Source organism: Adiantum capillus-veneris, chromosome 29 (assembly GCF_014529385.1).
Source record: "Adiantum capillus-veneris isolate H3 chromosome 29, ASM1452938v2, whole genome shotgun sequence".
Classification (NCBI taxonomy): domain Eukaryota; kingdom Viridiplantae; phylum Streptophyta; class Polypodiopsida; order Polypodiales; family Pteridaceae; genus Adiantum; species Adiantum capillus-veneris.
This window is the reverse complement of record NC_140959.1, coordinates 101,827,013-101,899,101: the sequence shown is the minus strand read 5'-3', so window position 1 is coordinate 101,899,101 and position 72,089 is coordinate 101,827,013. Positions and strand designations below refer to the sequence as shown.

At 43.3% G+C, this 72,089-nt stretch overlaps 1 protein-coding gene across 1 annotated transcript; it reads right to left on the bottom strand.

Annotated features, from left to right (window-relative positions):
• Positions 1-31,828: 31,828 nt before the first annotated feature.
• LOC147419672 (uncharacterized) lies at positions 31,829-66,887 on the bottom strand. Its single transcript, XM_086505511.1, has 5 exons — positions 66,578-66,887; positions 66,421-66,503; positions 66,272-66,327; positions 34,631-34,693; positions 31,829-32,105 (listed from the first exon to the last, which is right to left on the bottom strand). The coding sequence occupies exons 1-5, from the start codon at positions 66,747-66,749 to the stop codon at positions 31,844-31,846; spliced, it is 636 nt and encodes a 211-aa protein (XP_086361637.1). The 5' UTR covers positions 66,750-66,887; the 3' UTR covers positions 31,829-31,843.
• Between the last annotated feature and the right edge of the window lie 5,202 nt (positions 66,888-72,089).

Genomic DNA, 72,089 nt, shown 5'->3' with positions numbered 1-72,089 from the left:
AATACGGTCGTAATGAAAAACAAAGAATACGGGGATAATCAATGACTATAGGACAACCTATGGTACAATGGGGGTGCAATTATGTGAATGTAGTGGGAGGCGTGTTTTTGCCATATTTTGATTGAAACGTAAAATTTCTCGGAAACTAGGTAAACGGAGTCCAAATCAAGAACTTTTCGAGCCTAAACCGCATCTCGCAAGAAGTTAGGAGCACATGTCAAATTTCATAGAAGGTGGTCCGGGGACCCACATTATAAGATTTTTTCACTTCACTTAGAGCTCATTTCTACTATTTCCTTCTTGAGAGAGAGCTCTAGCCACCTAGAATGAACCGGACTTCCAGCTGTTTCTACGACGCACACGACCACCCGACAGGCTCTAGATATGAGAGGTAGGATCAACACCTTGAGCTTTTCACGTATGTTTGATGTTTTATCGCGAAAACTAGTGTAGGGTTCACACGGGGAACGGGCAGTAGAGACCTAAAGGTAGAGGTAGCCACCTAACGGCTAACCCAATAGCAATAAGGCTTCATAGGGGGTTTATCCTAGCATAGGATACCACTCTTGAATGCACAAAGGTGGCAAAAAACCAACGAAAAAACCCTAACTTCCAGAGCCCTGCAAGAGGCCACCAAGTGGTAAATCGGTAGAAAGTTGCCCAAATGCTACCAAAACTCATGGGTAGGAGCATCTCGACATGCTCTACAAGGCTATATAGCCCACATGGCCATAAGGCGACCCGAAGCGGGACTAAGCTTCAGAAACGGCATCGGACACACAAAGCGTCAACTGGCTCTCACGGCCAAACCTGATGTCCGTTTGCCACCAAACTTCACGAGCGGCTTGCCTAGACCATCAACAACCAAGTCTTATGGTGGTAGACCACCACAAGTCATCGACGGCATGCAAACGCAACCACGGGCGCTTCCAAAGCGACAAATCGCTAAACGAAGCTCCGACGAAGCCAAAGCCAACAAAAACCATATGGCATGGTTCCCCAAGGAACCATGAGGCTATGGAGACTAACATCAAGAAATTTCATCGCCGAAAAGCACTCTAAGAGTCAGAAAACGACTCAGAGGCTCTGAAAGCCAAATAGGGAGTTTTTATCTATATTTTTGACTTTTTTATTGAAATAAGGCTTAAAGGGGACTCAGGGGGGCTAAGGGCATATACTAGTAACACTTCTTCCAAAAGAATTCCTCAGGAGACATCCTACACCTAGGATGTCTCAAGGCCATGTTTGGGCACCCAACTCAATATCTCACTTCATACACAACTTCTATATAGCTTATACATGCTAGCCATCAAGTTTCATCACATTTGGACAAGAGTTGACCTCATATGCATAAAAAAAACGTAAAGTCAGAGCATAGAGGCAATAAAGGGTCATAGACTTACCAAAACTAGTCCAAATCACATGAAACTTGCACAATATACTCATTATCACATTGCCAAGCTAACTGTGGAGTCATATATGAAAAATAGTGAAATAGACATCCTACACGTAGGATGTCTAAATGCCCTATTTGACCTCTAGCTGGTGTTTTTGAGTTCCACATATCTTTATAACATCTTCACAAGCTCATATATCAAATTTCAAGCCAGACCCGTCACATTTGGCCCCCAAAACCTCAAAGATGCACTTTTCTGAGCCTAAAAACACTAAACATGCTCCTAACAACACCAATACTTATCCAAATCAAAATCTAAGAATAGGGCCATGTTCTACATGCTACGGGCTACCCACAGAACCAAAATCAAGTCATTCTGAGATAAGAGACATCCTACGCGTAGGATGTCTCCAAGGTCATATTGACCTTCTGTGCAGGAATTGACATCATGGGAGTTTTTTACATGGTATAAGAAGCCTATATATCAAATTTCAATCCAATTGGATATCATTTGCCCATCCATATAGGACATCCTACCCATTTTGTGAGCCAAAGCCTAAATCTGTTCAAAATTGCACTTTTTTGATGTCCAAACCAAATTCCAAGTACATAGCCATGTTGCATAGGTCAAGGGCCACAAGCATGTCAAGTTTCATCAAAATCAGAGGAAGAAGACATACTAAACGTAGGATGTTTACATGCTTATTTTTCAGCCAAAAACCTACTGTGGGCACATGCATGGCTTCCCTAGTCCCTTTTGAGTTCTTATTTCAATTTTCAAGTCATTTAGGTAGTCAAAACTCAGTTTACCAGCAAATCTGTGAAAAAACGCTAACTTTGGACTACTGAGTGCAACAGGATCCATGGCAGCCACAAATTCGCCTGCAAAGAAGAAGAGGATGGCTATCAAGGACTACTTAGAAGAAGTGGAGCCTTTTGTTATCCCAGAGGGAACCCTGAAGCCCACAAGCACTTGGATTCAAGATGACCTACTAGAAGCCAATGATCTGAGAATCTACCAAGGAGTGTTTAAAGATCCGGAGGGAAATGCAGTGGAGCTACCCATGATCCCTCAAGAGCTCAATGAATTTTTTAGGAGCAAGATGGGGGACTACTTGGAGAAACTGGATCTACACAATTACTTTGAAGCCTTGCCGGCAGGGATTGATGTTAAAAGAGTGTGGGAATTTGTCACCACAATCAAAGAGGATGGCATAGCCAGAGTTATAGATCTGCAAGGCAAGCCTAATAAGATGATTGTCATCACAGAGAAGGTGGTGGCAACAGTACTTGACCTCTCTAACAAAGGAGACAGTGTGACTAAGAGGCGGGATGACATTAAGGTCTACTCAGAGAAGAAAAATAACTATACATTTGAAGATATTGCAAACCCAAAGGTGGCCATCATGATCCAATTATACAATCAGTACTTCCACATGTGTACCAAGCGGCCACAGAAATACAGGATGCCACCTGGAGCTATTGGCACCACTTTCACTTGGGCGATGCGGAAGAGCCGCCCGAGGGCGATAAACTATGCCGCTTACATTCACTACAACCTTGTGAGAATAGGAACCAAAAATCCCACTTATATTGTGCCTGGTGAGTTGATAACCAAAGTCATCTATAAAGCATTGGATGCCAAGGGAAATTGGCCTCTACCTCCCTCCCAAAATGATTGGCTCAAGCTGAAGGAAGACAAAGAAGAAGAGCCTCCTAAGGCTCCAAGGGTAGCCACAAGGTTGAAGCGCCGTTTAGAGACAGTGCTAGAAGAGCCGCCACAACTCAAGAAGGGGAAGACACAACTCTACAGGTGCCAGTAAAGGAAACAAAGTCACGGAAAGCAGCAAGGCTGGAAAGACTAATGGAGAGTTTCAGAGAGGATGCTAAAAGGGGATCTGAGCAAATTATGGAAGCCCTCACTTGAGGCTATGTCTGGATCTTCTCGAAGGACTAAAAGGGATCGCTTTGAAGATTATATAAAGAATTTCGAGATCTTAGATGCTACAGTTGAGAATATCCCAAACATACCTTTTACTGAAGAAGAAGTTGATGATGTGAGGCAGCAGCTGCTAGAAGAGCAAGAAGGGGAAGAAAGAGAGAGGAAAACAAAAGCTGACCGATATTTCAAAAAGAAACCATCAACCCCGCCATCAAGCCGAGAGTCAAGTCCTCCACCATCACCACCTCCTACTAGTCCTCCTCAACCCCAACAAACGGAGGAGTTCAACAAATCTGATGGGCAACAAGACTCCAAGGAAGAGGAGAACAAAGAAAAAGAGCAGAAGGCATAAATTGGACCAAAAGAGGAGAAGCCAGATCCAGAAACAAAAAACTATAGAATATTCCTTGATCTACTAGCTGCTGGATACTCTCGAGAAGAGGCAGCTCATGCAGCTTTTCAGTTGTCTAACACTAGGCCCAAAGAATATATGCTGAGCCCTCGATTGGTGCAGTTGAAGGAAATGGCCACAGATACAATGGATTTAAAGGCACAAGCCAATGATTGGGATGAGGTGATGCAAAGACTCACTGGGCTCAGAGCAAGGTCTATGGCCACTGAGATTGAGTGTGACGATCTCAAAGCAAATGAAGTTCAAATCAAAGCCGAGGTGGACTCGCTGCAAAAGCAGGACCAAGAGAACACATAGAAGCAAGCCAAGCTGCAAGCTGATTTGGACGCGACACTAAAAAGATGCCAAGAGCTAGAAAGTCAGAGTCAGGTAGCAGACCAAAAGCTTCAAAGAGCAGATGAGGAGTATAAGAAAATCAGCAAATCACTGACGAATGTGGAGAAAGAAAGGGACAACTTGACACTCCAGCTTGCTGATGAGTCCAAAGAAGTGGAGACTTTGAGGAATGCTAAGGAAAAAGCTGAGCTAGAACATGAGGATAGCTAGGACGAAGTTATAGAGCTGAAAGATCAAATAAAAGTGAAAGATTAGACAATCCAGAGGCTAAGGGCATCTCCGGGTAGAGTTAGATCCGCGGCCTCAACTAGCACTGCTTCAGATAAGGATATGTATGAAGAACAGATGAAGGAACTCCAAAAGGAGTTGACACTAGAGAAGAGACAAAGATTGATGCTGGCCGAGGGCTCCCTAGTGATGCAAAGTCATTTGGAGGATGAGAACAAGGCCATGAAAGATGAACTAGCAGCCTTGAAAAAGAAGATGGGAACGAGGATCTCAAGAAGATGCAAACTGAAAATGAAGACACCAAGAAGAAGCTAGAAGAGGTTGAGAAAGCCAATGCTGAATTGAACGACCTTTTAGGGACCATGGGGGATCAAGCTGAACAGGAACAGAAAGCATATCAAAAGCAGATTGATGAGCTAAAAGGCCAACAGCAGACTAAAGAGCCACACTTGAGCACAGGGCCAGCAGCTATGGAAGGAATTGATATAGACAATGTGTCAAATCCAATGGACACAACAATGCAAGAGGACATCCTTGTGGGACCATCCCAAGAGCCCCGAGATCTGACACAAGAAGAAGAAGACAAATCTACAAAAGGCAATAGAAGCGGCCATAAAAGACACCGCCAAAGAAGCAATGCAGTGGGAGCAGAGGATATTGAAGTCTATGACCATTCAAAAATTAGATGCAAATGTCGTTCGACATGAATGGATACAACCCTTGTTGGAATTAGGGTTGCAAAGAAACACACACAGCTTGGAGAAGACTAAGGAAGCTCAAGGCACACAATAGAGAGTGTGTTACTTAGTGTGCAATGGAAAGATAGATAGCCCTAGGTCCAGTGATCAGCAAATCATCAACATAAAGAACCACAATGAGAAGTACATCACCCTCACGCTTTACATACAATGTGCTTTCTGTTGCACTGTTACGAAAGCCTTGTTTGACCAAATGAGTGTCAGATTTCTCATACCAAGCACGAGGAGATTGCTTCAACCCATACAAAGCCTTGTTACATTTGCACACTTTGTCCTCTTGTCCTTTTATGACAAAACCGCGAGGCTGTGTTACATAAACTTCCTCAAATATGACACCATTCAAGAAAGTAGTAACAATGTATGATTTATGTACATCCCAACCAAAATGACCTGCCAATGCACATAGAAAATGCACAGTAGTCATACGACAAGTGGGAGCAAAAGTCTCTTCATAATCTATGCCTTTTTGCTCTGCATAACCCTTTGCAACAAGTCAATCCTTATGGCGATCAATCTCACCATCCAGCTTGCGTTTCAACTTGTAAACCCACTTCGTACCAATGGCCTTTTTGCCAGGAGGCAAATCACATAAAGTCCATGTGTCATTCTCTATAAGTGCATCATATTCTGATTGCATGGCAGCCATCCAATTTTTGAATTCTATGCTTCATCAAAAGTCAGAGGCTCTTCAACATCATGTAAACTAGACACAGCCAAAGCATAACAATCTGATGCATAAGATGCATGGCGAGAGCCTGATCGAGTACGACTAGACAAAGGTGCATCCAATTTACTGTCATGCAAAGTGTGCACCAGCCATTTTGGCATACTTCTAGCCTACTCATTTTCAGCCCTTTCCTCATCAAGTACATCATGTACATCTGCATCAGTAATAGGCTAATCTAAAACATTTTCAAAAACCCCCATAGGCTGTACATTTTCCTCATTGGAACTTACATTCGCATTTCCACCACTGAAAAGAGGCAACAAAGTGTCATAAATGTCCTGTGAGCTTACATTACTGTCTCTAGTACATGACAGCAAGGGCTGAACAGAATCTTCCACAAACACTACATCCCGAGAAACCAGAATATGTTTTGTTTGCGGATGATACAACCTGTAACCTTTGCTTTCAGCACTATAACCAACAAAAATACATTTGACAGCCTTATCATCCAATTTTCTGCGTTGCACTTGTGGCACCAAAGAATATGCCAAACAACCAAAAACACGCATGTGCTCAATAGAAGGCTTTCTATCATGCCATGCTTCATATGGAGTAATAGACTGCAAAGCTTTCGTAGGACACCTGTTAAGTACATAAGTGGCACACATGATGGCCTCAAGCCAAATAGAATGCGGTAAAGCTTGACTTTTGACCATACATCGTGCCATTTTCGTCAGTGACCTGTTTTTCCTCTCAGCAACACCATTTTGCTGAGGTGTATAAGGCACTGTACATTGGTGTTTTATCCCACGACTAGCCAGAAATGCATTAAATTCATGAGACATATACTCCCCCCCTCGATCGGAACGGAGGGTGCCCATAGTACATTTCGAGACATTTTCAGCCATAGCCAGAAATTGTTTGAAGCACATAAAAACTTCGGACTTCGCTTTAAGCGGAAATACCCATGCATGCCTGGAGTAATCATCAATGAAAGTCACGAAGTACAGGTAATTGCCCAAGGACGGAGTTTGCATGGGCCCACAAACATCACTATGCACAAGCTGCAACTTGCATGTGGCCCGAACTGAACCATCCTTTGGAAACTTAGAACGCTGCATCTTACCCAAAATACAGCCTTCACAAACATGTTTGACAGGTGCTTCAAGAGGTGGCAAAGAAGCAACCATGTCAATTTTTTGCAAACGCAGCAAACTGGCAAAACTCAGATGACCAAAACGTACATGCCAAAGTTTTGCATCTGAAATAGCCCTTGAATCTGCAACAGCATTTGCAAAATTTTGTCCACACTTGTCATACAAAGTGAGCTTATACAGCCCACGACACAAAAGGCCAGATGCAACAATTTCATCGCCAAAACTAAGATCATGAACTGTACATCTGTCATCCACAAATTTGACTACAAATCCAAGTCTAGCAAGTGCGGATACAGACAAGAGATTTTTCTTGATCCCAGGTACATAAAGTGCATCAACAAGTGTGAAGGAACTGCCATTAGCAGCAGTGAGCACAATCTTTCCAACTCCCTGAACTAGATAAGAGGCGTTGTTGGCACAAGTGACTAAATTCCCATGAGGGACTGACTCGAGAGAGGTAAACAATTCACGATGTGAGGTAATGTGCTTTGTAGCACCACTGTCGAAATACCACACATGTGAATCTGCAGCAACTGACAAGCATGCATCATGGACAGGAGGATTGTAAGTGCACTCTGCGCTAAAAGCCCATTCTGCATCAACATCAGCAACACAATCTCCTTTCACAGAAGACTCAACAATGGCTGCATTTGTAGTGGAACCAGCATTTGCAGTGGAACCACCCTCTTTCTTCTTAGCCTCTTTGGCCTTCAACTTAGGACACGACTTGATCAAGTGATCATTGGCTTTACAATAGTGGCAACGCATCTTCTTTTTTCCCTTATCACCAGATTTCCAGACGAAGTGCTGCCAGCAGAAGCATTAGGAACATAAGTTTTGCCACTCGCAGCAGAACCATAAGAAGTGGCTGCATTGCTGTTACCATCCTTTCTTTGAGAAGCAATAAAAGCCTGTTCAACTGCACGCTATCTAGTCCTGTTTTTTCTGGAAAGTGACTCTTGCAACAGCAATGTGCATAATGCATCAAACTTGACAACTTCAGGATTTCCTTGGGTCATCAGTCTCCAAGTACTAGCAAAAGTCTGGTAGGAATCTGGTAAGGCATCAAGAACAGTCTGCACAAGGGAATTGTCTGAAATGACTTCACCTGCAGAAATAAGCTGCTCATTGATATCCTTGACACTAGCAAGGAAAGTGTCCATATTATCTTCCTCATGCATAATCTTTGACTCCATCTCTTTACGCAGCAAAGCAATTTTAGCCTCATTGCGGCTTGCATAAAGACCTGCTAAAATATCCCAAGCATGTTTTGCAGATTTTTCTAAACAGATGTGAGGAACAATGGTGTGCTTCACCAATCAATGCATGAGCCTACGCATCCTTAACATCCCAATGAGCTTGTTCTACCGTAGGCAACTCTAACAGCTGCAATCCTTGCAGCAAGACCTGCAACATCCTCAACTTCGCCTACATCCTCAGAACCAAGACGTACATCAATGCCCTGCACAATGTTCCAAACACCCTTTGACACAAGAATATGTTGCATCATATAAGCCCACATAGGGTAGTTGTCCCCATCCAACCTGTCCTCAGCAGCAAACATCCTGAACACATCTGTGTTGTTGTTGTCAGCCATGGTAAATGTTGCACCTGATGTGAAAACTGCCCAAAAATAGGAGAAATGGAGCGGGAACAACCTGTGCTATATAGCACAAACCGTAGAAGACTATAAGGCACTTGTTATGCAGAAAACGGAACTGACAGAAATTTTGCACAAAATGACGAAATAGCTTGTGCAGTATGCCTGTAGTGGAAACGGAGGCCGAAATGAGCCCAAATCAAAATTCTGAGTAGATCGAGCTCTTCGAGCATCGCCCAAAATATTTGTCGACCTGCGAACGCTTGCCAAAGCTCACTGAAATCGGAGAAAGTGAGCAGGCGTGTGCTGGAGCAGCTGGTGACTAAGCCCGGGAGGACATGACCTGCTCTGATACCAATTGTTGGTATTAGGGTTGCAGAGAAACACACACAGCTTAGAGAAGACGAAGGAAGCTCAAGGCACACAATAGAGAGTGTGTTACTTAGTGTGCAATGGAAAGATAGATAGCCCTAGAGTGATGGGCGTATATACAATGCACGGGGGAAAAAACCTCCTAAAGAGGGAAAAAATGCCCCGACGGTCCTAATGTGTTCACACACATCACTACCACATGTATATGGTAACAACCCTCACTCCCATATCCTCTTCTCAAGTATAAAGCTGCTAAACTAAACAAGAGGATTAAAGAGGAGCCGATAGTGCCACTATACGAAGAAGATATCAGGAAACCAGAAGGTGTTAAGCTTATTGTGGACTCTCAGCCAAAATGGAGGAAGGCATGGATAACTAAATACCCACAATATTTAGTACATCTGGTAGAGGCGCCTAAAATAATCAGAGACAACCTTAGCTTTTGCCCTCTACCAAGGATGCGGACTTGGAAAGAACAAGAATTGCTAAAGAAAAGCCACCCCACGTGGCTCAACTACCCAAAGCTGCCTCGCTTGAAGGCAGGTGAGAGAATGAGTGAGCAATACATGGTGAAAACCCTAACGGGCGCCATTAAATTGTTCACTGTCTCGCCTGACCTCTCTTGCATTATGCTCAAGAAGATATGTAAAACCCTTCTAGCAGTTTTTGAGATCTTTAAACCTGGACAAGCAACAGACAACATATTCTTCTTCCAAGATACATATAGATGTGCCTATGAACTGTTTGCTCAACCTTCCCATGAGGTGATACATGCCCTCTACCAGCGAATAATGTTTTTGCCCTCGTACCATCTCCAGCCTTTGAAGAAGCCTTCTACACCGGTTTCTTCACCATCGATACAGATATATTCGGCCCTACATTACTGGCCCAGCATGCACGGTATGAGTCTGTTCTGAAGATGCGCGAAAGCCTCCACTGAAGAAGCAGTTCTACTCTGATGTTGGGGACGACATGATCTAGGACGGGGGGAGTGTTAGCGGCTGGACACACTCAACGGAGGATGATTGCCCGGCGGAATACTATTTTCCTTTGTAATCATTCCTTAATTGAGAAGAAACCGTCATTTCATCTTTGTAAATAGTGAGGCTTGCAGAATCTTCCCACTAGATATTCATGAAGGCCAAATGTTATACGAAACGCGGTCTTTAGAATATCTTCATTCACTATCCTTATTTGATGGTAGCCACTTTTAAGGTCAATCCTATTGAAGTAGGTAGAGCCTTGTAGCTTATCAAACATATCTTCTACCCAATGTACGGAAAATCTGTTTTTGATAGTGATATGGTTTAGTGCGCGGCGATAGTCCACACACATGCGGTATGTACCATCTTTCTTTTGCACTAAAAGGATTGGAGAGCAAAAGGGAGAGGAGCTAAGCCTCACCATTCCTTTGTCTACCAATTCTTGTACTTGCCTCATGATCTCCTCTTGTTAAGCTTGTGAAACTCGATAGGGAGGTTTGTTAGGCTGTGAGCTTCCTGATAGGAGCTCAATTCGATGGTCATCATCCCCTCGTTTTGGAGGTAAGTCCATAGGGATATCATCGATGAACACATCTTGAAATCCTTTTAGAAAGTTAGACAAGTCTAACTCTTCTTGATTCCTACCATTCACCTTTGATGAAACATTAGGACCTTTTAGGGATTCTTTTTTGACAAAAATCATGTACACAGTGTTAGGACTGGACACACTCAACGGAGGATGATTTCCCGGTGGGATATTAATTTCCTTTGTAATCATTCCTTAATTGAGAAGAAACCGTCATTTCACCTTTGTAAATAGTGGGGCTTGCAGAAGCTTGCAAATTGTATCCCATTTTTGACATTTAGACTTAGTAAATGGTTAAATTGGAACATTAGGGTTTGAGATTGTAAAGTATTTATACCACTTTTGAACTTAATGCAAAAAGCCTTTTGTCATTTTTTATAAGTTTGTCTGTGTGAGTTGAGCGTACTCTATGTACGAGAGAGAGTGAGAGTTTATCTTGACGCGACGTGCACGCTGGTGATCGGAATCATGTGCGGAGAAGTGCAGCGTGTTGCCCCCGGAGAGAGCTACGTGCCAACACCTACACTGCGCGTGTACTGTCCGGCCTCGTGAGATTGACCCGCAAACTATTTATGGTGATTCGGTGAGCATATGATGTCTGTTTTCGCATTTCAGCATATCCACACGTTCGCAATCAGTAGAGTTACGCATTAGGCATGTTAGTTTCAGAAAACATCGACTTGTAAATTTCAACAAGACATCCTATGCGATTCTGCACCGGGTGTTTAGGGTTGGGGTTTTGGGTCACGGACCTTAGGGAGAGCGACCTATTGGTGTTAATAGTATTTCCCTCAAGTTCCGTAGCGTTTCGAGAACGTTTGATGGGTAGTTGGCTCTTGAAAGCGTTGTAGAAAATCTCCTCGTGTGTACTCTTGAAGGCTGTAACTTAGACATTGGGTAGAGACCTCTGTAGGAAGTAGTCAATAGTCGGTCGAGTGTAGGTTGACACCCTATGCTTGCTTCCACGCTCCTACGGGTCGAGCTTCGTCCTTAGCTGACAAATCTTATTAGGTGAGTTCTCGCTGTGCTGACGTCCGTCGCGGCGTATTCGCCAACACACAGAAACTGAGCTTTTTATTGATTTATCAAGGGCAAGAGGCTTTACAAGTGGTATAGTACAACCAGACTCATTAGCATCTATATACATATTCTTTCCCCTGTAGGTGAAGTAGATTCTCCTTTTAGGGAACTTCATGGTGGGAGCCATGCGGTTGAACCATGGTACCCCTAGAATAGCATCCTCATGTTGGAGAGGAGAGATAAAGAAGTCTTCTTTGTTGACATAGCTTTGGACATGAAGCCTCAACTTCCCAATCAAGGGAGTAATGGAGGCATACTGTCCCTTGCAAGAGGCATTGACAGTTACAGCATCTCCCATCTCAAAAGCTTGAATGCCCAACTTGGTGGCCAACTCCATTGATATGAAGTTGAGAGTAGAACCAGGGTCAAACAAGATGAAGGCATCGTGCTCCCTTACCTTTCCCCAAGCATAGGAGAGAGGTGATCCTTTGCAATGAGTATCCTCTTTTGGAGCTTCAAAAGTGGAATCTCTAGGAGTCTCATTGTGAGCATTTGTTTTGGGGCAAGAATGATAACCATGTCCTTGCTCCCCACACTTAAAACATTTGTGATCCTTGCACAAAGTTTCAAGCTCTTCAGGAGAGAGTTTATTTTTACCTTTGTAAACTCCTTTCTCCTTGGACCGATTGTTGTTGTTGTTGTTGGAATGGCCGTGGGAAAAATTTTGGGCATTAATTTTGCCCTTTGCATCACTTTTGTCTTTATTTTCCATGGGTTTGACATTTTGTCTAACCCCTTGTTGGAAATTGATGCGTGAAGCAACCATGGTATGGTGGATTAATTCACTGATACAGTCAGGTCATTGAGAGTTGACATACTCGACCATCTCTTCAGGTAATCCCACAGAAAACTGTTGTTTTTGCTCAACAAAGTCTATCTTTTGAAAGACTGTAGCCTTGATATGTAAATCCCAAAACTTGTCCACATATTTGTGGATAGACTCATGAGAGAGAAGCCTTAAACTCCACCATTCGCGAGCACTTTGTCCTTTGCATCGCTTGCAAGGAATTGCTTCATGATGGAAACTCGTAGAGTTTTCCATGTCTTTGGGGCTTCACCATTGCCATGAAGACTAGCCCACCATTGACGAGCCGATTTTTGGAAGTGCATAGCTACATGGCGTAGCTTGGAGGACTCCGTGAAGCCCTAGTCTCCATAGTCCGCATCAAATTGTTGGATGAAGGCCAATACTTTGTCGGTAGCACCAAAGGTACCATCATAGGTGAGAGATACTCTTTCCTCCCTCTTTAAACTTCTTGAGCTTTAGTGACCTTCGCCATGCAGGGTAAGATTTGCGATGTCCTCCCCTCTTATATTCTCTAGGAGAATAGCTATAGCTTTCATCGGTAGAGGAGGAAGGTGAAGAAGAAAGAGAAGAGGGTGACCTATTTCTTGCTTTTTTCTTCCTTGGTTTCCTCTCTTCCCACTTGGAGTGATGAGGAGAAGGACTATGGGTTAACCATTTCCTCTTGGGAGGAGTTGGAAATCTTTTAGTCCACCTTCTTCGTGGAGCCACATCTTTAGAGGAATTTAGGAATTCATTGATTTCTTGATCTTTGGATTCCTCCTCTCGTATATGGGAGAGAGTCTTCTCTTCGGGGTCTCTTCAAGAGGCCTCGTAAGCTCTCTCTCCTCTTGGAGAGGAAAGGAAATCCCATAAGCACAAAGTTGTTGAGTAACTTTGGCTTGCAAAGTGGGGTTGCCCATAGCTTGTTGCAACCTAGTGACAAGATAATTAACAAACATGGAGGCATCATCATTGGCACCTTCATGTGCAAAATCAAAGTTATCAATGTTCATTCTACTCTCTTGGTTATTGTCAGCCATGTTAATTAAACTTATCTGTTTACTTAGTGTATGCTTTGGCAATTCAAAACCTTAGTTGCTACTCCTCTTAGCCTTTGAAAATAGGTACTTAAGTATCTACACCCACGGCTCGAATTGGTTAATTATAGAGAGTAGTGGAGTGAGTCTAACATAGCGAAGTTGCCGAGGGATAGCTCCTTTCGGACTTCTTATGGCTCAATAATGGTAAAGCCGTAGGCAAGTTTAAATAGACTCCATTATTAAGACCAAAGCTTCTGAGGTGTGCACCATATCCCACATAGTGGACTCAACAAAACCGATAATAGATCCCAAACCCACTTACCCTTAATATAATTAACAAAAAAAACCATTACTAGGCTACTACTTAAGGACCTCCCTTCTTAAGCAAGAAAAGAGAAACCAAATGCTCTGATACCAATGTAATGGAAATGGCCTATAAACTTTGAGAGTAGTGGAATTAGGAAATTAGGTGAAGCACTTTTCAGAGATTACTTTGTGAGCATAGCGGGTGAACTTAATTGATAGTAGCAACATAAACATGGTACTTAGTTAACTTAGCATGAACAATACTTTTGCAAGAGAGAGAGTTTAGAGAACATGACGATAGTTGAGGACCTAATTCATATGGAGCCGGTCCCCCCTCCAATAGGCATTTGTATTATAGTTTCTCCCATCAAGAGAGACTTGGTACAATACAATCTTTGTGTTCCTTGTGACCTATGTGATGCAATGAAGATGGAAATCTTCATGCATCACAAGCATAAAATAAACTTGTAGAAAGCATTAACTATCCCAAGCCTCAGTCCCAAGGCCCCAAACACCTTCAAAGGTGGAGAGAGCTAGCGGGGAATGAGGGTAGGGAAGAGGAAGAAGAAACATTTCATAGGAGAAAGAAATAGTTCCTCACTTATCATTACTCTTCTTGCTAGCATACATAATAGCATAGTAATGGAGATGGAGAAGATGACAAGCTTAAGCATTGAAGCATGGCTCTTGGTTGGATTTGCATTCCATAGCCAAGAGTGTTGATGTAGGCTCTCACTTCTCACTAGCTTGGAGAAGGAGGTGGTGTTCCTCAACTTTCACCAAGTGAGAATACCCTTGCAAATGAGTGTGTGTGTGTGTGGAGTATATCCCCCTAGAAGCCCCCCTCCTTGCTTTGGGCGAGTGGTGACTTTTCTACCTGTTGCAAGCTCATTGGACCCCTCTCCCCCTAGTCAATCACATGTAGCATGCAGTCAAGTACATGGGTAGTCTTTTGACAAGTGTCCTCCTTACCCCTTAGAGGAGAGAGAGAGCTTGAAAATATCTAGATATTTGTTGGATGGAAGTAGAAGCTCATTGGACCCCTCTTTAGTCCAACCAATAGCATTCAAGCACACCATGTGGTTAAGCTTAGTGAGAATTTGACATGTGTCCCATGTGCCCTTTTAGAAAAGGGTGCCCCTTTGGTGAGTGGAAGGTTAGGTCAAAGATTCCCCTAACTTTGGGACTTTTATGCATAGGATGCTTCTCAAGCAACTTCCTCATTAAGTGTGTAGGGTCTCTTTTTGACTCATGCATCTTACCCCCCATGCATAAGAAGCTTCTCAAGAAACTTCATCATTAAGTGTGTAGGGTCTCTTTTTGACTCAAGCATCTTACCCCCCATGCATAGGAAGCTTCTCAAGCAACTTCCTCATTAAGTATGACAAGTAACTCAAGTACCTTAGTCATCAAGCATGACAAGCACCTTAGGTGGAGTTCCCACCTCAAGCTCAACCCTAGCTTGCCCAAGGTCAAGTTTAGGTCGGGTTCCCACCTCGAGCACAGCCCTAGCTTGCTTAAGGTCAAAGACAAGTTTAGGTCGGGTTCACACCTAAGCTCAGCCCTAGCTTTCTTAAGGTCAAAGGACTTTTAAAACTAACCATTGGAGGTCTTTAATGAAGCTAACCCTAAGGTCTTTTAAGCTCCATTAGTTAACCTTGCTCTTTGACAGACCATCTCCATTTGGGCCCCTTTACCATTGGCCCCGTGTTGAGATAGATCCGTAAGAAAATGTCTATATTCTAACCCTTGTTCCCGTTTATTATGCCATATTAAATGATCAGTTGAATATGAGAAAATAATTTGGGTTGGTTAGATATTAGATATTTAATGACAACCTATTACAATTTTTCTAATCGAAGTAATTTAATAAACCCAACTCTGACTCTTTCACAAGGAATATGATGCCAACATCCAATAGCTTATTGATCTCTTGCCAAAGGGCCTCCTTTTGGGTTTCCCCTAATCTTCTCAGCTTCTGTGCTTTAGGCTTATGCCCCTCCTTGAGAACAATCTTGTGTTCTACCCCTTTTGCACCTCGTAAATGCTTGTACTCCATCGCAAATAGATTTGGATAGGACTCACACAGTTGAACATAACCCTCCTTTTCACCTTTGGTTAAATCTTCACTTATGATGCATGAAGCCTTCTCTATGCTTAAACCATGAGCTTGAGGTTGCATACCTTCTTCTTTAGGTGGGCAGTCGTCTATGGTGACCCCGAATATCTACATCTATCTTCAGCATGTCATCCTCGCTCTCCTCTTCCTCTGTGCTAGTATAGCCTTCATCATAGCCTGTCTCTATCTCGTACTCGTAGCTCATCGTGTCGCCCTCATCTTTAACTGCCATAGGACGAGAACTGCTCTCCTTGGTCTTCAAATCAAGCACAATTTTTCTTCCTCTCTCTTTATCAGGAAAGGTAAACACTTTGCTCTCCCAATCTTGCTTTGCTCCTATCGCTAAAAGCCATGGCCTACCCAAAATGATTGGGTAAGCATTATTCCCTGCTTTCATCATGAAAATGTCTATCAGGCACTCTATGCCCATCACCTTGACCTTTACATCCTGCGCCACACCCAGACATCTGGCCTTAGTATGGTTAGCCATCCTCATGCGCACATTCGACTTGACTACTGCCTTGACTCCCATCTCTTTCATGGCTGCCTCCGTCATGACACAAACTTGTGCTCCACCGTCTATGTAGGCTTGTACCTACATCCTCTTCTCTATAATCTCATCCACAAGCGGAAGAACATCGGTGGGGCTACCTACCCTCAAAGCCATGTTTTTCACCGCTTGCACATTCCCCTTAGCTCTCGACAGCCTGGTGCTAACACTTGTGGACCACTGCCTTCTTAATTTTGGATTTAAGGCTAACAGCTGACTGAAAGTAATGTTTGCTTTCTGATTTTGAACGTCACTCACCAGATTGTACTGAAGTTCCATCCAACAGTCTCGGTCTTCAACCTTAATCTCCCCTCATGCCCGTCGAACTTCGACTATCCCGGGTCCGCGATCCAAGGCGACCAAAAATTTGAAAAATCATATGCAAAACACTTTATCTTCAACAGCCCTAGGTTTCCCCAGGCCGTAACTCGGTGCTTGAGGCTCGGAATCACGTGCCGTGACTTCTCATTGACTCCGCTCGACATGATCTACCTGCTTGAACCTCGTCAAGGCCTAAAAAAATGCTAGATGGCTCATCCTCCAATGCGGTCAAATGGGCTCAGACCCGGCCCCCGAGAAAATTTCAATCGACCATAACTTGCTAACCAGAGCTCTGATTCGCAATCCGAGATGACAAGCATGCTCCGCAAGTCGAGCTCTACACATGTATCCATTGACACATGCCTGGGCCACCTATCCCCAGCTGCCCTACCTGTCAGGGATCTGCTACACACTCTGCCTTTAAACTTCAATATCTTGCGCATCGGGGCTCTGTTTGACGAGCTGTATGGACCGGCTTCTAGAGCACACTAAACACTACATTTTAGGGCACTAATAGAGCACTTCACACACCTTCATCTGCCATCTTATCTGGATCATTTCGTAGCACTTTTGGCCTAAAAAGCCGCCTTAGACATACTTTTCCGCTACCCTTTGGCCTTGGCACTTGCCCTAGCCTTCTGCACTGCACTTGCCTGCTGCCTCTACATGGCATAGACCATTTCCTAGCTTAGACCAACTTTGGCTGCACCAACGTGAGTTAACTAGAGAGGAGTATTAAAAATTTACAATGTATGTATTTATGTATACATTACAGGGGGGTGGGATATTTTAAACAAGCCCACATCGTAGATTTAACATGTATATTGGGGTATTATTAATCACTTGAGTGCATGTGACATAAAGGGGTTTTGATGATTGACTTGGGGGGGCATTTTTGTGCAAACATAGGTCTTTAATAGCCCCAAAATGTAAGGGCATGACAAACATTGAAAAGTTGGATTCTTAGTAAATCCATGGTCACTCTCTTGCCACCTCAAACACAATCTATGCACAAAGAGGAGTGGTTTACCTATGTGTGGGACACTAGCACATGCACGAGAGAGAGAGAGAGAGAGAGAGAGAGAGAGAGAGAGAGAGCACGAGAGAGAGAGAGAGAGAGAGAGAGAGAGAGAGAGAGAGAGAGAGAGAGAGAGAGAGAGAAAGAGAGATTTCGTGGTAACTTGGTAGCCATGCCAAAGCAACCACATACCATTTTAGCAAAAAAGGGAGTTCGGAATTCTACAATGAGAAACCTAACATTCACTACTTTGGCCTTCAATACTGCATAAGACAAAAGAGTGCCGGTGTTTGACTTTGTAGACATGCAAACCTTGCGAGGGAAAGCTTATGGAAATCCAAAGATGAGATAACCTATTATACATTGATAGAGTCTTAATTACCTAAAAAGCCGCTTTAGACATACTTTTCCACTACCCTTGGCACTTGCCTTGGCCTTTTGCACTGCACTTGCATAGGCCTTTTTCCTGCCTCTGTCTGGCATAGACCATTTCCTAGTGATGCATGGTTTTTAGGACCCCTTCTGAAGATGCAATAAAGGCACAGTCAGTTGTTGGGGAGATGAGGATACTCTAGTCCAAGGGATCTCGAAAGAGAAGGAAAATCTACTTCACAAGCACCAAAGAGTAAAAAGTTCCATGGACAGAAGATACGTGGGAACGAGCTCTTATGCATGCCTACAACCTATATCTTACAGAATAGCCCATTCTAGGTGTGAATTTCTAGTGAAATTTACACGAGGATGTTCGTGTGGACTCACAGCACAGCATACTTTGTTTTCACTTTTTTACCGACAGTAAATATTTTTTACCTACAGTAAATATTTTTCACCTACATGGTAAATACAAATCACTTTTTACCTACAGTAACTTTTTTTACCCATGGTAAATATTTTTTACTGCACCATAAGTATTTGGTAGGTAACAATTCAATGTTACTAGAAGCAGTGATTGGGCATCAACAATGCAGTTACAGGAGGAGAAAAGGGGAAAATCTTATGGTAAAGGTGAGTCAACAGGGATAAAGACTTTTGAGTTGAAAAGAGACATGCTGATTTTTCAAAGAACACATGTCAAAAGAAGCCATGGTTGAGGATTTTTTGAGAATTTGATATTCAGGAGGACCCAGCTGCCACCTCCCCCCCGCAGGTCCCCCCCTGACATGTGTAGAACCTCCAGTTTCAACAGCCACCTTACCTGCTCTTAAATGCTGGTCAAGGCCTTATCCCCATGTGTCACAATCAGAAAAATCAGCATTTACCCTCCCCTCTCACATCACTCTAGAGAATATCTTGATGGTGACATATCAGGTGACCTCAATCTGTTGACCACCCTAAGCAAAAAGTAACCCCAATCAGCGGATTTAAGCATGTTTATCCCTAATCCTAAACCCTCTTAGAAACCTATATAAGGAGGCCTTCTCTCACTCAAAACCAACACTTCACCCACTTCACCAAGCAATGAAGCTATGACGACATTGCTCACAACGAGGAGCTATGGATGGAGCTCTACTCTCTCTCCCCCTCTCTCTCTCCCTCTAGTATGCTACATTACTAGCCCTAAAACCTAAATAAAGAGTCTTCTCTCATGCTCCATGGCCACCATCCTCGCCATCATTCTCTAAGGTATTGATGTGTTGCTAGTAGGATCATACCTACTTGCTGGGTTGATTGTTTTTGACAAGGGATTATGCCATCCTTGGCTTGCGTCTCTATATCCTTGTTATGTATGATCAGATGCCGTTGTATTGTTTAGCTGATGTCTTGTGTATATATATGCTACATAAGGTCCCTAAGCTTCGTTTCTATGTGTTTTGCCATATGTTTTGATGCCATCATAATGCCAGAAGTCTCACTTGCCTATGTGCACTATGTGTGAGGCCCCTAAACCTCTTAATTTAGGGTGGTGCCCCCTTTGTTTTGTTCTTTGCTTGTTTGCATGAGGCGTGGTTTGTGGAGTGTGCACGAGTACAGAGGCCACCCGATTGCACTGCTCTTTTTTCCGCTATCACCTAGCTTAGACCAACTTTGGCTGCACCAACGTGAGTTAACTAGAGAGGAGTATTAAAAATTTACAATGTATGCATTTATGTATACATTAGAGGGGGGTGGGGATATTTTAAACAAGCCCACATCGTAGATTTAACATGTATATTGGGGTATTATTAATCTCTTGAGTGCATGTGACATAAAGGGGTTTTGATGATTGGGGGACATTTTTGTGCAAACATAGATCTTTAATAGCCCCAAAATGTAAGGGCATGACAAACATTGAAAAGTTGGATTCTTAGTAAATCCATGGTCACTCTCTTGCCACCTCAAACACAATCTATGCCAAAGAGGAGTGGTTTACCTATGTGTGCGACACTAGCACATGCACACGAGAGAGAGAGAGAGAGAGAGAGAGAGAGAGAGAGAGAGAGAGAGAGAGAGAGAGAGAGAGAGAGAGAGAGAGAGATTCCGTGGTAACTTGGTAGCCATGCCAAAGCAACTACATACCATTTTACCAGAAAAGGGAGTTCAGAATTCTGTAATGAGAAACCTAACATTCACTACTTTGGCCTTCAATACTGCATAAGACAAAAGAGTTCCGGTGTTTGACTTTGTAGACATGCAAACATTGCGAGGGAAAGCTTATGGAAATCCAAAGATGAGATAACCTATCATAGATTGATAGAGTCTTAATTAGAGCTTCAATAACCTTAGATTGTGAAGAGCAAAAGGGGTAAAATTGTTGTGGTAGATTGATATGGTTACACTATTGGCTATTATGGTCATATTTTTGAGGCTTGAAACAAAGAAAACGGTGTCAGTTAAGGGAAATAAGAATTGTTGGACTCATGAGCGTAGGTGTTATTACCACCAGAACTTGGATCCCCAAATCATGCTTTTAAGAAAAAAGTTGTAGTCTTTGGGCCTACAACTTTCTTTGGGCAGAGGCTCTTGCATTTGTCCTATAGAACCAAAATTTGATTCATCAAATATTTATTTTTATCATAGAACTCTTGGAGATTTCTTGAACAAAGAGGCATCATTGACCTTGATGCCTTTATGTAATTGAGAATATCTTTACTGAAAAAGAAATCTTATCATTGCTGAACAAGGATCAATTGTCACAATTGTGACTACATGTGGATTTCTGTGGAGAAGATTGTATGACATGCTTCCAATTACAATTTCATAAGCTTTTGTGTGTGTGTGTGTGTGTGTGTGTGTGTGTGTGTGTGTGTGTGTGTGTGTGTGTGTGTGTGTGTGTGTGTGTGTGTGTGTGTGAGAGAGAGAGAGAGAGAGAGCTAATTGACGAGTCTTCAAATCAAGACTTGAGAGGGGGGAAAGAGAGATAGTCACAAGACAAAGGAATAAGAGAATTTTTAGATCATTGGAGGCAATCCAAAGCAACATCAAAGATCTACGAGACTTCATGAGAGAGAGAGAGAGAGAGAGTACGTGCGATAAATTTTAACGTCATAGAAACGTGTGTGTGTGTGTGTGTGTGTGTGTGTGTGTGTGTGTGTGTGTGTGTGTGTGTGAGAGAGAGAGAGAGAGAGAGAGAAGTTTTAGTGTCACAGAAACGATTTCAAGCAACGTCTTGAACTCAAGTCTTGTTTTTCACGAGGGAGTTGTGATAGCTATTACGAGTGCCTACTACCACAAGCTCTTGGCTATGGATGCAAATCCACACAAGAGAATGCTTATGCTTGCTTATCAATCTCTCTAATCTCCATCATCACTATGCTAAGCTATGCTACAAGAGCTATGAGTGAATATGTGCAAGGGGTTATTGCTTTCTCATAGAGCTACTTCTACTTCTCTCTTCTTCCTCACTCCCTGCCATGTCTCCTCACCTTTCATGGTGTTTGAGGTCTTGGGATTGAGGTTGGGCATTTTCCAAGTTCATGCTAATCATATTTATTGTTGTTATGCTAATTCTTGGTGAGTGAATCTTGCCATCTTCACCTCATCAAGAAGGTCTCAAGGAACACAATCAGTTGTATCCGTGGGGACACCAAAAGAATGTGAGCGGGATGAAAACACACACAATGCCTCTATAATGACCCGACACACAGTCTTGGAATAATACACACACACACACACACACACTATGGGGCACTACTCGGCCCATACAACCCACCTGGCCGAGACAAGAAACACACCGATGGAGTGAGAGGAGAGAGACTACCCTTTTACCCGCTCCACACAGAGAGACACACACCCAAAAAACTCAGCTCAAAAGAGGAGAAATTCTGATGTTTAGATACAAATCAGCTTAGGCCAACACCAATGGGGCAAATAGCTCACACAATATGGGTAAAATATGCCAGATACAATCACAAACTGGACTTATGTTTAATCAATCAACTCTTAGTCAGTCGGATCTTAGTAAGTCGGAGTCTTGATAAGTTGGATTTTGGTCAATCGGATGTAACTGTTATAACTGCCAGAAGTTCCTATTTAAAGGTCATGCTGGTTCACGCGAGTATGTAATTTTGGTCGAAGTGGAAGTTATCTTTGGACCAAGATCAATCAAACTGTGTAGTCTCTTGCTCTATGATTCATATTTGTTCTTCAGTCTGCTGTGTCGGAATTTGGTGAATTGTGAAATGCTGATGAGTTGAATATGTTTGGCTTTGTCTAACTCTGTCTTTAGTGTGTGTGACATGTTGTCAACACCTAAGTTCTGTGTGTGTTGAAGAACCCCAATAGCGAGCCACAAATGGCTCCAAGCACACAACAAGCCTAAACTAGTAAGCTCAAAGATGGTGTTGGTGTGTCACTCACCGCTCTACGCTTCTTGTCATGGAGGATTCCTCGCCGCAAAGAAGAGGCAGACGCCGCTACGCCGCGCTCAACCGCCTCGCCGCCGTCGTGCCACCGCAATGCTCTCTCTCTCTCTCTCTCTCTCTCTCTCTCTCTCTCTCACACACACACACACACACACACACACACACACACACACACACACACATACAAACAGACACAAGGAGATGAAGAAGAAGAAGATGGAGATGGAGCAAGAGCACTCTTCAATTGCACAAATGAGAGAATGAGTGAATTTTAGGTTTAGTTGACTTTTATATGAGCTCACCCCATTCACACTTGGGCGCCCATGCTTAGCCAACTAATCCCTTGGATGTTCCAGTTAGAGTGCGCCTCTCATCGGGCGATCACTCTTACCCTTTTTCTATTGGACCGACAAGCCCGGTACCTGACTCTACCAAGTAAATAATACAACGTCCGTCATAGGTGATATGAATGTGCGTGAGGATTAACACACACACACACACACACACACACACACACACACACACACACACACACACAGATCATTTATGGATAGAACAACACAAGACCTACAAAGAAGACACAATGCTTTTGAAGGAATTGATTGCAGATTCCATCCTTGATCCTTAGACCAGCACAAGAACTACAGGAAAACATAGTGCTATTGCTCTTCTTTCCAAGTGATAGCAAGCAACTATTACAGATATCTCTAATAATGGATTTAGAGGTCTAAATGGCACAAGAATCATTAACATATTCTACATACAAGGATAAAGCTAAAATGGACCCTCCACCGACTATCATAGAAGTTATTGGAGCATATTATGTCTCTACATCAAAGAAACTTGATAGCTCTATTTCCTCTCTAGCTTTCAAAGGTCTCATTCATTCGCTGACTCAAACAGACCACTCAATAGAGAAAGCCAAAATAGCAAAGGTATATCATTCCAAGTACTCATTATATCAAGAAAAGGTTAAGAAAGTGTTTGTCCAAGTAGTTTTGTACAAATTAGTGATCTTGTATGGATTGAAGACGAGACATAGAAATAAAATTACATAGGATGGATAGCTTCACAATACAATCTAAAAGAACAGGAGTACTACAAGGGTAATTGACAAGTATGGCTATCAAAACCAAAGATCATAGCATATGAAGTGCATTCAAAACCCTCCCAAGGAGGAAGACCAAACAAGTATCAGCCTCAAAGGGATTCTAGGATACCCACAAAGATGAAATACAAAGGAACAACACCAAATGATGCTAAAGCCTACCACTATCATCAAGAAAGTATAAAACAAATGTGGATTCCAAAGAGTCTTCTTCTTGCACAAGGATTCTATAGAGGATATAAAACAATAATTCTTGTTGTCAACCAAAGGCTAACAACACTTACAAACAAGCCGCATAAAGATCTCTAGAGCTCAACAAGGCCTTGCTCTAGACAAAGTCACCAAAGAAGCTACAAAGGTAAAAGGAATATTTGGATTCGTAAGTCTTCCAATACCCAGGTCAACAAAGTCCTACAACAACATGATAGGTTTTTTTCAATAGGCCTACTTGGAGAATCAAACGATTAATGGATTTTTGCATAGTGCACACTAAGATGAGAGCACATATGCTCAATAATGAATACCCTTCTTAAAGGGGTGCAAGCTTATAAAATCATGTCAAATTATTTTATAGCTACACCTTCTTTTTTAGACAACCCTCAAAAATCTTTCTTACACAACTGGTGGTTTAGATATTATATAGCTACACCTTCTTTTTTAGACAACCCTCAAAAATCTTTCTTACACAACTGGTGGTTTAGATATTATACCATAATTTAGATCCTCACTTCTCTAATTCCCTTGTGCATAGTCTTAAAATGAATAATGAGAAAACCTCACCATTATTCTGATACAACGGACAATGCAACACCATCAACTCACATCGAAGATATCCACATGTTTGGGAATTCAAGATGCTACAACATAATGGACCTCACCAATAGATTTATCGGCCAATGAAGAAAACACATCCCATTAAAAACCAATCAACAACCTTCCAAACTCCATGGACACTTCTCAATAGTTCCCAAGGACGGGCACTAAAATCCAAAGGGGGAATGCTAATTGAGTTGACATCAATTAACAAGATATGCCAAAGGCCCAATCATAGCAATTACACATTAAGGGTGAAAACAAAGAAGGGATCACAATTGGAGTTACATATTTTCCCAATATGTTCATGCAATTTAATTTCATGTATTATTTCAAACGCTTATAATATTTATGGCTAGTTATGGGCTCAATGAGATTTCCAAGATATAAATAACATGTCACTTAGTTTGTCTAGGTAGAAAACACAGTAAGTGTGGATCCCTAAAGTCCTTTGGTACGTGGAGATTTCACATTTTAACCCTCAGTATATAAGCAAGTGTGTAAACGGAATTAGGGTTCTCAATCTCATTCGTTGGAGAGCACCTCTATGAAATCTCATGTGGTGTGTGGATATGGAGTCCTTGAGCTTCTTCATGCTCATGTGACTTGATCAATACTAATCAACACTCTTAATTCTCATTCACTATACTTCTTTCACTCTCTATTGACTATCTTTGATCCTTTGATCAACCTTAGCTACTTAGTCATTAATTCCTTTCTAACCTTGTGTGATTGTCCTCTATTCTTTGTGTGTGCGTGTAGATTTGATTGGAGCATGGATGCTTGATAGATCTATGTGTGTGCGCTTGTGATTAGTGTGTAGCACGATGGAATTAGTGATGTTTTGTGTCATTGGAATTGTTAGTGAGTGTGATTGAGTTTATTTAGGTAAGGAGGTGGAATTCAAGATTGTCAATATTGTGGCTTAGCTCCTCCATAGGTCAAGCTCACCTCATATAGTAAACCTTTTGCATTGTCTTCATTAGCTCACTAATCTTGTGTGAGTGTTTCCCCAATAATATCCATAGGGATACCATACTTGGTGTGACTAAAAAGCTTTATAATCGTCCTTTGCCCGCATCCAATCCGTAATCCACATGGTACGATGGGATCCAGCAACAAGCATTTCTCTTGCACCCACACGAACATCATATCAATCATGCAATCCTCACTTTCAAAACCAAGGCAGACCGAATCAAACTCCTTGAGCAATTGAGACTTCTCAAGGATACTAAAATATGGTTTGCAAAAGATCTCACACCCACTCAACTCAAGCAGAAGAAGGTAGAACTCCAAAAGATGCGAGAAGCATGTGCGGCAGGAAAATGGGAAGTCGATCACGGAGGTAAAGCCATTATTCAAGAGTTCCAAACTCCCAAACCGTTGTTCTCCTCACCCCCATCTCCATAGGTTTTGTTCATCCTATCTTACCCCCCCCCCCCCCCCCCCCTTCTTTCCTTTTTGGACCCTTAGTCCTTAAGTGAGATGTATCCCACAGACCCCCTCATTTTGCAGAACCCATTGTAATGTTTTAATGTTTTCGGTCCCATAGGTCATATATGACCTCCGTAGACGATAATTCAAATCATCTCTCTCTCTCTCTCTCTCTCTCTCTCTCTCTCTCTCTCTCTCTCTCTCTCTCTCATTGGGCTTGCCATAGAGGTGCCGCTTTCGTGCTTGCTTGCATGCAGGTGTTGGTCCATGCAGGAGTGAAGTAATTAGGGTATTTTTCCAGGGTTTTATACTATTTTTTTCTATTTTGGACCGGATTTCTCCTTTGCCCCTTGCCCTCGACCATCAGTTTTGAAATTGGAAACAACACAAAATTGAAGACAACACACTATTAAGCCGAGACACATTTTCCCCGAACACAGTTCAGAATCAGACGTGTCTCTGTCTCTCTCCATTTTTGGGTGGCGACTCGGGAGATATTTCTCTCTCTCTCTCTCTCTCTCTCTCTCTCTCTCTCTCTCTCTCGCAACCGAGGTGTCTCTGTCTTCCTTCTCAGCTGCAATCGTCAGTTAGCCTTTGGCATTGCACAAGGGTTCTGGGTGGGCAAGGTCATCCAGGACGGACAAGATGGCATGTTGTGCATTGTGAGGCCTCAATTGTGTCCACGCTATAGGAGAGAGATGACGTGCGTCAAGAGCAGCAGGAGAGTAAATGCATTATAGAGGGACTCTCTCTCTCTCTCTCTCTCTCTCTCTCTCTCCACCCATGTTGTAGGCCTAGAGACGCTAATGCGGATCGTCCCTCTGTCTCATACAGTTGTGGTTGATGACGTGGTGAATGCATGATTAATGGCGTATCCAGTGAATAAGCTGCACGAGCAACATGCGGGAGGGCCCTGGGTGGGGGGTGGGGGGTCGGGGACTATCGATTGTCTATTGGCAAGAGACGGGCAATGGAAGGCGAGACAACGACAACAGGGGAACGGGGAACGCATGGAGCTTTGGGAAATGAGGGGACAAGCAAGAATCAGTGTAAATTCCATCTGATAAAAAGTCTTGGACCGAATACGTATATTTGTTTAATTTTACATACCTAGGTCTCTTTAAGGTCTGTTTAATTTTACATATCTATGTTAATTTTACATACCTATGTACGTCTCTGTGAATATGTTTGTCTAATTTTACATACCTAGGTCTATCTAATTTTACATACCTCCGTAGGTCTTCCTAATTTTACATACCTAGATCTCTCTAAGGTCTGTTTAATTTTACATATCTATGTAGGTCTGTCTAATTTTACATACCTATGTATGTCTCTCTAAATAGGTCTATCTAACTTTACATACCTAGGTCTCTCAAATTTTACATGCCTAGGTCTGTCTTATTTTACATACCTAGGTCTCTCTAATAGGTATGTCTAATTTTACAACATACCTAGGTCTCTCTAATAAGTTTGTTTATTGTAGGTCTATCTAAATTTACATACCTAGGCTCAAAGCCAACAGCAGACCACCAGGTACAATGCCAAACAGGCTTTCAAGATCAAGCCTAATACCTTCAAATAGGACGTAGTGATGCCACCAAGACAGAGAGGCCCGCCACACCCCACATCTTGCCATCGAGCCATCTCCAGCACCAATTGCATGCGAAGTCCCAAGTACCAACAACAATTGTCCCATCCCAGATAGCCAAGAAGAACCAGCTTGTGTTGAACAGAGCACTGAGAGGCACTTCTACAAAATAAGACACGCCCTACACGGCACGATCCCCTGAAGCAAACGCAAAGAGGGCTTGGCCCGAAGCACGGTAGCCCCCAAAATCGGTGGAAGATGCCCGCTCCCCATGTCGAACCACGCACCCTCAAACCGGCCTCCATCGAAGCCAAACGACGCCCCACTTCCAGCAAAGCGGAAAAGTTCCCCCCAGAACTGCAAGAGGCCCCCATGGAGCCCGTTATCCAAAAAGAAAGGGTTGTCGCACCCCTGCTAGAGGAGCAAGGGCTTGCCGGCCAAGGCTCCCTCCCCCAACAGCACCCTACATTCAAGACCTATCCCCGTCTCACCCCCATTCTCAAAGCAAGATATGTGCGAACTCTTGCTTAAACCTACCCTCTATTAGAATAAATAGGTTTAAGTTTTAAATAAATAGGCCCATTACTTCAAAGATTCTAGATTTTGAAGTGCTTGATTTTTGGGAGCTTCTAATTCAGCTTTTTAAAAAAGATTTAGGTCTTTTCAAGTTGTGGGTAGGATTTGGAAAAATAGTATAGTTGTATAATTTTTTTTTACTTTCCAATTTCATGAGACTTTTCATTTCCTATATTATTAACCTTCAGTTTCCTAATCCATGTTCAACCTTGCAATTTCCATAGCCTTCTACTTTCCACCAATATCCCGTTGCACCTCTCAACATTTTCTGCTAAAGTAATGATTTTTTTTTCTTTTCCAATTTGTAGTGATTTTGATGAGCTCTAAAAAGAACAATATACTCCCCATATTCCATATAATAGGTTTTCAAGCAAGAAATGGAGATCAAGCATGTTAAGGTGGCAAACAAGGGATGAAAAGTGTTCAAAGATATGCACAAAATTCTATTGAGGAGATAGGTATGAAAGAAGATTGGCATTCCAATTTCAAGATTTACCACCTAAAATCACTATGGGATGCATTTGAACATGATTCTTTCTCCACTTTGAAAGTCACAGGGGATGAGAAAAGCCCTCATCTAGCTAGTTGAAGGCAAATGGATTCCTCTCTTGGAGGGGCCCTTAGAGTTGATTGCAAATTACTTATTGTGGTACATCTTTAAGGTATACTCAATGACAATGAATATTTAGATTCTTCCTTTCTCAAAGTGAAAAGGAACAATTTTTAAAAAAATTATAAATGCTACTAACCCATTAAAGCTCACTTGAGGTAGGTTAGCTTCATATACTTCCTAGCACTTTTTTGACATTTCTTATTTATTGGTGTGTTCAGATACTGTTAGATGGCTAGAAGGGACAAAGTACCCCACCATACAAAGTATAAAATATATATGAGAATTTATTAGATAGGACAATACATAAAGAAGATACAAAGTCAAAGCCTAAGATTCTTGAACTAAAGTCCTAAGTCCATGTCTGACATGTAAACATCTCTTTTCACATGTGTGAAATGATGGTAGTCATAGCTTATTTATCTTGTCATTCGAGTTCTATTCCACTATGTATGTATTCAATGTTTTATTTTTAAGTTTTCTAGAACTGCATCAAGTGATCAAAGCCATTAGTAGCTAGAGTGGCATGCAAAGTAATTCTCATTGCGGCTATCGACAACTACTTTTTTTTAAGCCATACTAACAATTGTAAATGGAGATGTTATATTAACTCAACAAATAATCAGCAACGAGCCTTAAGTACTACATATGTTTTCAGAGAACAACACTTCTAAAAAGGTGGTGTACAATTTATAAGCAAAAGACCATGTTTATCCTTATGTAGGAGCTTTAGCCAAAGGCATCAGCCTGTTTTTTCCCTAGAGGGCACCACCCAAGCAGTTGATGTAGTGCATGTTTCCATTATTTAACTTGCACAATTGTCGTAACTCTTGACCTATTAAATATATAAGCTCAGTGCTTCAAGCATGATATCATTGAACTAAGCTACCACAAAGATTTTCACAAAGACACAAAGGTTCGAATAGCAGTTTCTAGCTATTTGTGTGCACACAAGCACTGCTTGGTGTTGAAATCTTCTTGCTCTTAAAACAAAGCCATTTCTAAAGAAGAGGAACTTCTATGTCCGCTGTGCCCATTTGCAGATTGAACCTGTGCGGAAGGGAAATTTTTAATAGATGTAAGGAATCCTCCAAAGCTACTTCGCACCGAGAGCACAGTGTTTGTGCCAATCCCTTTGGTAGGAATAATATTCATAGTAGGGATGGCCCCCACAACACCTTCAAAGTGACTATCTTCATTGAGCTTTGCCGTTTTACTTTCCAAATGTTGTTTAAACTTTTTACCCACTTCTCTTCTGACCAATTAACCCTCCACAATTTCGTGAGTAGAGGATAATTATTAAGACTCTACTTTTGATTACCCTTTCATTTTAGCTTCAAATTATGTTGCACCACCAATTAGTCTACATCCTTTGAAGAGAAGTTTCCATCATTCTAGAAATGTGCCAGCTTGGAAATTCCTTTGTTACTCACTAGGTTCCCTCCAAAAGGTATTTAAGGATCCTCCTCATATCTTGAAGAGCCAAGGGACCAATGTAAGATGGAGCACTTGAAGTATTTGAAGGTATCTATCCATTCTAGTGATGATACCACTTTGTTGCTTTTTTTTAGTATCCCTCCCATGAAAACTCCCTAGATTTCCAAAAGTCCTACTTGGAGCTAGAATTTTCTCATGCACTTTATCCTCCTTGAGAGAAGGGTTCTACTTTGTCAACCATATCCCAAGCAAACACCACCCAATCCCACCTTTGATTTGATAAGGATACTACTAGCTTTGCACACATGTCTTAATTTGCGTGTAGTTCTGGGTTCAAGATCCCAATGCCATTCCCATTTCACCCCACTACCATCGAGTGGTGTTTTTTGTGTTATTTTTCCAATTGCATTTGGTTATTTTCAAAGGGCTAGAAACCTACCCTTCTATCGATCCTCTCACATTAGCAAAAAGGGCTAGAAACCTACCTTCTTACATAACAATTTCCTCCCGATCCTGTTTATCATGTGTAATTAATCTGGTTTAGTTCACTCGCTCTCTCTCTCTCTCTCTCTCTCTCTCTCTCTCTCTCTCTCTCTCTCTCTCTCTCTCTCTCCCCCCCAAGACCCACTTACTCGGTCAATTTCAATTTTATTAGTATGAATCTTCTCGAATTCGAGTATCTCCTCCCCTTTGCATTGTGATTAAGCCCACCTCTTGCTTATCGCGGTCTTCCCTTCCACCACCCGTCTCCTGCCAGAATGTCATCTTGAACAAGCGATGATGGTTCCTACCTGTTCTCCCACAGCCTATCACATTTCTCCTAGGCAGTGCAAGACCCACATTCCTCTTGATGATATTCTTCTTTACTGCATATATTAGTGATTTGGTGATGCTCGTGTCATCAATGACAACCACATGACACACACACATACACAGAGCACGGCTTTTGTGGTATGTGTGGATGTCCGAGAGAGAGAGAGAGAGAGAGAGAGAGAGAGAGAGAGAGAGAGAAGAAGAAGAAGAGAGGTCTCCAAAATCGATCATCTCCTTCCCCTTGTGGCCTTGGCTCGCTCGTCGTGACCAATGCATGTCGCTTCGGCCTTTGACCTAGATCCCATGTTGCCTTCCCCTTGCCACCTGTCTCATCGTCTCCCTTTCTTTTCAAACCCACATCGGAGCTGAGATTCTGCTTTTAAAAAATGGGTCCTCCCCTATTAGGTGATCTCGAGCATCAAGTCATCTCTCATGCATCCAATATTTTGTGTCGCCTCTAGTAGCTACAATTGTTAGAAGAACAGACTAGGGTAATGAGCACTGTAACTATTTTTACATTGAGGAATATGTGAAAATATAGTTTTACCTGCAAAAAATGGAGCGCTTTTATTACACACAAAAATAGCCACAAAGATGCGCACGGACGGACTGCGTGCTCAGTCACCTACGTGACATTCTTATATGAAATAAAAACGCTCCATTTTCTGCATATTCATACTATTTTTCTAGTAAATTTTTTTTCCTCACTTCTCAATAGATTGTCTTAAAATTCCAACTCGTAGCTGAAGGCTAAGCCGAGAGACATTTTTCCCCACTCATTTGAATCTACACCCACTCCATCACAATATATACCATAAAGTATTTTTCATAGTTTGAGCTCACTGTTTTTCCGTGCGCGCGTAGACAGACAGTGAGCTCAAGCTACGAAAAATACTGGCTAAGATGATGTGCGGATGAGCAGCGTGCTTATAACTCCTCAAATGCTCATGCATTGCTGTCCGAAGGGATGAGCTAAAAACGCCATTGAAATTCAATACGGCGGAGAGCTTTAACTGCCCTTGGGTTTAACGAGGATCGTCGCTACTTGAAGAGCTCGATAGAGGTTGCCGGGTTGTTGTGAAGTTAAAAATGCAAGAGGAAGTGCTTCCATGAGCACTCGTTGCTATCATGTCATATTCTGTCGAGCTTGGCGTGTATGCTCCAAAAGCTGCAGTCACTTTGTCTTCTCCCTCAAGCTGCAGCAACTTCGTCTTCGTCTCCCAACCCTTGAAACTTATGTGTCTCCATCTCCGGCCATCCCTCCAAACTGACGCTAGGGTAATAACACTGTAATTCCACCAAATTTATAATCTGAGGCAAACATCCCAATGCTGAACCAAAGATCTTGAAAACAAAAGGCCATGTTCCTTACCGCCAAAGACGACCTGATCCAATTTGACCATGTAAAGAAAATCTTAGATCAAATAACTCTGTAAAGTGTGATTTCATTACAAGTGTCAGGAAATAGAATTGGACTACTATGAGAAACTTGCACAAAAAAAGGGGATCATGGTGATATACATTGTCTCTATTGAACCTTGCTACAAATGCTACTAAAGTAGACATGGGACAAGTGTAGATGAAAAGAAACACCCAAAAAGCTACACGTTTCCACATTAGAGCCTTTGAAAGGGGCTAAGGCCACAAACAAATCCTCAAAACAAAGAAAAAAAATACAGTTTATGCGATGACTCACGAGAGAGCAGAGAGCCGCTTATGAGAAAAGGGTGTGGGGCTCAAGGAAATATTTTATAGAGCCCATCATAGTACTTAGCAAATGGGCCACATAGGTTTTGGTGACTTGGTATGTGAGTTTAGAGCACACAATTTGTTTCTTGAGGAACATATTAAGATTTCAAGACTCATTAGGTAGATATGTGTGTGTGTGTGTGTGTGTGTGTGTGTGTGTGTGTGTGTGTGTGAGAGAGAGAGAGAGAGAGAGAGAGAGAGAGAGAGAGTTAGGATTTGACATACACCTTATAATTTCAATGGCCCAACCACAAACCTAGTGCTACCCTAAACTTGTATGCCACTTGTAGTATACATAATGCATTGTGAGAAGTTGATTGTTTCTTCAATGATCATTAATTATATATGAGTATGGCAAGGAAATCCAAGCATGGCAAGGTCTAGAGAACTTAGAAGATCTCCTTTTTTATATAGATGGGGACAAAGACTTTTCTCCCAATACAACCATCCGTGATTGCATTTGAAGGCATGACATTGTGTAAGCTTATTCATGATGGATAATAGATCAATGATTGGAGTCTTGGAGTATATTTCTAGAATCAAAATAAGTTCTTTCCAAGAGCCCTATATGGGATTACATCTCTCTTGGAGTGTGAAATTGTAAAGTATAGGATAAAATCATGTAATGGTGCGAAGCTGTTTGTGCTATCATATATTGTAGCATGGAAATGGGAGCATGGTAGTTTTTTACAAAATCTATCAAAAGTTTTCATACCTTGCATTTTATTGTTGTACTCTAAAAGATCCATCCGTTGATGTATAACATGCTAGAGAGTCCATATAGCCTTGCACAGAAAACATGGCAGTGTGACTTTGTAGTAGCTAGTGTCCATGGACAACACTTATGTGACACCACTACATTCTTTTACCCTACACCCAACAAGGGCCAAACAAGAAAGATTTTTTTTTAGTCATGCAAAGCAAGGGTTTCTTTCTAGATGAAATGTATGGATTTTGTAAAAATTTGGAATGCACAAGGACTATCTCTCGCATGGTACACAACACCACGATAGTAGCTAAATTTTTCTAATGTACTGCAAAATCAGCCTATACGCTTCGTAAGAAAAATAACTAAATTAGGGTGGAGAGAAGTCCTCTCAAGATTTCAAGGACAAAGGCACTAATGAGGAGAAAGGGTTATAGACTTCATTATTACAAGGGAGTTGGCTCCCTCACAAGCAAGAGATAATCCCAGTTTGAGTTTCTACCAGGAATGCACCTAACAAACCTCCCTACAATGTACTTGCTCAACAAGAATAGATATGAATCAAGTGATTTAGCTTTGGGAGATGGGGCGGTATGCCTTAGCACTCAACTCCTCCTTTCTCTCTAGCGATATCAATGCAAAAAAGGCTGGACCATTGTAAATTGAAAAACAAGTGGCACGAATTCGACGGCCGATAGAATGTACAGGTAATACATCTACTTATTGATGCCAAATAACTGTCCTTGTCTTTAATATGTTGCCCTGGTTTCATCATTTTGATCACATCATGTTCTGCATGGAAAATCCCGTACAAAGATGACCTCTCCTCCCCCTTTCACCATTGCACATAACCTACTTTTGCCATACGAGTGCAACAACCCCTGCTACAAAACTATGGGTGCTTGGAAAAAAATGTGAACTCTCTCTCACAGGGCCTACATATACATAAGACAATGTGTAGTTAATGCCGCTCTTACAAGGAAAAGGAAGAACAAGGGTTTGCAATCTGTAATTTGCCATGTGGCACTAATAGCAAAGCTTTCATCAACGGTCCACGATTACTCCCAAGAGTTCCATGCTTAGGTTACTGAGGCCTTATGTAGGAGAGTACCTTCTTGCCAGCTTAATATCACTCATAGAAGAGAAGCATGAACAAACTGGATGAAATATATATTGATGACACCTTAAATAATCGCTATCAAAAGCCCCATCAAGCCATGAGTTGCTTGCAGTGGGTGGTACATATCCATATAGACAACATCATACCTCTTTCCAGACATACAGTACAAAGGTCAAAACTAGGGGCGATCAATATTTTGAAGTACAAGAAAAAAAGTCTCCCTATTGTGCTTTCCACCTCTTTACATCATCGTCCAGCTTCTGTAACTCTTGATGATACTTGCACATGCGATACAGCAACCTGTGAAATATTTGACAAGAGTAAGTTGAGCCAAATAGAACACCAAACAATCTACAAGTCATAGCACCTCAACGGAAACATCGACAATGCGCTGCTGATAAGCTAATTGATTTTCATAGTCTTTCAAGCAAGGTTGCAGTGTGCCTAGCTTGGAGTGCCAACCATAAGCTGCTATAAGGCACCCCCAATTGAATAAAGCATTTACATATATGTACACACACGCGCGCGCACGCACGCATATATATATATATATATATATATAAATATATATATATATATATATATATATATATATATATATATATATATATATAGAGAGAGAGAGAGAGAGAGAGAGAGAGTGTAACAAACTTAGACACTCCAAGTCAAGAATCAACCGCGACAGCACCAAATAACCACTTCAAAACAATTTACAGATCACAATAGATTTGCACTGGCCCGGCGGAGTTCCGTGCCTAGAGATATTGGCCCCAAAGATTGGCGCCCCTTTCGGTATTTCTTTTTGTATTAATCAATCATCAAAGTACAAGAGAACGGTTAGGGTTTCACTCTCAAACTCTGCGTCCAGATGCTCTGAGAAGTGAGGCCCTCACCACTAATTTAAAGGTTACAAGGGATGCCCAAAAGCAGAGCCCCAAAAGCTTTATAAATCAAAAGCATCAGTTCTCTCTCTTAGAGAGTCTCTTTTTTTTTTAATTTAAAAAAAAGCAAGTTCTCTCTCTTTCATGCAAAAAGCAACGCCCAAAAGCTGCCAGCGCAAATTGCGGCGCAATTTCCGGAAAATCCGTACAACCCTGCCACGTGGCACTGGCGCCAGAAATTAGGGTTTCAGCCAGCAGTTAGGGTTTCCAGAAATTAGGGTTTGCTGCGAATTAGGGCTTCTGGTAATTTTAAAGGTTTGCAGGAATTTTAGGGTTTCTTGCAAAAATTAGGGTTTTTGCTGTCCGCCACGTCATCACTTTGTGACATACCCCCCTCTTGAAAACATTGTAATCGACCACGATTACGCCTGCAAAACCGACAAAAGCCATAAACCGTCTTAGCAGACACTGACTGTTAGTACCTACGTACTAGGAACACACATCTAGCACATGTACAAAATCGACAGTCACATCACACGACATCACAGGACATCACTAGACATCACAGGACATCACATGACATTCAACATTCATTCGGATCTTAGACCATGATTTATCGGCAATGTAGCTAGCAATCACATCTAGGTCCAATCGGGACCTCATCGATGTCCGATTGACTAACCCCTATTGCAACCATGTCTATTCGAGATCAATCAGACCAAAATGCTGCAGTCATTTCGGCTATCAGTTCCTGCACTCACAAGAAGTCAAGAACAAATCAGTATCATAATCAGGAATTCCATTTCATAAAGTCATCCAACAGAATACTGTCAGCTCTCAGTATCCCTGAAGCTCAAAGAGACATCAGTGACTTTAGTATCAAAATCGAGGCATCTGTTGACAAGGGAGCGGAGTAACTCCCCTCTTGTGCATCCCACTGCACCAGATCTTCGGCCAAGCTGAATTCTGGGTTCCGTTTGGAGTAGACTATGCTAAACCAAAACATCGAGGTAAAGTTTCACAATCCAAGGAGTATCTGCTAGGTCCTCCTCCTCCATCCTCTTCGCATCAAGTGCAGGATAATTCTTGAACTTAACCAAGAACCGCCTTCGGACTTTACCCTTATTCTTCATATCATAATGTGCCAAAATCTGTTCAGGAACAAGGATCTCCTCGTTTTCTTCCACTTTGGGTTGCTCATCAGGCTCCCCATCATCAGGCACATTACCCTTAACAGGTTTCAAGAGACTCACATGCAATGCATTGTGAATCCTCCAAGTATCTGGCAGTTTCAATCAGAAGGAGACATCATTTATCTTGTCAGTAATCTGGAAAGGTCAGTAGTATCACATACTAAGCTTTGGAAAAAGCCTCTCCTTTTTCCCTTTTTCTTTCTTAGGCGTGCCTTCTCAAAAGTAAGAGCACCCAATCATCCTCCTTCAGTTTCAAGTCGCGACGATGGCGATCCGCTGCCTTTTTCTGTCGTTCTTGAGACTTCTGTAAAGTCTCGCGAAACTTGGCAAAAGCCGTATCCAAATCTCGCGAATATTCATCCGCTTCAAATATCTAATCTTTCGTGCTCAGGAAGGATGGAACCTTCGCAGCAGTTTCAACAATCTCACATGGCGTCTTCCCCGTCGAAGAGTGTATCGTGTTATTGTAGGCAAATTCCACCAAAGGTAAGTTCTTTTCCCATTGAGTCTTCTGATGCGAGATACAAGACTTCAATAAATCTAAAATCACTGAATTGGCAATCTCAGATTGCCCGTTAGTCTGCAAGTGGAACGATGACGAGAACTGCAACCGCGTGCCAATGTTCTCCCAAATTGCCTTCCAAAACAAACTCATAAATCCGAGGTCTCTGTCGGAGACAATCGTCTCAGGCGAGCCATGTAATCGAAAAATCATCGTGACCATTCTGTATTCTCGGGAGATCAAAAAAAATGAAATCCATTTCAATATTTTCCCAGGGGCGGGTGGGTAAAGGCTGTAACAATCCCTGTGCCTTATGCCTGTCAAACTTGACCTTCTGGCATACCAAGCAACTGCGCACAAACTCTTCCACATCCTTCTTCAGTCTCCGCCAAAAGAAATCTCTCTCTACTCCTTTCATGGTGGTAGCAATGCCGCGGTGACCCGTAAAAGGTGGACAGTGGCAATCAGTCATAACCTTTTCCCTCAACGGCTGTGTAACGCACAACATAGTCTTTTTCATCAAGTAGCCTTCTCAAAGGAGTATCCAGCTACTATCTCCCCATCCCGTATCCGTGTGAAAATATCAGCAAAATCTGTATCTGTGGCATACTGATCGACCATATCCTCGAAGCTCCTAGGATGTATCGCGGAAATAGCCAGAACCAACGGTTATCGAGACAAAGCATCTGCCACCACATTCTTTTGTCCCTGCACATGGACAATCTGGAAGTGGAACTATGACAAGATGTTCGTCCACCGCATCTGCTTTTCCGAAAGCTGCTTCTATGACAAGAAGTAGTAGAGCCAACTCTGATGGTCTGTAAAGAGAGTGAAATCCGCTCCGAGTAGGTAATGCCGCCACTGAGTAAGAGCGTGGATAACCGCCAAAAGCTCTTTCCCATAGATCTGTGCTGTCATCTCCGGCCTAGAGAACAAACGGCTCTCGTAAGCTATGACATGGCCTTCTTGCATCAAGACCGCACCCAGACTACGACCACAAGCATCACAATATACTTCAAATGACTTCTGCAAGTCCGGCAAAGTCAAAATAGGTCCCGTAGTCAATTTCTCTTTCAATGTCCGAAAGGCAATCACCTCTGTGGGTCCCCATGAAAAAGGTACTCCTTTCTGTGTCAAGGTATGCAAAGGGGAAGCAACCTCTGCAAACTTTCGTATGAACCGCCTGTAGTACGAACACAGTCCCAAGAAGCTTCTAACTTCATGGACATTCCTCAAATCGGGCCAATCACGGATAGTCTCTACTTTGGCCAGGTCCATTTGCACTCCTGCTGCTGACACAATGTGTCCCAAAAAATGTATCTCTGGTAGGAAAAATTCACTTTTCTTTGCATTAATCACTAACTTGTGATCTCGTAATGCCTGAAAGACCTGAAGCAGATGATCTCTGTGTTCTGCCTCATTCTTGGAGAAAACAATGATGTCGTCAAAGAAAGTGCCAACAAATAGCCTGTACTCTCGAAAAATCCTATCCATCATCCGGTTAAATGTCGCAAGAGCATTGGTTAAGCCAAAAGGCATCACCAAAACCTCAAATAACCCAAAAGTCGTCCGAAAAGCTGTCTTGTAGACGTCTCCCGGTGCTATTCTGATCTGATGATATCCACTCTTCAAGTCAATCCTGCTAAAACATGAGGATCCCTGTAACCTATCGAGTATATCATCGATCCTAGGAATCGGAAATCTGTTCTTGATGGTGATTTTGTTGAGAGCTCTATAATCGATGCACATTCTCCAAGATCCGTCTTTCTTCAAAACCAACAATACTGGAGAGCAATACGGTGAAGTACTAGGCTGGACAAGACCCTTTTCCAAGAGGTCTTTCACTTGGTTCATAATCTCTTCATTCTGTGCTCGGCTCACACGGGAGGGTGGCCGGTTCGGTGGTGTACTACCAGGTATCAGATCAATGGTATGATCTTCAGGACGAGCGGGTGGTAACTCTCCTGGCAGGCCTTCTGAGAAGCAATCGGCGTGAGAGTGTAGAAAATCTTGGCGTTCTTTATCAAGTTTAGACATATATGTCCTATCATCATCACTCAACTCTTTCATAAAGATAGAGTAAACAAACAGACTGGACTTCATTAATTTTGAAATGGCCGAAGCCGATATAATAGGGACAGACTCGCCCTTCAGTTTAATATCAAGTACAATTGTTCTGCCCTTTTCTGTAGTCAAAGTCGCTTTTCTCGCCTGATAATCGACCACGGTGTTGTTCTTGTGGTACCAAGGAATCCCTAAGAGAACATCACAACCCTCCAAAGGCATTATGAAGAAGTCCTCATGCCCCAAATACCCCTGACAATGCAACCGAAGTTTGCCAATGACAGGTGTAATGGCTACGTCCCTGTCGAGTGCCGCTAGAACTGCCTCTGCAAGTGGTCCCATCCGATCGGGAGTAATCTCGAGCCGCGCCGCCAATTCCGGTGAAATGAAGTTGGCCTTGGCTCCTCCATCAAAGAAAATCAGGGCCTCTTGATCTTTCACTTTGCCCCAAGCTCGGCAAAGTTCTGTACTCTCATCCATGGTGTCGGGATCAGTACCCACACAATCTGAAACCAGTCCTGTTTTCATCTTGCCTTTTCGTACACGGCCTTTTCGTACACGGTCCTCAGCTGCTCTCGAACTCTCAGGCCTTTCGTCGTCCTTGTCATTCTGTTCTTTCTGTGCCTTTTTAGGGCACTTCGCGGAGATATGTCCAGTTTCGCCGCATCCAAAGCACTTCCCCTCCCTGATGTAGCGAGTCCGCTCCTGAGGAGTAAGTCTGGGTCGTGCATCCTTTTTCTCTGGGTTGCTCTTTCTTTTTCTACTTTCATTCCCAAAAGTCTGTCCGGTTCATTGTGTCGTGACCTCATCTGTGGGGTAGGTCAGACTGCCAGAGTGAATTGCAAAGCCCCGCTTCGCATGACTCATCAACTCCTGAATAGAAGTTGACTTCTATTCCAAGCAGTGGTCTCGGATCTCTGTAGGTAGACCCAATGTAAACCGCTCAATCTGTTCTCTGAACGAGATCTTCTTGAATGAAGAGGCAGGTAGAAAAGAGTTCCAAAATCTTTCACAGTAAGAATTCACTGTATCGCTCTTGGTCATCCGGAGATGGTTCCAAGCAGCTCGTATATCTCGCTCAAACTCTTGAGTCAACCAAGAAGAAATAAAAAGCCTCTTGAATTTCAGCCATGTAATTGGCACAGTCTTGCTTAATAGAAGCGTGGACCACCAAGTGCGAGCATTCCCCTTAAAATAAGAGGCAGCTCTCCGAATCTTGGAGTGCTCTGAATAGCGTCCTCCCGCGATGTCAAACTGCTGTATAAAAGACAAAGCCTTTGAAGCATCGGAGTATCCCGAAAAAGTATCAAACTTAAGTGCTTGGCCACCTTCCTTAAACTCTCAGACTTTCTTGCTTTTATCTTCGAGAAAGTCATACTGGTTGGCTTTGTAAAAATTCCTCTTGTTTGCATAAAAGTTTCCGTTGTCAGAGTCTGAACTGTCCGTAGACGAGTCCTCTGTAGAAGTGTCACTCACTGGGCGAGACCTAGATTTCCTTGCCTTTTTCTTGCCCTTTCCGAAGCGTTGTTTCTTGCTTCGCTTTTTGCTTTTCCTGTCTTCTTCGCTCGAGTCTGAAGAGCTAGAAGAACTGTCAGAAGAAGAAGAAGAAGAACTGGGTAGGCCTTCAAACTTGACGTGCTTCTTCAGTTTCTTTGCTTTGTCGAATGTCGACTGACGACCCAAATATCCCGGGAAGTCAATACCTTTGTTCTGCTTTTTGCCGTGCTTTTTGCCTTTCTTTTGCACGTCACAAAGCTGAGCAATCCGTGCATCAACCACGTTCTCCAGTTCCTTCTCCGTATATTTCTTGGAGGCAAAAGGTTTCTTGAGAGCGGGTTTCGGGAGTGGTGTTGTGGTTCTCTGCGACTCCCTCTGTACCTCTTCCAAAGATGTCTGGTTCATATATTTTGCCATCTTCGGGTCCTTGGCAAAATTGAGCATCATCTTTGTTGCGTCACCAATCAATTGACGACGCTCCATCTCTCTTTGCTCCGCCTGAGTAGGCCGAGGCGGGCCATACTCTCTGTCTGAATCTTCGTTGTGATCCCAGCCCGCATCTCCAGATGCAGAGGGAGTCGACTGATCATTGCCTGAAGCCATAGGTGCCGCGGAAAAAAAAAATCGGGGATCGGATTTCCCGTAGAAGAGAAATCGGCCGTGCTCTGATACCACTGTAACAAACTTGGACACTCCAAGTCAAGAATCAACCGCGACAGCACCAAATAACCACTTCAAAACAATTTACAGATCACAATAGATTTGCACTGGCACGGCGGAGTTCCGTGCCTAGAGATATTGGCCCCAAAGACTGGCGCCCCTTTCGGTATTTCTTTTTGTATTAATCAATCATCAAAGTACAAGAGAGCGGTTAGGGTTTCACTCTCAGACTCTGCGTCCAGATGCTCTGAGAAGTGAGGCCCTCACCACTAATTTAAAGGTTACAAGGGATGCCCAAAAGCAGAGCCCCAAAAGCTTTCAAAATCAAAAGCATCAGTTCTCTCTCTTAGAGAGTCTCTTTTTTTTTTTAATTTAAAAAAAAAGCAAGTTCTCTCTCTTTCATGCAAAAAGCAACGCCCAAAAGCTGCCAGCACCTATTGCCGCGCAATTTCCGGAAAATCCGTACAACCCTGCCACGTGGCACTGGCGCCAGAAACTAGGGTTTCAGCCAGCAGTTAGGGTTTCCAGAAATTAGGGTTTGCAGGAATTTTAGGGTTTCTGGCAGAAATTAGGGTTTCTGCTGTCCGCCACGTCATCACTTTGTGACACAGAGAGAGAGAGAGAGAGATGGCACATGAAATATATATATATATATATATATATATATATAGAGAGAGAGAGAGAGAGAGAGAGAGAGAGAGAGAGAGAGAGAGATGGCACATGAAAAACGCTAGAGAGAGAGAGAGAGAGAGAGAGAGAGAGATGGCACATGAAAACACTAGAGAGAGAAGCGAGAACGCAAGACTCAGCTCAAGAAAGAAAACACTAGAGAGTATGACCCAAACATTGGAAGCTCTGCTCACTGATCAATCACAACATGTCATAAAGTACAAGGGGGGGTCTCCATATATAAGCAAATAGTAAATTTGCCCTAGTCATTCAGAGGACCCCATGTCACAAACTATTGAGGTGTCAAGCCCTAAAGAATGGTGCAGATCACGGCCAAGGGGCCTAAACCGTAAGAGGAACAAGCAACAGAAGAAGAAGAAGTCCTACCAACTTATGGGACCCCGTTCGATGGGGCCCAAGTGACAAAGGAATTAAAATAAAGCTGGACCCTCGCACACCGTGTAGAATTTGATGACGTGGCAACTGTACGGAAAACCCTGCTTTTACGTTAACATGATGACGTGGCAATTGTACGGATTTCTACGTTTTGCGTTGACTGCTGACGTGGCAATTGTACGGATTTCCGTGATTTACGCTGGCAGCTTTTGGGCATTGCTTTTGGACCAAGTGCTTTCGAGTTTGAAGGCTTTTCATGTAGACTGCTTTTGGGGCCTAGGGCCATGGGCTCATTCTATGGCATGCTTCTTGGAGAAGGTGCAGAGTCTGGAGTACCGGCTTATACTGTGTTGATGCAATATAAATAAATACGGAAAGGTAGTCAAAGTTTGGGGCCAATACTCTCAGGAGTTGAATTCCGCCACTCCATGTCACGTGTCGTCTCTCTCTTTCAGTTCAGTTGTTATTGACGCACTAAAAGTCTGTTCAATCTGTTCTTTTCTATTGGCACGTGGTGCCACTCGCTCAACGGGCAACTTCTCAGCAGAACCCAAGAGGCCTAGCTTTTTGCTCCACAGCATAAACCTAGCGTTTTTGGACCAGATCAGCCAGCGTTTTTGGATCAAGACAAGCAGCCTGGCGTTTTTGCACAGCAGATCAGCCCCGGCAGCAGCAAGACAGCAGAACCCCTAGCGGTTTTGCAACAGAAGACAATTCAGCCCCTAACGTTTTTGGATCAAGACAAGCAGCCTGGTGTTTTTGCACAGCGGATCAGCCCCGGCAGCAGCAAGACAGCAGAACCCCTAGCGTTTTTGCAACAGAAGACAATTCAGCCCCTAGCGTTTTTGGATCAGGCAACAACCTCAACGTTTTGCAGATTCATCGCGACAAGACCCAAGAAGCATCAACGTTTTCAGTTTTCAGCAGTTAGACTCCGCATTAGAACCCCCAAACCTCGCAGATCTCACCTTCCCGTAGCAGATCCTCGCCACACGGTCAAATCCCGCAAAGTTCGCAGATTCAGCCCAGAAAACGCAGATTTCAGCATCTGCGTTTTCAGCGCGTCGTCATCGTACCGTCGTCACCGACATAGAGTCAAAATTCAGCAGATAAAAATTTGCAGATTTCAGCCCTCAGCGATTTCAGATTTCAGCCCGTCTCGTCGTCGTCCTCATCGTCGACGCCATCGTCAACAAGTCCAAGCATTGTAGAGATTTGTGCAATCATAAGTAGACCGCTCTCGCCATAGAGAGTGGGCAACTTTCTGGTGTTGTATTCTCTTCTCTCTCTATCTCTCGTTCTCATGCACCTTCATTCACACTGTCTTTCACTTTGTTTGTGATCATTTGCACTATCTCACTAAAGGAACAGAAGGCTCTCCCTTCCATAAGTAAAAGGAATCCTTGAGCACAGTTCGGAGCACTCATCTTGAGCAAAGTTCAACATTCACTTCCGTTGCACCTTACATTGGTATCAAAGCTTTGGCAGTGTTCTGTATCACTCAAGGAAAGAACCACAAGAACCACAGAAATTTTTTTGCTTGTTACAATCGCACGTAACCCAAGTCCTCTTGAGCGTGTCGATTCCTAATCGTGTTTTTGAAGAGTGACAGGAAACCCAAGAAAGAAGGACTTGTCCAGCCTCCCCTTGTGCCTCTTTTCACTCATTGAGAGCGGACCGTGCACTTAGCGGCCGGCCAATCGACGTGAGGTGGGAAAAAGCAACCTTGGTGTGAGCGCAAGGCCGCCAAGGGGTGCGCCCGCGGAAAAGAACAGAACTCGGGTGAAGAGAAGAACCTTCTCTAACACAGATTGCAAGCGAAAGAAGTACCTCAAGAACCTCAAGAACCTCAAGAACCCAAGCACCTCAAGAACCCAAGAACCTCAAGACCCTCAAGAACTCAAGAACCTCAAGAACCTCAAGAACCCCAAGAACCAAGACCCACAAGAACCAAAGTTCCTCGTGAACCTAAGAACCCACGACTTCAGTGGATGGTCATCACTCGAAGCAGAATGGATACTTCGCTTGGTGGTGGTGAGCATGAAAGAAGCGAAGAAGAATTTCCCCACCAAGGAGGTTTTTCTGACCCTCTTCCAAGGATTGCACTAACTCCTATGGAGGCTTCCGACATGATGATGGACATGAAGTTAGAACTTGAAGCAAGAGAAGCAGAAAGAAAAGCAATAAACGACCGACACATGGAAGAGATGTTGCGACTCTTTTCTCAAGTGCAGGCACAGATGCAAGAGATTCGGGAAAAGCCTAAAGGAAACTCTCTCAGTCTCGTCTTCTCCAAAGCAAGACACACAGGAATTACATGATTTGCATGATGAATTGAATGATAATGATACGCATGATGATTTGAATGACAATGACAAGCATGATGATTTGCATGATGATCAAGATGTGATTTCTCACAAGCATGATGATTTGCAAGAAAAAGATGTGATTGTTCACAAGGATGAGGTGTTAGTTGATACTTTTTCTAGCGAAGCTAACCTCATTGCAGATTTCAGCCCTTAGAATTTTTGGATTTCAACCCGCCTCGTCGTCGTCCTCGTCGTCGTCGACATCGTCGGCAAGTCCAAGCATTGTAGAGATTGGTGCAATCATAAATAGACCTGTAACAGACTTGGACACTCCAAGTCAAGAATCAACTGCGACAGCACCAAATAACCACTTCAAAACAATTCACAGATCACAATAGATTTGCACTGGCCCGGCGAAGTTCCGTGCTTAGAGATATTGGCCCCAAAGATTGGCGCCCCTTTCGGTATTTCTTTTTGTATTAATCAATCATCAAAGTACAAGAGAGCGGTTAGGGTTTCACTCTCAGACTCTGCGTCCAGATGCTCTGAGAAGTGAAGCCCTCACCACTAATTTAAAGGTTACAAGGGATGCCCAAAAGCAGAGCCCCAAAAGCTTTTAAAATCAAAAGCAGTAGTCCTCTCTCTCTCTTAGAGAGTCTTTTTCTCTTTTTTTATAAAAAAAGCAAAATTCGCGTCGCTCATCATTTTCCAATTAAAAAAATTTATTTTTTTTTTCCAGCCTCCGTGATTTTCGGAAATTAGGGTTTCTTGCAGAAATTAGGGTTTGCATGAATTTTAGGGTTTTTTGGCAGAAATTAGGGTTTCTGTTGTCCGCCACGTCATCACTTTGTGACATACCCACCTCTTGAAAACATTGTAATCCACCGCGATTACGCCTGCAAAACCGACAAAAGCCATAAACCGTCTTAGCAGACACTGACTGTTACTACCTACGTACTAGGAACACACATCTAGCACATGTACAAAATCGACAGTCACATCACACGACATCACATGACATTCAACATCTTAGACCATGATTTATCGGCAATGTAGCTAGCAATCACATCTAGGTCCAATCGGGACCTCATCGATGTCCGATTGACTAACCCCTATTGCAACCATGTCTATTCGAGATCAATCAGACCAAAAATGCTGCAGTCATTTCGTCTATCAGTTCCTGCACTCACAAGAAGTCAAGAACAAATCAGTATCGTAATCAGGAATTCCATTTCATAAAGTCATCCAACAGAATACTGTCAGCTCTCAGTATCCCTGAAGCGCAAAGAGACATCAATGACTTTAGTATCAAAATCAAGGCATCTGTTGACAAAGGAGTGGAGTAACTCCCCTCTTGTGCATCCCACTGCACCAGATCTCCAGCCAAGCTGAATTTCTGGGTTCCGTTTGGAGTAGACTATGCTAAACCAAAACATCGAGGTAAAGTTTCACAATCCGAGGAGTATCTGCTAGGTCCTCCTCCTCCATCCACTTCGCATCAAATGCAGGAAAGTTCTTGAACTAAACCAAGAACCGCCTTCGGACTTTACCTTTCTTCGTATCATTATGTGCCAAAATCTGTTCAAGAACAAGGATCTCCTCGTTTTCTTCCACTTCGGGTTGCTCATCAGGCTCCCCATCATCAGACACATCACCCTTAACAGGGTTCAAGAGACTCACATGCAATGCATTATGAATCCTCCAAGTATCTGGCAGGTTCAATCGGAAGGAGACATCATTTATCTTTTCAGTAATCTGGAAAGGTCCGTAGTATCACATACTAAGCTTTGGAAAAAGCCTCTCCTTTCTCTTTTTCTTTCTTAGGCGTGCCTTCTCAAAAGTAAGGGCACCCAATCATCCTCCTTCAGTTTCAAGTCGTGACGATGGCGATCCGCTGCCTTTTTCTGTCGTTCTTGAGACTCCTGCAAAGTCTTGCGAACCTTGGCAAAAGCCGTATCCAAATCTCGCGAATATTCATCCGCTTCCAATATCTAATCTTTCGTGCTCAGGAAGGATGGAACCTTCGCAGCACTTTCAACAATCTCACATGGCGTCTTCCCCGTCGAAGAGTGTATCGTGTTATTGTAGGCAAATTCCACCAAAGGTAAGTTCTTTTCCCATTGAGTCTTCTGATCCGAGATACAAGACTTCAATAAATCTAAAATCACTGAATTGGCAATCTCAAATTGCCCGTCAGTCTGCAAGTGGAACGATGACGAGAACTGCAACCGCGTGCCAATGTTCTCCCAAATTGCCTTCCAAAACAAACTCATAAATCTGGGGTCTCTGTTGGAGACAATCGTCTCAGACGTGCCATGTAATCGGAAAATCATCGTGATCATTCTGTTTTCTTGGGAGATCAAAAATGAAATCCATTGCAATACTTTCCCAGGGGTGGGTGGGTATGGGTAAAGGCTGTAACAATCCCTGTGCCTTATGCCTGTCAAACTTGACCTTCTAGCATACCAAGCAACTGCGCACAAACTCTTCCACATCCTTCTTGAGTCACGGCCAAAAGAAGTATCTCTCTACCCCTTTCATGGTGGTAGCAATGCCGCGGTGACCAGTAAAAGGTGGACAGTGGCATTCAGTCATAACCTTATCTCTCAACGGCTGTGTAACGCACAACATAGTCTTTCTCATCAAGTAGCCTTCCCGAAGGGAGTATGCCGCTACTGTCTCCCCATCTCGTATCCGTGTGAAAATATCTGCAAAATCTGTATCTGTGGCATACTGATCGACCATATCCTCAAAGCTCCTATGATGCATCACGGAAATAGCTAGAACCAACGGTTTCCGAGACAAAGCATCTGCCACCACATTCTTCTGTCCCTGCACATGGACAATCTGGAAGTGGAACTGTGACAAGATGTTCGCCCACCACATCTGCTTTTCCGAAAGCTGCTTCTGTGACAAGAAGTAGCGCAAACTCTGATGGTCTGTAAAGACAGTAAAATCCGCTCCGAGTAGGTAATGCCACCACTGAGCAAGAGCATGGATAACCACCAAAAGCTCTTTCTCATAGATCTGTGCTGTCATCTCCGGCCTAGAGAACAAACGGCTCTCGTAAGCTATGACATGGCCTTCTTGCATCAAGACCGCACCCAGACTACGACCACAAGCATCACAAAATACTTCAAATGACTTCTGCAAGTCCGGCAAAGTCAAATCTGGTCCTATAGTCAATTTCTCTTTCAATGTCCGAAAGACAGTCACCTTTGTGGGTCCCCACGAAAAAGGTACTCCTTTCTGTGTCAAGGTATGCAAAGGGGAAGCAACCTCTACAAACTTTCGTATGAACCGCCTGTAGTACGAACAAAGTCCCAAGAAGCTTCTAACTTCATGAACATTCCTCAAATCGGGCCAATCACGGATAGTCTCTATCTTGGCCGGGTCCATTTGCACTCCTGCTGTGCTGACACAATGTGTCCCAAAAAGTGCATCTCTGGTAGGAAAAAAAAATCACTTTTCTTTGCATTAATCACTAACGTGTAATATCGTAATGCCTGAAAGACTTGAAGCAGATGATCTCTGTGTTCTGCCTCATTCTTGGAGAAAACAATGATGTCGTCAAAGAAAGTGCCAGCAAATAGCCTATACTCTCGAAAAATCCTGTCCATCATCCGGTTAAATGTCGCAGGAGCATTGGTTAAGCCAAAAGGCATCACCAAAAACTCAAATAACCCAAAAGTCGTCCAAAAAGTTGTCTTGTAGACATCTCCTGGCGCTATCCTGATCTGATGATATCCACTCTTCAAGTCAATCCTGCTAAAGCACGAGGATCCCTGTAACCTATCGAGTATATCATCGATCCTAGGAATCGGAAATCTGTTCTTGATGGTGATTTTGTTGAGAGCTCTATAATCGATGCACATTCTCCAAGATCCGTCTTTCTTCAAAACCAACAATACTGGAGAGCAATACGGTGAAGTACTAGGCTGGACAAGACCCTTTTCCAAGAGGTCTTTCACTGGGTTGATAATCTTTTCATTCTATACTCGGCTCACACGGTAAGGTGGCCGATTCGGTGGCGTGCTTCCAAGTATCAGATCAATGGTTTGATCTTCAGGCCCTCTGAAAAGCAATCGGCATGAGTGTGGAGAAAAATCTTGGCGTTCTTTTGATCAGGTCAAAACATATTCAACCTTTATCCAACGTTCAGTTCTCTCCCGAAAGAATGAGTAAGAAACTGAAGTTCATCAAGTACAATCTCTAAGCCCTTCATTTATCAAAGTCGCTTTCTCGGCCCGGTAGTCAACCACGGCGTAGTTCTTGTGGTACCAAGGGATCCTGAGTAGAACGTCACTCGCGTGCCCTGAACACCCTTGTCATTGCAAACAAAGTTTGCCAATGCTTGGTGTAATGGCAACATCCCATCCGGGTGCCAGTCAAACTACCTCTGCCTGTGGCGTCAGTCTGTCGGGCGTAATTCCAAATCGAGCCGCCAATTCCAAGTGAAAAGAAGTTGGCCTTGGCTCCTTCAAAAGAGCTTCTTGATCCTTCACTTTGCCCCAAAAGCGGCAAAGTTTGTACTTTCATTCATTAAATTCGGTGCAGGTCCCACGCCATGTGGTACCAATTCTACTTTTCTATCTGCCTTTTCTGCCACATTCCTCAGCTGCTCTCGAACGCTCAGGCCTGTCGTCGTCTTTATCATTTTGTTCTTTCTGCGCCTTTTTAGGGCACTTCGCGGAGATATGTCCCTGTTCCCCGCATCCAAAGCACTTCCCCTCTCTGATGAAGCGAGCTCTCTCCTCAGGAGTAAGGTTGGGTCGTGCATCATTTTTCTCTGGGTTGCTGTTTTTCTTTCTACTTTCATTCCCAGAAGTCTGTTCGGCTCGTTGTGTAATGGCCTCATCTGTGGGGTAGGTCAGACTGCCAGAGTGAATGGCAAAACCCCGCTTCACATGACTCATCAACTCCTGAATAGAAGCTGACTTCTATTCCAAGCAGTGATCTCGGATCTCTATAGGTAGAACCAAGGTAAACCGCTCAATCTGTTCTCTGAACGAGATCTTCTTGAATGAAGAGGCGGGTAGAAAAGAGCTCCAGAATCTTTCACAATAAGCATTGATTGTATCTTTCTTGGTCATCCGAAGATGGTTCCAAGCAGCTCGTACATCTTGTTCATATTCTTGCGTCAACCAAGAAGAAATAAAAAGCTTCTTAAATTTCAGCCATTTCACTGGCGCACTCTTGTTAAAAGAAGCGTGGACCACCAAGTACGAGCATTCCCCTTAAGGTAAGAGGTAGCTCTCTAAATCTTGGAGTGCTCTGAATAGCGTCCTCCCGCGAAAGCGATGTCAAACTGCTATATAAAAGACAAAGCCTTCGAAGCATCTGAGTATCCTGAAAAGTATCAAACTTGATCGAGTGGCCACCTTCCTTAAACTCTCGGACTTTCTTGCTTTTATCTTCAAGAAAGTCATACTGGTTGGCTTTGTAAAAATTCTTCTTGTTCGCATAAAACTTTCCGTCATCGGAATCTGAGCTGTCTGTAGACGAGTCCTCAGTAGAACTGTCAGTCTCTGGGCAAGATGTAGCCTTCTTTGCCTTTTTCTTGCCCTTTCCGAAGCTTTGTGTCTTACTTCGCTTTTTGCTTTTTCTGTCTTCTTCGCTCTAATCCGAGGAGCTCGAAGAACTGTCAGAAGAAGAAGAACTGGGTACTCCTTCAAATCGAACACGCTTCTTCTGTTTCTTTGCCTTGTCAAATGTCGCCCGACGACCCAAATATCCCGGGAAGTCAGTGTCTTTCTTCTGCTTTTTGCCGTGCTTTTTGCCTTTCTATTGCATGTCGAAAAGCTGAGCAATCCATGCATCAACCACATTCTCCAGTTCCTTCTCCGTATATTTCTTGGAGGCAGAAGGTTTCTTGAGAGCGGGTTTCGGGAGTGGTGTTGTGGTTCTTTCCCACTCCATCTGTACCTCTTCCAAAGAGGTTTGGTTCATATATTTGCCATCTTCGGGTCCTTGGTAAAATTGAGCATCATCTTTGTTGCATCGCCAATCAATTGACGACGCTCCATCTCTCTTTGCTCAGCCTGAGTAGGCCGAGGCGGGCCATACTCTCTTCTAAATCTTCGTTGTGATCCCAGCCCGCATCTCCAGATGCAGAGGGAGTCGACTGATCATTGCCTGAAGCCATAGGTGCCGCGGAAAAAAAATTCGGGGATTGGATTTCCCGTAGAAGAGAAATTGGTTGTGCTCTGATACCACTGTAATAGACTTGGACACTCCAAGTCAAGAATCAACCGCGACAGCACCAAATAACCACTTCAAAACAATTCACAGATCACAATAGATTTACACTCGCCCGGCGGAGTTCCGTGCCTAGAGATATTGGCCCCAAAGACTGGCGCCCCTTTCGGTATTTCTTTTTGTATTAATCAATCATCAAAGTACAAGAGAGCGGTTAGGGTTTCACTCTCAGACTCTGCGTCCAGATGCCCTGAGAAGTGAGGCCCTCACCACTAATTTAAAGGTTACAAGGGATGCCCAAGAGCAGAGCCCCAAAAGCTTTTAAAATCAAAAGCAGTAGTCCTCTCTCTCTCTTAGAGAGTCTTTTTCTCTTTTTTCTATTAAAAAAGCAAAATTCGCGTCGCTCATCATTTTCCAAAAAAAAAAAAAATCAGCCTTCACAATTTCCGAAAATTAGGGTTTCTGGCAGAAATTAGTGTTTGCAGGAATTTTAGGGTTTTTTGGCAGAAATTAGGGTTTTTGCTGTCCGCCACGTCATCACTTTGTGACAAGACCGCTCTCGCCATAGAGAGTGGGGCCTTCGGAGGAGGGTTTGACAACTTTCTAGTGTCGTATTCTCTTCTCTCTCTCTCTCTCAGTCTCATGCACCTTCATTCACAATGTCTTTCACTTTGTTTGTGATTATTTGCACTATCTCACTAAAGGAACGAAAGGCTCTTCCTTCCATAAATAAAAGGAATCCTTGAGCACAGTTCGGAGCACTCATCTTGAGCAAAGTTCAACATTTACTTCCGTTGCACCTTACACTAGTACTCTGCCAGTGGGGGTCCATAACTGCAAATGAGGTCTTTGCCTCTGTCACAAGACAGGCACCACGTGCCAATAGAAAAGAACAGACTGACCATACTTTTAGCACTTTAAATAACAACTGAATTGAGAGAGAGAGAGAGAGAGAGAGAGACGACACGCGACACGAAGTGGCAGAATTCCACCCTAGAGAGTATTGGCCCCAAAACTTGGCGCCCCTTTCGGTATTTCTTTATATTGCATCAACACAGTACAAGCCGGTACTCCAGACTCTGCACCTTCTCCAGGAAGCATGCCAAAGAATGAGCCCTAGCCTCATATTTAAAGGCCCTTGGCCTGAAAAGGAATTACAGTAAAAAGCTTTTAAAACTCAAAAGCTTCTGGTCCAAAAAGCAATGCCAAAAGCTGCCAGCGTAATTTACGAAAATCCGTACAACCTGCCACGTCATCAACCAACGCAAAATGCGGAAATCCGTACAGCCTGCCACGTCATCATGCCAACGCAATTTTCGAAATCTACCACGTCATAAGTTTTTGGCGTGTGTCCGAATTCTGCTTTATTTTCTTCCTTTATGTCACTTGGGGCCCCATCGAACGGGGTCCCCATAAGTTGATAGGACTTCTTCTGTTACTTGTTCTACTTAGGGTTTAGGCCCCTCGACCACATCTATAAGTTGGCTCCATTCTTTAGGCTTTGACACGTCAGCAGTTTGTTACATCTCCCCTTCTTGAGAGAGAGAGTAATCGTCCGCGATTACAGCATATCTGCAAAACAACTCATGTTAGATCAAAAATTTCCGAGGGTCGTTCCGAGGGACATTCCGAGAAACAATCAATTTGCTCTTTTTATTAAGGAGTTAGCTTCTGCTTTCTGCTCTTTTGATCAAGGAGTTAGCTTCTCCTTTCAACTGTTTTGATCAAAGAGTTAGAAACAATATCAAAACAGTATTTCTCACTTCTCCACCAGGGAGTAAAATCACCAATCATTGAAACCAGAGTCAAACAATTCAAATCGGCACCAAAACAGGTTCAAAACAGATACCGTCCATTTCAAACAAATTCCAAACAGGATCACCAAACAAGATCAAACAAAACTCAAACTTAAAAAGCTATCTCGACATAAGTCGAGCTCGAAAAGTCAATTGACTTTCCATCCTGAAACCTGCACCAAAAATTAGGGTTAGGTTCCTTCCATGAGGTCGTAGCCGAGCACAGCATGGTCCATCAGCTCTTGGACAAACAGTGTTTCTTTGGCGGCGATGGTAGTCCCAAGAGATAGCAATCACACCGAACCTCCAAGGTCATCTGCTCGTGAAGAGACATCTACTGAGAGATGTCGAGAAATTTCAAGTTATAATTTGCTAGGGCTTCCATGGCAAGCATTTCAGGATACCCCACTCTGCCAAAAGTTGCACTCCGAAGGAAGATGTCAAAAACCATATAACTTCAGACAGGTTTTTTTCTTGAAAGCTTGCCAAGTACTTGGAGTGTGCGGCTTGGTAGCTATAGACATCAACATCTCCATGGCATTGCTTTTGAGAAAAACAGTGACTCGAAACAAATATCGGATCCTTCTTTGCAAGTGATCTTAATAGCTTATGTCCTGTTAAGACATGAGCGGTGAAGACGGGAGCGCGCCCGATGCGCGATGAAGTAAGGGTGGGAGTGGCTATTAGGTCCGGGTTGGGGGGCGAAGATGCCTCAAATAAAATTCCAATAGCTTTGTCTACTCTTTTGTAGGACCGGTATGCTTTCAGAAAAGCACACGCCTGAATAAAATTCCAATAGCTCTGTCTGCTCTTTTGTAGGACCGGTATGCTTTCAGAAAAGCACACGCCTGAATAAAATTCCAATAGCTCTGTCTGCTCTTTTGTAGGACCGGTATGCTTTCAGAAAAGCATACGCCTGATGCTCTGATACCACTGTCACAAGACGGACATCACGTGCCAATAGAAAAGAACAGACTGAACAGACTTTTAGCACTTTAAATAACAATTGAATTGAGAGAGAGACAACACGCGACACGGACTGGCAAAATTCCACCCCAGAGAGTATTGGCCCCAAAACTTGGCGCCCCTTTCGGTATTTCTTTATATTGCATCAACACAATACAAGCCGCTACTCCAGACTCTGCACCTTCTCCAGGAAGCATGCCAGAGAATGAGCCCTAGCCTCATATTTAAAGGCCCTTGGCCTGAAGGCAGTTACAGTAAAAAACTTTTAAAACTCAAAAGCTTCTGGTCCAAAAAGCAATGCCAAAAGCTACCAGCGTAATTTACGGAAATCCGTACAACCTACCACGTCATCAGCCAGTGCAAAACGGGGAAATCCCCACGTCATCATGCCAGCGCAATTTTTGAAAATCTGCCACGTCATAAGTTTTTGGCGTGTGTTCGGATCCTACTTTATTTTCTTCCTTTATGTCACTTGGGGCCCCATCGAACGGGGTCCCCATAAGTTGGTAGGACTTCTTCTGTTACTTGTTCTTCTTAGGGTTTAGGCCCCTCGGCCACATCTGTAAGTTGGCTCCATTCTTTAGGCTTTGACACGTCAGCAGTTTGTTACAACCTCCCTTTTATAATAATGCCCGGCCACACTAGCCGGGTTCACACTACGTCCATCCACGCCCATCCCGGCGACGTCTAGGCTAGATCCGCGAGCAGGACATAATAGAAACCCTAACAGATTACGACTTGAAATTTTTGGACATCTCTCACCACATGTCTCTTCTCAAGCTGATAACCTTGGAGGTCTAGTGCGATTCCTGTCTTGGGACTACCATCGCCGCCAGAAGAACATTGTCTTTTCAAGAGCTGATGGACCATGCTGTGGTTGTCTACGACCTTATGGAAGGAACCTAACCCTAATGTTTGATACAGGTTTCAGGATAAAAAGTCAATCGACTTTTCGAGCTCGGCTGATGTCGAGATTGCTTTTTAAGTTTGAGTTTGGTTTGAACTTGTTTAGTGATCCTGTTTGGAATTTGTTTGAAATGGATGGTATCTGTTAAGAACTTGTTTTGGTGCCGATTTGAAATATTTGACTCTGGTTTTAATACTAGTTTCATTAATTGGTGATTTTTACTCCCGGGTGGAGAAGTGAGAAATATTGTTTTGGTATTGTTTGGACCTGGATGATGTTTGGGGAGCGTTCCGTTGTATTCTAGAAAACCTGCAGACGGAATGTCTAGGGAGCGTTTGGTTGTATGCTTGAACCTCCAAGCAACGCAGACTGCGGTCTGGGGAGCGTTTGGTTGTACAGTTCTCTGAGCTCATGGCCCGGCTTTTTAGGTTATTTGCGGGGGGAGTGACGGGATAGTCGAATAGCTTCATACCGCATACCGTTTGTCTCGAAAGAGTGCTCAGCGGCGCTGTTTGTTGTGTCTTGCATGCATATGTGAGCATTTGTGTTGCATTGTGATGTGCCAACTACTGAATATTCCTAATTGAATGAGATTGCTTGGGTATGTAATTTTAGTGCATCAAGACACCCGTGGAAGATCAGTGCGGTCTTGGTGTGATGGCTAATTTTACTACACTGGAATATCACGAGTTCCGATCTAGACGAAAGGAGAAGCCAACTCCTTAACAAAAGAGCCAAAAGGAGAAGCCAACTCCTTGATCAAAAGAGCCAAGAGGAGAAGCCAACTCCTTTTTTTTAAAAACGAGCAAACTGATTGTCCCTCGGAATGACACTCAGAAATTTTTGAGCTAACTTGAGTTGTTTTGCAAATATATTGTAATCGCGATCGACTACTTTCTTTCAAGAAGGAGGGATGTCACAAACTGCTGACGTGTCAAACCCTGAAGAATGGAGCCAACTTGCAGATCACGGCCAAGGGGGGCCTAAACCCTAAGAAGAACAAGCAACTGCAGAAGAAGTCCTACCAACTTACGGGACCCCGTCCGATGGGGCCCAAGTGACAAAGGAATTAAAATAAAGTTGGACCCTCACACACACAGCGTAGAATCTGATGACATGGCAGTTGTACGTAAAACCCTGATTTTGCGCTGACATGATGACGTGGCAGACTGTACGGATTTCCACGTTTTGTGATGACTACTCACACGACAATTGTACAAATTTTCGTGATTTCCACTGGCAGCTTTTGGGCATTGCTTTTGGACTAGATGCTTTTGAGTTTGAAGGCTTTTCATGTAAACTGCTTTTGGGGCCTAGAGCCTTTAAATATGAGGCCATGGGCTCATTCTATAGCATGCTTCCTAAAGAAGGTGCAGAGTCTGGAGTACCGGCTTGTACTATGTTGATGCAATATAAAGAAATACCGAAAGGGGCGCCAAGGTTTGGGGCCAATACTCTCTGTAGTGAAATTCCGCCACTGTGTCGCATGGTTTCTCTCTTTCAGTTCAATTGTTATTGAAGTACTAAAAGTCTGTTCAGTCTGTTCTTTGGCACATGGTGCCCGTCTTGTGACACCCCATGATCCTGAAAATGATGTGTAAACTCACTGAAAGTGACCTGCAACACGCATTTAGTATCAGAGGTGCAGAGCTCTGGAGACTCTGACCCTAGGAAATCCTAGGAACAGGGGTCCCACCTCATGCGAGCCTACCAGGTGGGCAACACCATGGAGTGCATCGCCAAGAAAAGATACGTCTACCTTGAATATGGCCGAGCTCAGCCACAAAGCAACATCCACTCCTTAATCTGTTCCTAGGAGATACTAGAGCCAACATCGAACACAAATCTAAACTCTTAATACCCCCTCTCAACTCCTGGATAGGAAACAAGTCCAAGGGAGCTAGCATGAGAGGATAATGTCGCCTATGGAAGAGGTTTGGTGAAGATGTCAGCAAGCTTCTCTGACGTCGGGATATATTCCCGTGGAATAGAGCCATCCTTGGTCTTCTCACAAATAAAATGGTATTGTATCTCTATATGCTTGGTCCACGCATGAAACACCAGGTTCCTCGCAATGACTGTACAACTCTGGTTGTTAAAGTACATTGTGATTGTCTGTTGGGGAAATCCACTCTGCGAAAGTAGCCTCCGTAACTCCATGTAGCATTGCAAACAGCCTTGTACTCTACCTCCGTCGAAGATAAGGCAATTGTAGGCTATCGTCGAAAGGAGTGTCGTAGGCCATGAGAAATCTTCTGGAACAAACTTGGACACTCCAAGTCAAGAATCAACCGCGACAGCACCAAATAACCACTTCAAAACAATTCACAGATCACAATAGATTTGCACTGGCCCGGCGGAGTTCCGTGCCTAGAGATATTGGCCCCAAAGACTGGCGCCCCTTTCGGTATTTCTTTTTGTATTAATCAATCATCAAAGTACAAGAGAGCGGTTAGGGTTTCACTCTCAGACTCTGCGTCCAGATGCCCTGAGAAGTGAGGCACTCACCACTAATTTAAAGGTTACAAGGGATGCCCAAAAGCAGAGCCCCAAAAGCTTTTAAAATCAAAAGCATCAGTTCTCTCTCTCTCTTAGAGAGTCTTTTCTCTTTTTTTTTTTATTTAAAAAAAAAGCAAAAGCAAAATTCGCGTCGCTTATCATTTTCCAAAAAAAAAAAAATTAATAATCCGCCTCCGCGATTTCCGGAATTTAGGGTTTTTGGCAAAAATTAGGGTTTGCAGGAATTTTAGGGTTTCTGGCAAAAATTAGGGTTTCTGCTGTCCGCCACGTCATCACTTTGTGACATACCCCCCTCTTGAAAGCATTGTAATCGACCGCGATTACGCCTGCAAAACCGACAAAAGCCATAAACCGTCTTAGCAGACACTGACTGTTAGTACCTACGTACTAGGAACACACATCTAGCACATGTACAAAATCGACAGTCACATCACACGACATCACAGGACATCACCAGACATCACAGGACATCACATGACATTCAACATTCATTCGGATCTTAGACCATGATTTATCGGCAATGTAGCTAGCAATCACATCTAGGTCCAATCGGGACCTCATCGATGTCCGATTGACTAACCCCTATTGCAACCATGTCTATTCGAGATCAATCAGACCAAAATGCTGCAGTCATTTCGGCTATCAGTTCCTGCACTCACAAGAAGTCAAGAACAAATCAGTATCATAATTAGGAATTCCATTTCATAAAGTCATCCAGCAGAATACTGTCAGCTCTCAGTATCCCTGAAGCTCAAAGAGACATCAGTGACTTTAGTATCAAAATCGAGGCATCTGTTGACAAAGGAGTGGAGCGACTCCCCTCTTGTGCATCCCACTGCACCAGATCTTCGGCCAAGCTGAGTTTCTGGGTTCCGTTTGGAGTAGACTATGCTAAACCAAAACATCGAGGTAAAGTTTCACAATCCGAGGAGTATCTGCTAGGTCCTCCTCCTCCATCCACTTCGCATCAAATGCAGGAAAGTTCTTGAACTTAACCAAGAACCGCCTTCGGACTTTACCTTTCTTCGTATCCTTATGTGCCAAAATCTGTTCAGGAACAAGGATCTCCTCGTTTTCTTCCACTTCGGGTTGCTCATCAGGCTCCCCATCATCAGGCACATCACCTTTAAAAGGTTTCAAGAGATTCACATGAAATGCATTGTGAATCCTCCAAGTATCTGGCAGTTTCAATCGGAAGGAGACTTCATTTATCTTTTCAGTAATCTGGAAAGGGCCGTAGTATCGCATACTAAGCTTTGGAAAAAGCCTCTCCTTTCCCTTGTTCTTTCGTAGGCGTGCCTTCTCAAAACGTAAGAGCACCCAATCATCCTCCTTCAATTTCATGTCGCGACGACGGCGATCCGCTGCCTTTTTCTGTCGTTCTTGAGACTTCTGCAAAGTCTCGCGAACCTTGGCAAAAGCCGTATCCAGATCTCGCGAATATTCATCCGCTTCAAATTTCTAATCTTTCGTGCTCAGGAAGGATGGAACCTTCGCAGCAGTTTCAACAATCTCTCATGGCGTCTTCCCCGTCGAAGAGTGTATCGTGTTATTGTAGGCAAATTCCACCAAAGGTAAGTTCTTTTCCCATTGAGTCTTCTGATGCGAGATACAAGACTTCAATAAATCTAAAATCACTGAATTGGCAATCTCAAATTGCCCGTCAGTCTGCAAGTGGAACGATGACGAGAACTGCAACCGCGTGCCAATGTTCTCCCAAATTGCCTTCCAAAACAAACTCATAAATCTGGGGTCTCTGTCGGAGACAATCGTCTCAGGCGTGCCATGTAATCGGAAAATCATCGTGATCATTCTGTATTCTCGGGAGATTAAAAAAAAAATGAAATCCATTTCAATATTTTCCCAGGGGCGGGTGGGTGGGTATGGGTAAAGGCTGTAACAATCCCTCTGCCTTATGCCTGTCAAACTTGACCTTCTGGCATACCAAGCAACTGCGCACAAACTCTTCCACATCCTTCTTCAGTCTCCGCCAAAAGAAATCTCTCTCTACCCCTTTCATGGTGGTAGCAATGCCGCGGTGACCCGTAAAAGGTGGACAGTGGCAATCAGTCATAATCTTTTCCCTCAACGGCTGTGTAACGCACAACATAGTCTTTTTCATCAAGTAGCCTTCCCGAAGGGAGTATCCAGCTACTGTCTCCCCATCCCGTATCCGTGTGAAAATATCTGCAAAATCTGTATCTGTGGCACACTGATCGACCATATCCTCGAAGCTCCTATGATGTATCGCGGAAATAGCCAGAACCAACGGTTTCCGAGACAAAGCATCTGCCACCACATTCTTCTGTCGGCTGTAACAATCCCTCTGCCTTATGCCTGTCAAACTTGACCTTCTGGCATACCAAGCAACTGCGCACAAACTCTTCCACATCCTTCTTCAGTCTCCGCCAAAAGAAATCTCTCTCTACCCCTTTCATGGTGGTAGCAATGCCGCGGTGACCCGTAAAAGGTGGACAGTGGCAATCAGTCATAATCTTTTCCCTCAACGGCTGTGTAACGCACAACATAGTCTTTTTCATCAAGTAGCCTTCCCGAAGGGAGTATCCAGCTACTGTCTCCCCATCCCGTATCCGTGTGAAAATATCTGCAAAATCTGTATCTGTGGCACACTCATCGACCATATCCTCGAAGCTCCTATGATGTATCGCGGAAATAGCCAGAACCAACGGTTTCCGAGACAAAGCATCTGCCACCACATTCTTCTGTCCCTGCACATGGACAATCTGGAAGTGAAACTGTGACAAGATGTTCGCCCACCGCATCTGCTTTTCCGAAAGCTGCTTCTGTGACAAGTAGCGCAAACTCTGATGGTCTGTAAAGACAATAAAATCCGCTCCGAGTAGGTAATGCCACCACTGAGTAAGAGCATGGATAACCGCCAAAAGCTCTTTCCCATAGATCTGTGATGTCATCTCCGGCCTAGAGAACAAACGGCTCTCGTAAGCTATGACATGGCCTTCTTGCATCAAGACCGCACCCAGACTACAACCACAAGCATCACAATATACTTCGAATGACTTCTGCAAGTCCGGCAAAGTCAAAATAGGTCCCGTAGTCAATTTCTCTTTCAATGTCTGAAAGGCAGTCACCTCTGTGGGTCCCCACGAAAAAGGTACTCCTTTCTGTGTCAAGATATGCAAAGGGGAAGCAACCTCTGCAAACTTTCGTATGAACCGCCTGTAGTATGAACATAGTCCCAAGAAGCTTCTAACTTCATGGACATTCCTCAAATCGGGCCAATCACGGATAGTCTCTATCTTGGCCGGGTCCATTTGCACTCCTGTTGTGTTGCTGACACAATGTGTCCCAAAAAGTGTATCCATGGTAGGAAAAAATTCACTTTTCTTTGCATTAATCACTAGCGTGTGATCTCGTAATGCCTAAAAGACTTGAAGCAGATGATCTCTGTGTTCTGCCTCATTCTTCGAGAAAACAATGATGTCGTCAAAGAAAGTGCCAACAAATAGCCTGTACTCTTGAAAAATCCTGTCCATCATCCGGTTAAATGTCGCAGGAGCATTGGTTAAGCCAAAAGGCATCACCAAAAACTCAAATAACCCAAAAGTCGTCCGAAAAGCTGTCTTGTAGACATCTCCTGGCGCTATCCTGATCTGATGATATCCACTCTTCAAGTCAATCCTGCTAAAGCACGAGGATCCCTGTAACCTGTCGAGTATATCATCGATCCTAGGAATCGGAAATCTGTTCTTGATGGTGATTTCGTTGAGAGTGCTATAATCGATGCACATTCTCCAAGATCTGTCTTTCTTCAAAATCAACAACACTGGAGAGCAATACGGTGAAGTACTAAGCTGGACAAGACCCTTTTCCAAGAGGTCTTTCACTGAGTTCATAATCTTTTCATTCTGTACTCGGCTCACACAATAAGGTGGCCGATTCGGTGGTGTGCTTCCAGATATCAGATCAATGGTATGATCTTCAGGCCCTCTCAAAAGCAATCGGCATGAGCGTGGAGAAAAAAATCTTGGCGTTCTTTTCTTCAGGTCAAAACATATTCAACTTTTATCCATGGTTCAGTTCTCCCAAAAGAATGAGTAAGAAAACTGAAGTTCATCAAGTACAATCTCTAAGCCCTTCATTTATCAAAGTCGCTTTCTCGGCCCGGTAGTCAACCACGGCGTAGTTCTTGTGGTACCAAGGGATCCCGAGTAGAACGTCACTCACGTGCCCTGAACACCCCTGTCATTGCAAACGAAGTTTGCCAATGCTCGGTGTAATGGCAACATCCCATCCGGGTGCCAGTCGAACTACCTCCGCCTGTGGCGTCAGTCTGTCGGGCGCAGTTCCAAATCGAGCCGCCAATTCCAAGTGAAAAGAAGTTGGCCTTGGCTCCTTCAAAAGAGCTTCTTGATCCTTCACTTTGCCCCAAAAAAAAACGGCAAAGTTTGTACTTTCATTCATTTGATTCGGTGCAAGTCCCACGCCATGTGGTACCAGTTCTGCTTTTCTATCTGCCTTTTCTGCCACATTCCTCAGCTGCTCTCGAACTCTCAGACCTGTCGTCGTCTTTATCATTCTGTTCTTTCTGTGCCTTATCAGGGCACTTTGCGGAAATATGTCCATGTTTCCCGCATCCAAAGCACTTCCCCTCTCTGATGAAGCGAGCTCTCTCCTCAGGAGTAAGCTTGGGTCGTGCATCCTTTTTTTTTTCCTCTGGGTTGCTCTTTTTCATTCTACTTTCATTCCCAGAAGTCTGTTTGGCTCGTTGTGTCATGGCCTCATCTGTGGGGTAGGTCAGACTGCCAGAGTGAATGGCAAAGCCCCGCTTCGCATGACTCATCAACTCCTGAATAGAAGCTGACTTCTGTTCCAAGCAGTGATCTCAGATCTCTGTAGGTAGACCCAAGGTAAACCGCTCAATTTGTTCTCTGAACGAGATCTTCTTGAATGAAGAGGCGGGTAGAAAAGAGCTCCAGAATCTTTCACAATAAGAATTCACTGTATCGCTCTTGGTCATCCGGAGATGGTTCCAAGCAGCTCGTATATCTCGCTCAAACTCTTGAGTCAACCAAGAAGAAATAAAAAGCCTCTTGAATTTCAGCCATGTAACTGGCACAGTCTTGCTTAATAGAAGCGTGGACCACCAAGTACGAGCATTCCCCTCAGAGTAAGAGGCAGCTCTCCGAATCTTGGAGTGCTCTGAATAGCGTCCTCCCGCGAAAGCGATGTCAAACTGCTGTATAAGAGACAAAGCCTTCGAAGCATCTGAGTATCCTGAAAAGTATCAAACTTGATCGAGTGGCCACCTTCCTTAAACTCTCGGACTTTCTTGCTGTTATCTTCGAGAAAGTCATACTGGTTGGCTTTGTAAAAATTCTTCTTGTTCGCATAAAACTTTCCGTCATCGGAATCTGAGCTGTCTGTAGACGAGTCCTCAGTAGAACTGTCAGTCTCTGGGCGAGATGTAGCCTTCTTTGCCTTTTTCTTGCCCGTTCCGAAGCTTTGTGTCTTGCTTCGCTTTTTGCTTTTTTTTTTCTGTCTTCTTCGCTCTAATCCGAGGAGCTAGAAGAACTGTCAGAAGAAGAAGAAGAAGAACTGGGTACTCCTTCAAATCGAACACGCTTCTTCCGTTTCTTTGCTTTGTCGAATGTCGACTGACGACCCAAATATCCCGGGAAGTCAGTACCTTTGTTCTGCTTTTTGCCGTGCTTTTTGCCTTTCTTTTGCACGTCGAAAAGCTGAGCAATCCGTGCATCAACCACATTCTCCAGTTCCTTCTCCGTATATTTCTTGGAGGTAGAAGGTTTCTTGAGAGCGGGTTTCGGGAGTGGTGTTGTGGTTCTCTGCCACTCCATCTGTACCTCTTTCAAAGAGGTCTGGTTCATATATTTTACCATCTTCGGGTCCTTGGCAAAATTGAGCATCATCTTTGTTGCATCGCCAATCAATTGACGACGCTCCATCTCTGTTTGCTCCGCCTGAGTAGGCCGAGGTGGGCCATACTCTCTGTCTGAATCTTCGTTGTGATCCCAGCCCGCATCTCCAGATGCAGAGGGAGTCGACTGATCATTGCCTGAAGCCATAGGTGCCGCGGAAAAAAAATTCGGGGATCGGATTTCCCGTAGAAGAGAAATCGGCCGTGCTCTGATACCACTGTAACAAACTTGGACACTCCAAGTCAAGAATCAACCGCGACAGCACCAAATAACCACTTCAAAACAATTCACAGATCACAATAGATTTGCACTGGCCCGGCGGAGTTCCGTGCCTAGAGATATTGGCCCCAAAGACTGGCGCCCCTTTCGGTATTTCTTTTTGTATTAATCAATCATCAAAGTACAAGAGAGCGGTTAGGGTTTCACTCTCAGACTCTGCGTCCAGATGCCCTGAGAAGTGAGGCCCTCACCACTAATTTAAAGGTTACAAGGGATGCCCAAAAGCAGAGCCCCAAAAGCTTTTAAAATCAAAAGCATCAGTTCTCTCTCTCTCTTAGAGAGTCTTTTCTCTTTTTTTTTTAATAAAAAAAAAAAGCAAAAGCAAAATTCGCGTCGCTCATCATTTTCCAAAAAAAAAAATAAATAAATAAATAATTTTTTTTTTTAATAATTCGCCTCCGCGATTTCCGGAATTTAGGGTTTTTGGCAAAAATTAGGGTTTGCAGGAATTTTAGGGTTTCTGGCAGAAATTAGGGTTTCTGCTGTCCGCCACGTCATCACTTTGTGACATCTCCTCTCAGGACCAAGCAGTCAATGGATCTCGGATCTATCGCCACAAATCTCGTCAAAAAGGACCTCCTATCACGTACCGTCCACCGAACGGGCACGGATAGCAATCTGCAAGTGAACACTTGCAAGCAGGCTTTCAACACAGAGGGGAAGAGTAGCACTAGAGCAAGAAATAGAGATTGGTGGCAATAAACGCGAGGGATTAAGAGCTCATGAAAAACGCTAGAGGAGAGAGAAAACGCCAGACTCAAATTGAGAGAGAAAACGCTAGAGAGAGTATAGCCCAAACATTGAAAGCTCTGCTCACTAATCACAACATGGGGGAGGGAGGGTTTGCACATATAGGCAAATAGTAAATTTGCACTGCTCAACCAGAACACCCCACCTTCCTGAAAATGGCTAATAAATGCTATTATGCTAATAAAAGTGTAAATTCACTGAAAGTGACCTGCAACACACATTTAGAGCAGAAGTGTGAAACACTACTCTAAGGGGTCCCACCTCATGCAAGCCTACCGACACCATAGAGTGCATCATCGAGAAAAGGTACGTCTACCTCAGATCGGTCAGGTACCGCCACACAACAATTCTCACTCCCTGATCTGCTTCTGAGAGATGTTGGAGCGACCACCGGACAGGATTTTGAACTCTAACAGACTAACCTTTCTCATGCCTCCTCTCTGTTGGAAAGAACTTTTTAGCAGTTTAATCTATTCCTTGTGTTAGTGAATTGATATATATCTAGATGAATGTAAAAATAGCTCAAATCAATATCCATACTATCCATGAAAATGCAAGGTCTCAATTTCAGACATAAACTGAAGTGTCAATCCCATTTGTGACACCTTTTCATGGTAAAAACATTGCTTCTTAAGCTTTCAACAAATAGCAAGACAATTAACTAACATCACAAATACGAACTTTGGTATCACGTGCTCATCTAACTCTATGTACATGTGGACAAGTGAACTCCTACTTCTAGGGTTTACATCAGCCTAGTAAGTGTTCTAGCATCCTTGTGAGCCTGTAAGTGAATTGATATATATCTAGATGAATGTAAAAATAGCTCAAATCAATATCCATACTATCCATGAAAATGCAAGGTCTCAATTTCAGACATAAACTGAAGTGTCAACCCCATTTGTGACATCTTTTCATGGTAAAAACATTGCTTCTTAAGCTTTCAGCAAATAGCAAGACAATTAACTAACGTCACAAATACGAACTTTGGTATCACGTGCTCGTCTAACTCTATGTACATTGTGGACAAGCGAACTCCTACTTCTAGGGTTTACATCAGCCTAGTAAGTGTTCTAGCATCCTTGTGAGCCTGTAGGCAAGGCTTGCATGCCCAGGCACTTTTGCGTAGTTGCATACCCCCTGATTGCACATGAGCACAACCAGTGTATGCTAAGTGTAGGCACTAGGGAGTGTTACCATACAATTGCATTAGTACCCAGAAGAGGTATTTACCTACATGTGAAGCACCTCTTATAAAGTGAGAAGTGAGTTTATCAACTTATTTGTAAGTGGCATTTAGCCAGCATTATAGAAATCGTTGGTTTTTATTGGCATTGCCCGACCCAGTTTAAATTCCATATATAAGTGACCTAGGAGTCACTTTTCAAGCATAAGTCAATACCCTCGGCACCTAATGGGCAGGCAGCCCATCACTACCCCATGCATGGTGTTTTTCCATCAGCATGACCACCAGCACCAATGGCATTTTTGCCAATAATACCAGCACCCTAGCCTCTTCAGCCCTCAAGCATCCGCCGATACCTGCAAATCCAAATCAACCCAGCGTTTTTCAGCATTCAGTACCCAGCAACATCGATTGCAGATTTTCATCCATAGCTTCATCGTCAAATCGCAGTTCCAAGTCGAATCAGCTCAGCGTTTTCAGTTTTCAGCCCTTGGCCTCGCAGATCCAAGCATCAATAGCAAGATCCCATCAACATCTAGGACCATTGTATCAGCATTTGTGCAATCTAAAGCAAATACCTCTCTAGCGACAAAGAGGGGGGCCCTTGTTAGTCCTCTCTCTCTATCACTCTCAGAACCTTCACTCACAGTATCATTCTCTTCTCTCTCTAGTCTATTGCACGTCTCTCACATGAAGTGAAAGGAACTCTCTCATGCAGTAAAAAGGAACCTTGAAAACACACTGAGCACTCATCCCAAGCATTCACCATAAATAACTTCTGTTGCACACTACATTTGGTGCCAATCACTTTAGACACCTTCTGTTGCACACTACATTTGGTGCCAATCACTTTAGACACCTTCTGGAAAACCCCCAATTCCTCATGCATTGGCAGAGTTGGGGATGTTGTCGAATGAAACCCATCACCTTGACTACACAGCCATTTAGAAATTTCCCACATCGGTTGACCACAATTGGCAAAGTGAAACCAAAAAAGTCGTTATCGCATGACTAAGAGACTGCTGCATAAACTATGCATCGTGCCGTAGAGTATGTTATCCTTCTCGTCTTAGTAATTCAGACGACGATACCCAATCCACTTGTAAGTTGCATAAACAAGAGCATTATCCAAAAAATTGAACGGCATAAACCTAAGTTACCAAATAGAAAAGGTTTAGCATACACACCAGTACAAGAAGCAGGAACCTATTGCCAGCAAAGTGTTGCGCTGGGCTTTGAACAGCTGCAAAACACAGGGCAACCTCCTTAGCACATTCATTACTGAAAGCTGAAAGCACAGGGCTCTGTAAGAATCAAGGATGAGGTTAAACCTTACCGATCTCTCATAACGATCCCGTTCAGGTAATGTACACACATCGGAGGAGCAATTTAAACGATGTTCGTTTTTCCAGTAGATGTCTGCAAAAGCGTTTTTCCAAGTTCAGGTCGGATCTATAATTGGGACAAGTCTGTGTGTCGCGCTTGTGCCTTACCAAGGAGCTGGAAGGCTGCAAAAGGGACGATGCCGAGGGCAGGCTGAAGGAGCGAAGCAATGAGGGCGACTAGGCGGCGACGAAGAGGGGGAGGATACGGCACGGTGAGCAGCAGTGCCAGCAGCGCCTCCGCTGTCGCAGCCGCTCCCAGCATCACCCACTGTAACGCCATTGCACCTTCTCTCTCTCTCTCTCTCTCTCTCTCTCTCTCTCTGTGATACCTTGGAGGTTGCTCACACGAAGTAACTCTATCTCAGTCGCGCGCCTCGACATTACCCGAGTCCCACGTCATGGAAACAACGGTGGAGAGCTGAGCGTCGGGGAGATCCGACGGCAAACAAAAATCTGTGTGGCGGGTCGCCCCCAATTCAAACCCTACTTTTACTTAAGCTTGTCTGAGTTTACTCCTCAATGTCTAAGTTTACAAAATTTGTCCGAGTTTACCTTTTCTAGATCAGACGGCTATGCGTATCTCTACTTTTGTGCATGGGCTTCTTCTTCGTGGATCCCATCACCAGGAGTTCATTTAAGACCCCGTGCTCTTTAGTGTTGAGGGTTTGCTCGAGTGTTCAGCAAGCCCTAGCCCACATTGTTTTGTCTGCACATCCCATCGATGGTTGGTTGTCCCGACTAAAATGGGACTCCCCTTTACCCGTCCAAGGAGACAAGAGACGTTTGCAAGCGTGATGTTTTGTCGCTCCGCTTCCACGATGGAAAATAGGACTAAAAGACGCAGATTAAATTTGTTTGAAGTGTAAAGATTAATTATGCAATGAGTGGGGCACAATACCAGGTTAATGTAAAGTTAAATGTATGCCAGATATGGTTTTTGAAAGTTAGTAACTATGTTTTCGATGATGTAAGTGGATATGCTTGGAAGTTGTCGAATTAAGAGTTTATGAGATAATAGTGTAGTTCGGAATGCTCTACAAGCCCGTCTAATGCCAGATTTGGTGCACTTCAGAGAGCTTAAAGAGTTCGATGTCAAAGATATCGCTTTTTGATTGCAAAATATATCTAACATGGAAGTGGCAAGAAAGCTTTGAATTGCTTTTTTTATGGGCCATCAGAGGAAGTCAATATGTAAGCCAAATGTGGTGCACTTGGAAAGTGCTCACCCATAAGGGGCTTGGAGGTGGCCGCCCAATGGCGTTTTTAGGGATTTTGAATGTGAATAAACAAGGGAAAAAAAGAAAGGAAGATAGTGCAAGATGTGCTCGTAGTGGTGACTGCAGACATCGGATGAGTTCGACCATGGAGCGAAAAATGCTCAGCATCCCATGCGGCACTGTCGGCGTCAGAATGTCATGTAGGCCGCTTCTTCGCTTGAAAGTGAGAGCTAGAAAAGAACGGCAGAGGGAGTTAAAAAAGGAAAGGAAATTCTCTCAAGAAGGGGGAATCAAGAAGAAAAGTGGGGGGGGGGGGGGAGAGAGAAGCTTTCAAGTTCTCTCTCTCTCTCTCTCTCTCTCTCTCTCTCTCTCTCTCTCTCTCTCTCTCTCTCTCGTGGACACCCTTGGGGGAGGAGGTTATCAAAGGGGATTCTCTCTTGCACTCTTACACCTTATGAAGGTTAGGCCATAGCCTCAAGCTTGGATATCTCTCTCTTAATCACTTGGAGAAGCTCTCATGTAAGCAAAAGGAAGCTCTCGCTTGGGGAATTTTCAAGAGGAAGCTTCGATCTCTCTCTCTCTCTCTCTCTCTCTCTCTCTCTCTCTCTCTCTCTCTCTCTCTCTCTCTCTCTCTCTATATGAGGCCCTCATGTTAATCAAGCCGCCATAACTGCATTAACTAAGCTTTCACATACCTCTCTCTAACCATATTTCTTAAGCGTTCATAGCTTCCGAACTCTCCATTATCCATTATCCTAAGCTTTGAAATATATATATATATATATATATATATATATATATATATATATATATATATATATCGGACACCCTCGTAAAACCTAAACGGCCATAGCCGTGTTAATCAATCCATATCTCCCTCATAGTCAAACTTCATGAGCTTTAATCTCTTTGATATCTCGCTCACCTTCACATATTCAAGGGTGTTAATTTCCTCGGGATTGGAATTGAAAGCAAACAAGGAGTTTTAATTTATTAATAAGCCTTAAGGAAAGGAAAGATGAGCTCAACAGCAAATGAAAAACTAACGTTTGAACTACGGGTGCCAATCTACATTCATTGAGGGGCTCGAGTGCATGCCAATATGAGGGCTTTGACATGCATCAAGAAGACTCCAATATCGTGATTGATTGGGAGCCAAGCAGCGGTTCTGATTGTCTATCAATGTTGGAGTTATTCTTCACCCAAAGTTTTTTTAACCACCATCGTGGTGATTGTTAAAGATCAATTAGATCACACCTTGTACAGTCTAATCTAGTTTTAATGATATAGTGCTCATTTTGGATTCCTAGTAGCATTCATCTATCTGTGTCTACTCTTTTCTTTCTCTAGCATCTCCCACAGCCAACAGGCAGGTGATGTCACTGGCTCACCTCTCAAACCCATATCGGAAAAGCACTAACTCATCCTTGAATTGCCTCTAAAGCTCTTGAAGCTCACCTCTTGAAGCCCTTGAACTTGCCTTCAATTCTCAGAGGCTCTTGAAGCTCGCCTCTTGAGAGCTCGGAGGCTTGCTTGCCCGTAGAATCTCGGAACCCATGATCTCCCTTGGAAACTTGAAACTCTTGCTCTTGAAACTCAAACTCTTCTCTTGCCCGCTAGCTGTCAAATAACTCTCTTTTATGGCATGGAAGGGCCCCCTTTGAAATATTCTAAAGGGTGCTTAAATAAGAGGCTATGCTCAATTTTTATAGCAATGCGAGAATTGCAGCCTAATGAAGTGGCACGGCGACCATAGACCTCCACAAAATCCACTGCTAACCGTGCCAAAACCTTCATCCTAGTTTGTTGGTTCTTTTTTCCTTCTTCACCCTTGCCATCCATACTTTGTGGCACTAGTCAAGAGCTTCAAAAGCCCTCACATCGCCAAGCTTATGCTATTGATTTCTCCCATTGCCATGCTTTATAACTTATTCACATTTATAAAAAAAAAAGTTATGGGTGGTCATTGAATGGCCAAGGGGGCCCATGAGCCCCTTTGGGTGACCTTGTTTTAAGGCCAACACTTATGGGACCACTAAAATTGACATACATATTAAATAAAGCATTGCCAAGCATAGCATGTGTCTCTAATGCCCCATGTCTAGCAACGTTGCAAGCATAGGTGATGTACGTTGTTGAAAGGCCTTTCCGTTTTATTGGAAAAAAAAAAGTTCAAAGCTTCCTTGCCATTGCCATGTTGGGCATATCCTACAATCACTGCATTTGAAGAGATGATGTAATGGAAATGGCCTATGAACATTGAGAATAGCGGAATTAAGAGAAATATAGTGAGCATTTTTTATGAGGCTACTTTGAGAACATAGAGGGTGAACTTAATTACCGGTAGCAACATAACCATTATACTTAATTAACTTGGCATGAACAATACTTTTGCAAGAGAGAGTATTAGCGAGAACATGACAACAATTGCAAACCGGATTTACTTGGAGCCGGTCCCCCCTCCAAAAGGCTTTTGTATTATAGATTCTCCCATCAAGAGAGACTCGATACAATACAATCTTTGTGTTCCTTGTGACCTAGGTGATGCAATGAAGATGGAACGCTTCATGCATCACGAGCATAACATAAACTTTGTAAAAGCATTAACCATCCCCGGCCTCAGTCCCAAGGCCTCAAACACCTTCGAAGGTGGAGAGAGATAGCGGGGAATGAGGGTAGGGAAGAGGAAGAAGAAGTAACATACAAGAAAGAGATAGTTCCTCACTTATCATCACTTTTCTTGCATAGCATAGCATAATAGCATAATAATGATGATGAAGAAGATGGCAAGCTTTGTCATAGAATCTAATATCTAACCAACCCAAATGATTTTGTCATATTAAATTGATCATTTAATGTGGGAGAATAAGCGAGAACAAGGGTTAGAATATAGACATGTGCTTACAGATCTATCTCAACACGGGGCCAATGGTAAAGGGGCCCAAATGAGAGATGGTCTGTCAAGAGCAAGGCTAGCCAATGGAGCTTAAAGACCTTAGGGTTAACTTCATTGAAGACCTCCAAAGGTTAGTGTTAAAAGTCCTTTGACCTTAGGTAAGCTAGGGTTGTGCTTGAGGCGGAACGCGGCCCAAGCTTGAGGTGCTTGTCGTGCTTTCTGACTAAGGCTTGAGGTGCTTGTCGTGCTTGATGACTAAGATGCTTGAGGTGCTTGTCGTGCTTGCTGACTAAGATTCTTGAGGTGCTTGTGGGAACACTACCCAAGCTTGAGGTGCTTTGTCGTGCTTGCTGACTAAGGTGCTTGAGGGTAAGGTGTTCAAAAAGTCAAATCTAATTCCTACTCAAGAGGGGGCGATCCCTAAAGTTAGGGGGATGAGAGAGAACACACACACATACACTCACAAGGAAAGCCCAAGCCTCAAGAGGCAGCAAGCACATCACGAGGGCCACATGGGGAGGATCTTGACATGTGTTTTTTATGCTTCTTAAGATATCATGTTTGAATTGAACACGTCAAGCACTTTAGTCATTTAAGCATGAAAATCGTTTATGCCTCTTGAGAGGTCATGTTTGAATTGAACACTTCAAGCACCTTAGTCATTTAAGCATGAGAAGCACCTCAAGCTTGGGCAAGGTTCCCACAAACACTTTAAGCACCTTAGTTAGCAAGCACGACAAACACCTCATGCTTGGGTAGGATTCCCACCTCAAGGTCCTAGCTTGCCTAAGGTCAAAGGACTTTTTAACACTAACTCTCGGAGGTCTCTAATGAAACTAACCCTAAGTTCTTTAGGTCCATTAGGTAGCATTTCTCTTTAACATACCATCTCTCATTTGGACCCCTTTAACCTTGGCTCCGTGTTGAGACATATCCATAAGCAAACGCCTATATTCTAACCCTTGTTCCTGTTTATTCTCCCACATTAAATGATCAGTTTAATATGAGAAAATCATTTGGGTTGGTTAGATATTAGATTTTATGACATTACCTCTCTCTTGAAATCATAGTCGTCCTCGATTATGAGGTAGAAGAGATAAAGTCTTAGTCATTAGTCTACGTTTCTTAACGGGTAGAGGATCCCTTTTCACCCTACGACATCATTCCAAAATGGATAACTAGTCCATTTGGTGCTTGGGAGACAGAGACGTAGCTGCCGCAAGCATGTCTGCTCTTTAGTCCATATCATACTCCCAAAGTAGAGTGACAAATTCTACTTGGTGTTTGAGTGACTTCGTCATCACAAACATGATTTTAAGCATGCATACTATTTGAATTTGTGCACAAAAAAGGATTAGTCTTATAAGACAAAAACATTGTTCATTAAATAAGCATTTACATTTGCTTACTCTAGTGTAGCATTGTAAGCATTGACAAGGTTCATATTATCCCTAAGCTAGGTTCCTTGCATCCATTTAGCATCTTTAAAAGGATAATTATTAAACTT

What these genes read in the sequence shown, in the direction of transcription:
- LOC147419672 (XM_086505511.1), bottom strand. Translation starts at nt 66,749, where the DNA reads ATGGCGTTACAGTGGGTGATGCTGGGAGCGGCTGCGACAGCGGAGGCG. An exon ending in TGCAGCCTTCCAGCTCCTTG is followed by an intron (nt 66,504 to 66,577) that starts GTAAGGCACAAG and finishes ACGCTTTTGCAG; the next exon opens with ACATCTACTGGAAAAACGAA. An exon ending in CTGGACGATGATGTAAAGAG is followed by an intron (nt 32,106 to 34,630) that starts GTGGAAAGCACA and finishes GTGGAATTACAG; the next exon opens with TGTTATTACCCTAGCGTCAG.